Raw genomic sequence first — 64,590 nt, 5'->3', positions numbered from 1 at the left:
CTACAAATTCTATATAAAGTTAACTAATATCAATTCATCACATGACAGCCCATAAATAGATTTATTATTGCTAAATTATTAGTAAATAAAGATTAATTTCTGTTTTATTAGTAATTAAATGTCAGTTTCAGTTTTTAATTTTGTACTTAAATATTATGATCAAATATTGACCTATTATTTAGGGATATAGTGCAGAGTCTGTTTAGGAAACTGCCCACGTGCAGAGACGTACAGAGTTGGTTTTCTTTTGTTAGAGAGTTTGTTTTCTTTGCTGCTGTAAGGCTATAAAGTCTATCATCTATTATTTGAATTTATTAGAGAGTGTTTTTTCACCCAAAAGCAGAGAGTACTTACGTGTTTACAATTGGTATCAGAGTTCCTTCATAGGGGCCTGATCTAGAATTTTATTGAGTGAGTGAGCACATCCTAAAAAAAAAAAAAAGTAGCAGCACATAGACACAAAGAAGAAACATGGGAGATTCAAACACCAGCAAATACGTGCAACCTGCAATCCCTAGATTTGATGGGCACTATGATCATTGGGCGAAACTCATGGAGAATTTTCTTCGTTCTAAAGAATATTGGCAGTTGGTAGAGTTTGGAATTCCAGCTGTTACAGATAAAACAATTGCATCAGAAGCTGAACTCAAAGTCATGGAAGAACAAAAATTGAAGGATTTAAAAGTAAAGAATTATTTATATCAAGCCATTGATCGTGAAATTCTAGATACTATCCTCAATGATGATACCTCCAAAGATATTTGGGATTCTATGAAGCAAAAATTTCAAGGATCTACAAGAGTGAAAAGAGCACAATTACAAGCACTGCGTCGAGAATTTGAAATTCTACATATGAAGGAAGATGAAACAGTGAATTCATACTTTGCCCGCACTTTAAAAATTGCAAAAAGTATGAAGGCATGTGGAGAAAGTATGCGGGAGAATATTATTGCTGCAAAAATTTTACGGTCCATGCTTCCGAAATTTAATTATGTTGTGTGCTCGATTGAAGAATCAAATAATTTGGACACTATGACGATTGATGAACTGCAGAGCAGTCTTTTAGTTCATGAGCAAAGGATGGTGGGACATGACGAAGCAGACCAAGCACTGCAAATTATCCATGAAGACAGGAGAGGAAGAGGTCAGGGAAGAGGAAGAGCAAGAGGACGAGGTTTCTTTCGTGGCAAAGGAAGAGGCAGACAATCCTTCAACAAAGCTGAAATTGAATGTTTCAAATGTCACAAATTTGGACATTTTCAATATGAATGTCCTACCTGGGAGAAAAATTTAAATTATGCAGAGGTGGAAGAAAAGGCAGTCCAGGAGGATGAACTCCTGCTAATGACTTATTTTGAGTTGAAGCAAGGAACAACAGAAGAATGGTTTCTTGATTCTGGGTGTAGTAACCATATGAGTGGTAACAAAGAGTGGTTCTCAGAATTAGATGAGAACTTTAGACATGCAGTAAAACTTGGCAATGACACAAGAATAGCTGTAATGGGGAAAGGAAGTGTTCGGTTAAATGTTAATGGAGCCATACATGTAATCTCACATGTGTACTACGTTCCAGAATTGAAGAACAATTTACTAAGCATAGGACAACTCCAAGAAAAAGGCTTGTCCATAAAGATTCAGAATGGGAAGTGTAAAGTCTCTCATCCTGAGAGAGGACAGATTATGGAAATAGATATGAAGGAAAATAGAATGTTTATTCTGAAAGCTACCAAGGCACCTTTAAATTCAACATGTTTCCAGATAGAACTGGAGGAAGGGACACAACTTTGGCACAACCGATTTGGTCACTTAAGCTATAGTGGTCTGAAAACACTATTCTCCAAACAAATGGTGAATGGACTGCCTGCTGTCACAGTTCCAAGAGAGCTTTGTACGCACTGTTTGGCTGGGAAGCAACACCAAAAGCCTATGCCCAAGAACAGTCTATGGAGAGCATAAAAAAGGCTTCAACTTGTGCATTCAGATATATGTGGACCTATCAATCCAATATCAAACAGCAACAAAAGGTATATTCTGAGTTTTATAGATGATTTCTCCCGGAAAATTTGGCTTTATTTCTTGAATGAAAAATTAGAAACCTTTTTATACTTTAAAAGATTCAAGGTGCTGGTTGAAAAAGAAGCTGGTGTAAGCATTGGATGTTTAAGGACAGATAGAGGAGGAGAATTCACTTCAAACGAATTTGGTGATTTTTGCAAAAGCCAAGCCATACGTAGGCAGTTAACTGCAGCCTACACACCTCAGCAAAATGGAGTTGCTGAAAGGAGGAACAAAACAATTATGAATATGGTGCGATCTATGCTAATTGGAAAACAAGTTCCCAAAATATTTTGGGCTGAAGCTGCTAGGTGGTGTGCTCATATTCTTAACAGAAGTCCTACAACAGCAGTGAAAGACAAAACTCCCGAAGAAGTATGGAGTGGGGTGAAGCCTACTGTTGATTACTTTCGAGTATTTGGATGTTTGGCTCATGTGCATATACCAGATCAACATTGAGTGAAATTAGATGATAAAAGCAAGAAATGTGTTTTATTAGGAGTAAGTGATGAATCCAAGGCATATCGGTTGTTTGATCCTGTCAACAAAAGAATTTTAATCAGCAAAGATGTGGTTTTTGAAGAGCAAAAAGGCTGGGATTGGAAGCAGAATGCAGAAGAATGTCAACATGATATTCTAGAATGTAGAAGTAATGAAGAATATATGAGTGACTCTGAAGAGGTGTTTGAAGGAAACATTGTGGAAAATACTGGTGCTCAAGAAATCACAGATCAAATTGAAGATGCTGAAAACAGTTCTGCAGGTACTGATATTTATCCTAATAATTCTCATATTATTAATTATGAGACTTCAGTTGCAGGGAGGGCTGGAAGGAATAGGAGTGAACCAATTTGGATGAAAGATTACGAAACAGGAGAAGGTCTTTTAGATGATAATGACCTAAATGTAATGGTGGTCACTGAAGATGACCCAATCTCTTTTGAGGACGCCATTAAGAGTGAGAATTGGAGAAATGCTATGATGAAAGAGATGGAATCAATAGAGAAAAACATGACTTGGGAGCTGACTAACCTGCCAATAGGAGTAAAGCCAATTGGAGTCAAATGGATCTTTAAAACCAAATTTAAAGAAACTGGAGAGATAGACAAGTTCAAAGCCAGGCTAGTGGCTAAAGGGTATGTTCAACAATATGGAGTGGATTACACAGAGGTATTTGCTCCCGTGGCCAGACTTGACACAATTCGTTTAATTCTTGCTGTAGCAGCCCAATATAGCTGGAATGTGTTTCAGCTAGATGTGAAGAGTGCATTTCTTCATGGTGAACTTAAGGAGGAGATATATGTACAACAACCAGATGGATTTGTGAAAACAGGTGAAGAAGAGAAGGTGTACAAATTAAAAAAGGCACTCTATGGCCTTAAACAAGCACCGAGAGCTTGGTACAACAAGATAGAGGCTTACTTTGTTCGAAATGAATTTGATAGATGTCTTTGTGAACATACACTGTTTACAAAATCAAAGGAGGGAGGTAAAATTCTAATTGTAAGTCTTTATGTGGATGATTTGATATATACAGGAAATGATGAGAATATGTGTGATGAGTTTAAAAGATCCATGATGATAGAATTTGATATGTCAGATTTAGGAAAAATGAGATACTTTCTTGGTATTGAAGTGATACAGAATTCAAGTGGAATCTTTATATGTCAGAAGAAATATGCTCAGGAAGTGTTGTCACGTTTTGGCATGGAAAATTGTAATTCAGTTAAGAATCCAATTGTTCCAGGAACAAGATTGTCAAAATTTGATGCAGGTTCCAAGGTTGATGCAACTTTGTTCAAACAAGTAGTTGGCAGTCTTATGTATTTGACTGCAACTCGGCCAGATTTAATGTATGGAGTAAGCTTGATCAGCAGATTTATGTCTAACCCCACTGAATCTCACTGGTGTGCAGCCAAAAGAATATTAAGGTACTTGAAGGGAACAACTGAGCTAGGCATCCACTATAAAAAGGGAGGAAATACAAAGATTGTAGCATATTTCGACAGTGATTTTGCTGGGAATATAGATGATAGAAGAAGCACTTCAGGATCTGTATTTTTATTTGGCTCTGGAGCAGTCTCATGGTCCTCAAAGAAACAATCAATAGTCACATTATCCACCACAGAAGCAGAATATATAGTTGTTGCCTCTTGTGCTTGTCAATGCATTTGGATTCAAAGGGTGTTGGAGAAGCTGAATTTTAAAGAACAGAAAAACACATTGATCCTATGTGACAACAATTCCACGATACAGTTATCAAAGAATCCAGTGTTTCATGGGAGGAGCAAACACATAGACATTAAATTTCATTTTTTAAGAGACTTGGTGAAAGAAGGAACTATCATGTTAAGCTACTGTCGCTCAGAAGTTCAAGTTGCTGATATAATGACCAAGCCACTCAAGTTAGAGCAATTTTCAAAGTTGAGGAAGATGTTAGGCATGTTGGAAGCTTCAGAAATAAAATAAATGCTACCGCATATAGTTTAAGGAAGGGAATATTAGTAAATAAAGATTAATTTCTGTTTTATTAGTAATTAAATGTCAGTTTCAGTTTTTAATTTTGTACTTAAATATTATGATCAAATATTGACCTATTATTTAGGGATATAATGCAGAGTCTGTTTAGGAAACTGCCCACGTGCAGAGACGTGCAGAGTTGGTTTTCTTTTGTTAGAGAGTTTGTTTTCTTTGCTGCTGTAAGGCTATAAAGCCTATCATCTGTTATTTGAATTTATTAGAGAGTGTTTTTTCACCCAAAAGCAGAGAGTACTTACGTGTTTACATAAATTAACTTTCTTAAATATTTTAATTTTTTTCAAAAATGCTTTTTTTTTCTTCTAAAATTAAAACAAGTTATTGTATCACCCACATCCATGTGATTTCTTCGACAAATTTGATTTTATTAGTGGTAGAAATTTATTTATCTTGAAAACATATAAAGAAAAGAAGTAAGATCTTGACTATGTGAATTATGGATAGAGTGAAAGTTGTAACACCCCAAATAATTTAAAGGGTATTACTGGTAGTAAAGACTAAATTAATTTGATATCTGATATAAACAATCAAACTTTATTTCAATTTTTCCAAAGTACAATTCCAAACTTACAAACTTTAAACAATATAGTCTTCACTACTTAACATAAATTTGAAATTAAACTTATAAGTCTTACACAACATATTTTTCCAATGCAAATTTATTCTTTTTACAAAAAGCCCTGAAAGTTTTTCCCCGCATCCCTCTCATCATTTCTAAGCTTTTTCAACCGCATCTGCAACATTATCTGCTCACATATAACATGAGTTATATGATCATAGCACAAACAAATAAGGGTAAGTCAACCATATCATACAATCATTAAACTTACTTATAATATAAATGTTTCAATAATGTATTTCTGCAATTTATAAATACCATTATCCCGATGTCATTAATTCATTTTTTTTCTTTCTTAACTTCTTCAAAATCATCTTTCTCATTTTCATAAATCTTACAAGTATACCATGCTTACTCACGAAGCCTTATGGTCAAACCGCTCTCTGTCTGCTTCCTTAAGCCTTACCTGTATACTATGTCTTACTTTCTGAAGTCTTATGGTCAGACCTCTCTCTGCCTGCTTCTATAAAACTTACGAATCATATGTTTATGTCAAAGCCTTATGGTCAGACCACTTTCTGCCTGCTTTCATAAAACTTACGAATCATATGTTTATGTCAAAGCCTTATGGTCAGACCACTTTCTATCTGCTTTCATAAAACTTACGAATCATATGTTTATGTCAAAGCCTTATGGTCAGACCACTTTATGCTTGCTTTCATAAACCTCGGGTGTTACTTTGCTCATATCAAGCTCTCATGGTATAAACCGAACATACTACTCCCAGTAATAAACATCATTTCATAAGCAATGATTTCTTATATCCACTCCAACATTTCATAAAATCAACAATTCATACCCTCTTATCCACCTAACTCAATCATGTTCATTCTTTAATCATAAATTGACAATAACCCGTTTTGGTGTCAATAAATTAAACATATTGCCAGATATCATACTTCATATTATAAACTCATTTTTCCCATAATGAGTATAACTCAACATATTTTCACCAATCAAAGGTCATAGATCAGCCAAAATACATCAACATATCTTAGGAACTACATATTGAAGTTTGGGCTCAATGTAACGGTAAATGAAATATATATGAAGCTTTTACCATGATAACTTAAGAACAAAAATATAGTGTTCATCATACTTTTCAAAATTTCGAAATTTATTTCTCAACACATAGACTTCTAATTACAAATCTGAACGGTCAAATTATAGTAATATATCTTAGGAATCATATATCAAATTTTCAGGTTGATCTAACGGTCAAATAGAACAGAATCTATATTTTACCGAGAGAACTCAGTAACACAATAACAAGGGTAATTAATTTACTCAAACATGCGAAACTTATTTCTCAAAGTACAGACTCTTAATTAATGATCCGAACGGTCAAAGTGAAGAAATAGGTCTTAGGATTCATATATTAAAATTTTAGCTAAATCCAACGGTAAAAACAATTAAAAGGAATGTTTTACCACAGTAACTCGAAAATTAAAAAAAAAGTATAATCAAGAAAACTAAATTTACACAAGTGAATAGATAATTACCATTACCAAAATTTTAACATGTTCATAACTCATATTCATGATCATAACATGTATAAATATCATATGTAAGAAAGGATTAGCTCCCCTACCATCAAAATAATCTTAATATAAAAATTCAGGGAAAACAAGAAGTTGAATCTGGCAGAGCCGGTTAGACAATTTCTCATCCTTCCAAAAATACAATATAAATAAGAAATAAAAGGTCTGGGGAAACAAGAAGCTGAATCTGGCAGAGTCGGTTAGACAACTTCTCGTCCTTCCAAAAATACAATATAAAGAGATAAGAAACAATAAAAGCTCTGGGAAAACAAGAAGTTGAATCTGGCAGAGCCGGTTAGACAACTTCTCGTCATTCCGAAAATACAAAAGAAACAAATAAATGTTCTAAGTAACAATAACGTACAATTAGTATAACATAATCAATATCACGTTTTACAACTATAAAACTTGGGTCTCATCACAGAAGCATGTTCTTATTCAAAATTCAAGATCATACAGAAACAAAATACTCCATATTCAAGATTTAAGATCAGACAAAAGCAAAATATTGCATATTCAAGACTCAAGATAATACAAAACAAATTACTCAAGGTTAGCTCCCCTTACCTCTATTATAGACTTAATCTCCTCATTCCCCGAAAACTTCCAGAATGTCCCCTTTGCAACTAGATATTCTTCCAACTCTCTTCTCACAAAATTTTTCTAATTTTTTTGTGTAAATTTTCAGCCTCCCCCCCTTGGCTATTTATAGCAAAAAAAATTACTATTCATTTTTACTAATTCATTTTGACTATTCATTTTTCTATTCATTTTACTATTACAAAAATAACAATTTGATGAATTCTGATCTCTTATGACTCAAGACAACGTGGAATACTTATCCCTTCCACAAATTTTTTTTTTTTACTATTTACTTTTTACTATTCACATTTTACTATTCACTTTTTACTATTTTTTATTTTTTTATAATCTAGTATCTGAATTACAAATATTTTCAAGGGTCTTACAAAAATTACAAAAAAAGTATGATCTTAATTACACCTATGATTAGACATACCTTATACACATATTTACAATTTTATTATATAGTGAAACACTTTCGTTATACTTCATTTTCAAATCTTAGGTCATTTTCTTTTAGTAGTAATAAATTGAATCTAATGTTCACATTTATTTTAATTTTATATTTTTAGCTAATTTTGACATTTGTTAACTATTTTAGCCATAGTTTTCTTTATAGATTTTTTTAATGATTTTAGTTGTATTGGATTTTACATTTAAATCTTTAAAATCGTTTTGTGAGATTTTGAATCCTCATATTTCTACTATTTCTATAAGTCGAGACATATTTGTTGAATTTTTGTAAACAATTAATGTGAATTAGATTTTCATTATATGTGAGTTCATGACTCCTCACGAGACTAGAGAAGCTTTTCTTAAGAGATAACTGGGAGAATGATTAAAAGGGAGGTCTATTCCTCACACATTTCTTTGACTTTATTTACCATTTCTCCTTATGTTAGATATATAATCTTATTTGTTTGTTTGTTTTGTAGATTTACTAGTGACACCTTCTCTTTTAAGGTTGTCACCTTTTACAGGAATTGATAAGAGTTCGTCTTAGTGCATTTTAATGAACAAGGTGTTACGATTCAAGTTGATCAAGAAAGCCTCAAGAAGATCCTTACTGGACTTTACGATAACAAGGTTATCTAAATGTGAAAGTTCACTTCAAGACACTCATACAAGGATAATAGAAGATAAATTTAATATAGCTAAAAGACAAGAACTAAACATATAGAAATATGTTGCAACCTAAATCGTGACAGGATGATAAACCAAAGAGGAAAGACTTTAGAAAGAGATTTAGAGTCGCTACCATAATTTATTATGAAAAAACTATGAAAAATTATAAAATAAAATATGATCTACGAAAATCGAAGGTAATATTTTTAATTAAATATGCAAAATTGATGTGGTTTTTTTTATTGAAAGTATTTTTTGTTATTACTTATGGTAGTAGGAAATTGCAATTCGTGGTTTATTTATATGTTTTGGCAGTAGAAATAAGGTTACTAAATGTTACGAATTTAGTGTCTTCATGTACTCTATGGATAGTAAAGCATTTCAGATTGTAAGATTTTATTTTGTATTGTCAAGTGCAACACAAAGTATGTTTTTTTATTATGTTCATAGTCGCACTGTCATATATACCATACCATACGTGAATGATGTGTAGAAAATTAGCGTGCATAGGGTTATATTAGATTATTATATAGTATTTATAAAGCTAAAATATTGGTTACGAGCGAAAGACCTGGAAATTTTATATATACTGAGGATATTATTATATTATACGCGTGTAGATTATAATATATTATATAACGTGGGAGTGGAAAGTTTGTAAAATATTATCTATGATAATATATAGTATGCATTTTGAATGTATAAAAACTGGAAGACATTTGAATATGCGGTTTTAAAATAAATAATATATAAATGGAATTATGACTTTGGGTATATATCACAGTGTAATTTTTGTTGTTGTTGCAAGACCCACAATTCTGGTAGTCTAAAAACAAAATACGTAAATATTTATTATATTAAATTTATTAACATTTTAAAAAATACTAAATAAAGTGTGTTAACTGGTTTAACGACATTATAAAGATTTATTTAGCTAAAAAATTAGTAAAATTATTAAAAAAATATAACATTAAAATGAAAAGTTTGAAAATAAAATAAAATAGTTAGGAAGAGAATGATCAAAGATTATTTGTTTATCTAAACACGTCTTCAACATATTTTTTTTCAAATTACATTAGTTTATAAAATTTAAATTAGGCTCAATATTTTTCCTTATATAGTTATGTTTATAATTTATACTAATCTTGTTTTATAATATTGAATTACAATATCTTTTAAATAAAATTAATTTATTATCTTTCAATAAATTGACATTAATACACATGATTTAAAAGTTATTACGCATCAAACTACGTGTTAAAATTTGAAATGTGTCTCGTGTCAGATCAAAAGTATCTCAAAAGATACAGTAATCTAAATTTAATACGTCACACATTTTAATCCAACATTAATATCAATTTAACAAAACAAAATAAAATAAAATCTAATTAAAATATATTTAAACTCAATTGAGTATATATAAATAGATATAATAAAAATTAATCATATTACTAAATATAATAACCATGTTACTTATTATGTTATTAAATAACTTTTTTTTTCAAACCGTGTTTGACATGAAAGTTGCAGTCAAACACTACCTAATAGTTAAAAAAAATTATTTATACGTTTAAATAAGCATGGTTTTGTTTTCTTCAAAGGTAATAGAGGCACCTTACAGCACGTGGAAACATTGGCAATCATTTAAAAAGAATAGGCTTATTTTTTATACAAGGGCAAACTTTACTTTTTTATTAATATTTTTTTAAAAAATATCAATTTTAAGTTACGTGTATCATTCACTCTGTCTAATCTTATTGTCTAAATTCGTAGAAAATAAACCAGTTTTAAAATGTTAAAATACAAAAACTAAAAGGTAGAGTTAGAACAAATGAATCATTTAACATAAAAAGTTATATAAATCAGATTTTTTTTCTTCGTTTTTATAGAAAAGTTATATTACTTAGTTTTAAAAATTCTAAAGAAATGTACTGGATATAGAAGTTTCAACCTAACACTACCTTAACTTTAATAGTCATATTTCCTCCAAAATAATAAAGTAGGGTCGACACATGGGCAAAATTTGTCTGGTATCTGTAAGAGAGTGTGTACCAATTTAATATAATTGCTATGACTTTCAATTAAATGTAGAGTTTTGTTTAAAGAATTTATGTCACATGTCATTAATACATCGCGTATTATATTTTATATTACATATAAATATGTCACAGATAAGATTTGTCTGTATTAATGCATTTAATATTTCCCATGGACTTCTGGTTCAATATTTATATCTTCTGGTACTGGCATGAGTTCTTCATTGAAATTTTGATTACAACACCTCGTGAACACAGGTTGCAATTGGCAAAGGATCAATCTCGCCATGGATTTCAGTTGTACTGCCAAGGTTAGAAAATCTCTTTCCACATATTCTTCCTCTCTGATATGATCGTTATGATGATGAGGTTCCAAATATTAGATCAACCACTGTTCCTCTTGTTTGGTGTGCTTTTTCTTCTCAATACTCAAAATCTCTGTCAATTTGTTTGTTATTGCAAAATGTTACCAAATACACAGAGAAAGGGGAAATAAGAAAGGAAGAGAGAAGAGGGTTGGGTTGGGCATATATAGCGGTTAGCGCTTGTTAATTTGTGGTTTCGGTCTCTTGTAGTGTTCTTGTTTCAGTTGAATGATGGATTTTCTGAGCAGTAGAGTGAGTTAGAGCCATGGATGATGAATCCCAGAATAAATCGGAACGTTCTACTGAGTTTTTCTTTTCTGGTATTTTGGCTTTCAAAAATATCTGCTCGTTCGTGTTTTGCTCTATCGCTTATCCTCCGTACACTAATTGAATAAAGGTAGAAAGAGTCACGTGTGTGAGAAAATGCGGATAAGAGTGGTTATCAGTGAGTGACAGACACGGACACAATCACATTAACAAATATCCACATGAATTGTATGCTAAAATAAAATCTTTAGCATATCTTTTTCCTGATAAAGGAGGGATCATAGAGGAAATTTCAAGGACACCGGAGCTCATTCAAAGGGAGTCACAATTCTAGAATTGTAATAATTTTCATTGAAATCTCAATAAACTAAAATAAGTAATAAAAATCGATACTTTATATAATATTATTTTTTTGAAAAAAAATATAAACTCTCATAATTTCTATCTTGTTAGTGGGCTGGCCCAATTTTTGAGATTTACAATGCTTGGGCTCTAATTTTATAGGTCCAAGTTAATTCTGACATTTGAGTTTAATGTGAGGGAATACTTTAATATGAATATATGATATCATAATTTTATGTTAAAATCTATATTAACAAATTTATAATTTTTTAATATTTAAAATTACCAAAAACATATCTATTATATTTAAATTAAAATAGCATACATAAATATTTATTAGTAATAACAATTTTATATATGGAATGAAAAGGGACTAATGTTTTTTGGTTAATTTTTGTTTATACACATGATTAAATTGAATACACACTTATAGGTATCAATTAATTGTGATATAGAGATTAAATTGTAAGTTAATTAATGCACAAAAATTTATTTGTGATACATCAATTAATTATAATTATAATATCTCAATAATACTTAAAATTAAAATTATTTCGATATAATAACTACACCATTATTTTGCAGTCTAGAAACTAGTGTTATTAAAACAGGTTGGAACCCCTGAGCCAACCTGGCCCACGATGGATTCGGGTCGAGTTGGATTGAATTTTTTTTTTCAAATTTTGATACGGGTCAATTTTGAACCCGGCTCACTAAGAACCTGACTCACTCGGGTTAAACCTATAATAAGCTAAATTGACTCACCAATCTATCTAATTCTCCTAGTAAGTATTTTTTGTTAGGTTAGTCATTTTATAAAGTATTGAAATGGAGACTCATGGGAAATTATTTTTGTATAGAATAATTAAATAACATGAAAAATTCACCAATCTTTACTTAGTAACTCAATTTTCTGGAGAAACAAATTTAAATCGTTATGAAATCATTAAAAATTTTGTTGAGGAGATTTGATGATATTTTTGTGTGAATGAAATCTTATGTTTGATTGATCGTAAATATAATTGAAGATCTTTTTCCTTTATTTAGATTTGAATTAGAAAAGCTTTATTATTTTTTTAATTGAAAAAAAACTTATAATTAAATGAGGTAATGGATGGATCAGATTCATTTTTTTGAGTTCGCTGAGTTAGATTAGATTGATTCTAACCAATATAATCCCAACTAAAAACAATAACTTGGAAGGTCAATGTAAATTACTTGTAAGAATTTGATTGGGTGTTAAAACATTAGTTTTTTACTTTTTGGAGAGGAGTAAATCATTACTATATTGTTCATTAATCCACTTTAATAATAAATTAATAAAAAAATATTAAAATTTTAAGTTGTGAGTGCTTATTTTTGTGGGAAAAATCACCACCTCACTAAAACAGCTGTGATTTCTCTGGTTCTGCAATATATTTGCTTGAACGTATAAAATATTCAGTCTCTTAAAACTTATCTAGGATCAAAAGAAAGGCGTAGACCACTCCATCCTACTATGCTGCAAGTTCTTCGTCTCCGAGTCCCGCAGCACGGCCACTCTGGACGTAATAGAACGCGCTGCGAGGTCAAATCCGGAAACAGTGATTGTGAACAAGTTTCTCGATGGAGCATACAACAGAGCGAGGTACACTCTTGTGTCGTATGTTCTGCACGACTGCAACGGAAGTGTTGTGTACAGTCCCTTGCACCAAACCGTCATAGCCATGGCTGAGGCTGCCTTCAACGCCATCAACCTCGAATTCCACGACGGCGCTCATCCTCGTTTAGGCGTAGTGGATGACATCGTTTTTCACCCTCTCGCAGGTGCATCACTACATGAGGCAGCATGGCTCGCCAAAAGAGTTTCAGCAGATATAGGCAACCGATTCAATGGTCAGTATTAAATTACTCCTTATTCAAGATAATATATATTTAAATAGTTACGATTTCAGTCATATAAAAGTTACTTTTCATATTCTAATAAAATATTAATTGTTTTCTTTCTTTTAAGTATAAAAACTAATTACTTTTTCTTTCTTCTTTATAAGTAATAATTAGTAAATACACATGCACGATATACATGTGTTATTTTTATTATTGTGTTATTTTTATATTATAATAAAAGTTTTATTAAATTATAAAATATTTTTTAATTTTTAAAATAAAAATATTAATGAACCATAAAATAACTTTTACAAAAGAATGATTACAAAAATGAATACTTTTTTATGTGTAAATGGTTTTGTTTATTTTTATTTTTAAGATGTTACATTCATTCTTAAATTGTGGAATAGACGGAATAATATATATAATATATAATATCTTATACATTTATAAAGAACTGATGGTTTTAAAGTTGGGATTTGAATAATTGATCTTCATATAATTACTAATTGTATTGGGAATGAAAAATAACTCTTAAATACTTTTGATTCTACACAAATAATTTTATTTTGTGTTTTTGATAAAAAAATATAACTTTTAATAATTTTTTATTTTATATTTTGTTCTAAAAAGATACGTGAATACATTTATTTTTATTGTTCAAAACTCTCTAGATCTTCTTTTGGACAATTGTTTTTACAGGTAAACAATTTGAAATAATATATTTAAGCATTGAAATAGTCAGTAAATTTACATCGAAATGTGTATATCAAGTGTAAAAGGGCAATATAGATTTACATTGATTTTCTAAGAGTTAAATTCTTAATAAACAAGTTTTTTTATTCTCGATTAATTGTAAAACTTTTGTTAGAATCAAATAAAGCATAATACACGCATGAAAATTTTGAGGTGTTTCTTGTATTTGTTTTCAATAAAAGTTAGAATTATAACTTTATAAAATAAAAGTTTGCATAGTAATTAAATTACAAATTACTTAAGTAGAAATTTAATTCTAATTGAAGGATGACATTAAGGTACTAAAAGAATTGTGTTTTCTACGAAATAAAAACAAAAATTTTAAACAGAAAAAATATTATACTAACTCACTAGTCAGTTTGGCAAATTTCTCTCTTAGACAAATTTAATTACATATATCTTTCTACGAAGCTCCCCTTAATTATTTGTAAGGGCAATAGTAAGGAAATAAAGATACAACAATCCCTGGTGAAAAGCAAATTAAATTAATATAATGCTTTAATTCAGGCCACTTACCCACTTTAAAAGAAACAAATTTGAAGATATCTTAAACTTTTTTTATCATAACTCATTTTTACATTCATATTTAATACACAGTACAAAAATAAAATGGTCATATAAAAATATAAATTTTTATATTTTGTATAGAAAAAAAGAATAAAAAAAAAGGAAGTGTTGAATGTAAGAAATTTATCTGTGTCAAAATATTATTATTATTTTTACTAAAAAACTTTATTTTCTTACCTTTCAATACCTGAATGCAGTGCCAGTGTTTCTGTACGCCGCAGCTCACCCAACAGGGAAGGAACTGGACACTATAAGGCGAGAGCTGGGCTACTACAGACCCAATTTCCAAGGTAGCCAATGGGCTGGATTGGCTATGGCTGACACCGTCCCGCTGAGCCCTGACGAGGGACCCAACGTGGTTTCACGGGCCAAAGGCATCACGATGATCGGTGCACGCCCTTGGGTTGCACTCTACAACGTGCCGATCCTGTGCACTGACGTGTCAGCAGCAAGAAGAATCGCACGGAAGGTGAGTGGTCGCGGTGGTGGGCTTCCAACAGTGCAAACGCTTGGGCTTGTACACGGCGAGGACTCCACTGAGATAGCCTGCATGCTGCTCGAACCCAACCAGATTGGCGCAGACAGGGTGCAGCACCGGGTGGAGACGCTGGCAGCACAAGAAGGACTTGATGTGGAAAAGGGTTACTTCACTGACTTTTCTCCCGAAATGATTCTGGATAAATACATTAAATTAATCACTGCTAACAGATCCTGAATGTGTGTTTGTGTATTGACTACTAAAAAAGGTTATCATAATCACACTGCGGGGTTGCCATTTTCAATTACAAAATTGGAATACGGGGACTCAATCTTGACACAATTCAGTGTTTCGGGTGTTGGGGAAACTGTCTTTAAAGAAGTCTGGTATTTCCAAGAAGTTAATCCTTGGTGAGTACATATGAAAGGTGTGTTGATGTAAAAGTCACTTCAACTTTGTTTGGTTTAAATAATTAATAGAGCAATAAATCTCTGTAACAACCATATAAATTTGTAGTTTTTCTCATAAATTTTTAATTAGGATTAGTTTAATCACAGACTTAATGTTCTTAAATCTGATAACTAATTTGTTTACGCTTTTCACAATAGTTTGATTTTGTCCAATGTGATTGATCGATCGTCGTTTAAGCCTAATAAGTAGTCAGTACTATCGATCACTAGTAGTACAAAAACTATAAATAATGCTAAGAATAAAGACCAGGCTGAAGATAGGGATTAGGTCGGGCTCTTGAGAGCCATAGCAGGTCCATGGTCTGAAGATAAATAGTTTTTCAAGCGTTTTAACAAAGCTACAGTAGTCTTTTAAGAAAGAACGTCTTTAAAAAAATTGGCATTGAATGACAATCCTATTTGTCAATGATTAATTTTGCAAGAACTAAAGTGTTTGTAAATAATATGTTTTGTGAAGATAAAGCAATAAACACACCATTGTTTTAAACTGGTTTATAACTGAGTATTAGCATAATTTTTTGTTTGAGTTTCATTCACGGCTGATTTGCGATACAACACCAATGAGACATGATCTCAACTCACACATAAGAGATTAACACTACCTCCAATTCAAAACTTTAAGGAAATTGGTTTATGGATTTTCATTCTTATATCGTGCTCAACTTTCTTATTTTTATTCAATGTGAGACTTAGACTCACTTGGATTCCTAATATTTTTCTCATCAAGTGTGAGTTTTAAACTCAAGTTTTGATTTCCAACAAAATCAATGAATTTTCTTGATCTCATTGCACGTCGCATAACATAATCAACACCTTAGTAGCAAAACCAACACCTTTTCCAATAAACGGTGTGCAGCATAAGCTTTCGTAGCAAGGTAAACCCTTCGAAATGGAACTTCTTTGGGTTACTACCTTTCTCATGTAAGTTATACAATGGCTACACTTACCGTGCACAAAAAATCTGTTAAAAAGTATAGCAGAAAACAGAAGCAAATTAAGCAAGGAGTCATTGTTGAAAACTGTACAGATTACTATACATAGGTGAAAACTCTCAAATCCCAAATTCTATTATTGACAATTTAAGTACCATATATTTATATAAACGTTATTCTTCTGACAAGTTGAAGGAGCCAGAAGGACATTTCCAACAAAATCTTCGGTCCATCACTAAGGAAAATACATAACTCAATCTATAAGTCAATGTCAACAATCAGATTCTGTACAGTCAGAAACAAGCATCACTCTTGGAGATGCTACTATGATGCTAATGTTACAACAAGTTCACTGCAACTCGGGAACTTGCATTTGAAGAAAATTCAACTTTCTTTCACTCTTCACCAACTTAAATAAGACACAAGGTGTTTAAGAAAATCATCTTGGCCCAGAAAGTTCCATTGCTTGTGCAAGTAATGAAGAATCATCAGTGAGATCAGAGTAGCGCTCTGAAGAAGAAAGTTCATTTCCTCTGCTTCTTGTGGATTCTGCTCTCTGCGAGGCTTCCCATTTCTCTGCAAGCCCATCTCCTTCAAGCATCCTAACCACCTCAGACATCTTGGGTCTGTGACTTGGAAGGTACTGAGTACATAAAAGAGCCACTTGCACAATTTCATCAAGCTCAATCCTATCATAGTTGTTTTTCAGGTCCTTGTCAACCAACAAGTCAATTTTCTTCTCTTGATGAATTTTCTTCACCTGCAAGTATAGTGAATACATTTAGGACACATGACATTATAGCTCAGTTATACTGAAATAAATTACGAAAGAAATTACTTTGACTGGTTTATCTATGAATATTTTTCATTAGGTAAGTAAAGAAATAGGCAACAAAAGGGCATATATGTTGGGAATTCAAGTGTGAGTACAAGTCCCACATTGAATAGAAATGAGAAAGTAGAAACTATATAAAGGTGAAAGACACATTAATCCATTGTCTTGATGTTTTGGATAGAGAGTGATGTCAACCCTTATTTGGTTGGGGTCATATTTCATTAGTCTTTGTATCTTTCCAGTGAACCTCTTACTTGATAGATCCAACAATGTAAACATGACAAATTATATGTTTTAGTCCTCCTAAATATAACCATTTTAAAAGGTTACTATAGTAATAAAAAATTTGTAAAAACTAATGCCAATATTCACTTTATCTGAGGACTAACCAACATATTAAAGAAGAAATAAATTAATTCTGGTTGGCTCACCCAGTCTAACATGGCTCCTTTCTGGTTTGCTGCTTTTCCAAACTCAAGTGCTCTTTGGCCAGATATTAGTTCAAGAAGAAGAATTCCAAATCCAAAGACATCTGTCTTCTCAGAAGATTGACCTGTTGAGAGATACTCAGGGGCTATGTGTCCCACAGTGCCTCTCACTGCTGTTGTCACATGTGAATCCCTGTGATCTAAAAGCTTTGCCAGCCCAAAATCTCCCACTACAGCTTCACAATAATCATCAAGCAAGATATTTGCTGCCTTTACATCCCTGTGAATAATCTTTGGATCACACTGTTCATGCAAATATAGCAAGCCTCTTCCAGCTCCTAAAGCTATTCTCTTCCTGGTAGGCCAGTCCAATGCTGGCTTGGCTGTTTCATATAAAGGTAATGAATACTCCTACTTCATAAAACAAATGATACACACTGACACCAATCTGGCAGGATAAAATTGCCATACCTTTCAGACGAGAAGCGACACTTCCATTTGACATGTAAGGATAAACCAAGAGCCTCTCTGTAGTTGTCATGCAGAATCCATATAGCCGAAGAAGATTCCGATGGACGGCTAAGCTGATCATCTCAACTTCAGTCTGGAATTGGATCTCACCTCCAATAGCGTTACCATCTTTGAGCCTTTTTACTGCTATAACTGTACCATCCTGAAGATACCCTTTGTAGACATGTCCAAAACCACCTTTGCCAATCATGTTCTTGCTGCTGAAGTTGTTTGTAGCAAGCTGAAGTTCTCTGAAATGGAACTTCTTGAGGTTTCCAAGAAAAACCTCTTCACGGTGTTGTTCTGAAAGACGAAGAAGAGTTTAGTTAATGAAGATTAAACCAATAATATACATACCAAGTTGGCCTGTGAATACTTCAGTTCATAATCCACTAACCATTAACATCAAAGAATATTTGCTTGTTATGCCTTTGTCTCCACCATATGAGGAAGCCAAGTCCCAGAATTAGTAAGCATATGCAGCTTAAGCTTGAGGCAAACGCCAAGGCTACTTTGTGACTCTTTGGTCTTTTGGTGGATTGGGAATCTTGGAAAGCATTTGAGAAAGTTGCATGAAAAAAGAAAAAAAAAAAGTAAACACGGGTAGAGAATGATGGAAGCAATGATTATAAACACGTTAAGACAACTTAGAAGATGATAGTTTTTAACTGTTTTGTGAAATAATTATGCACCCTAAAAAAGTACTTTTCGACTAAGTTTTAGACCAAGTCCAAGTCTACTTTATGACCGATAAGAAGAAAAAAGCTTTAGATTCAACATCATGAGGGTGAAAAAGCATACACAAATCTAAAACATGAAAGAGCTATAATTACCTTGAGAATTATTGGGAGCCAAAGGAATTGACGTTGTCCTGAAGCAGTTCTGCTCGACTCCAGCGGCACATATCTGAGGATTGCCTACGATGCTGTTTCGAAAGAAGGAAAAACATACAATTAATCAATAAGACGTACACATAATTTATATCATTTTAACTCACGTTAGGAAAACAGAAAAATTAAGACCTTACTTGAATGTTTTTGCATTTATTCTTGGTACAGGTCCACTCAAGTTATTATAAGAGATATCCCTAAGAAAAATTCAGCAGAAGACAGATAACTGACCATAAATCAACTTAACTAACGAGGAAAAAAAGATCGATGGTAGCCATAAGTCTAGAAGAGACTTACAGAAAGGCAAGTTGAGTCATGTTAGCCAAAGAAGAAGGAATTGGTCCAGTCAAACTGTTATTGTTTAGCCGCCTGATAAAAATTCAAATTCCTATGATCAAATTCTTGATAGGAAATTAACACACGTTTTGTCTGTAAAGCCTATAAGAAAATGCATAGCGTTATGTTCTTGAACTAACAAGTAATGGAGACCCTTCATTTGGGAAAGGGAATCTGGAAGTTGACCGGTGAAGAAATTGTCCGAAAGATCAAGAGTTTGAAGCTTTTGGAGTCTACTAATCTCAGAGGGGATTGGTCCTGTAATATTGTTATCCTGCAGAAGCCTGCAAAATGCATAGTAAGATAGTATTCTTGACACAAAGTTTTCTTTTACTATAAGTAGCAAGTCACTCACACAGTGAGGAGGTTTGTTAAACTGCCTATGCTTGGTGAGAGGCGGCCAGATAAATTTTGGCTTGGAATCCCACTGAGAAAGAAAAGGATGAAATATGTAGAATGTTAAGAAGCAGAAAAACTGAATATATCTTGTTATGGTTTGATTTTTGTCCAGTTTTACTTACAGGGCAGTGACAAAATGATCAGAGGAACATGTGACCATAGCCCAGTTGCAAGGATCTACAGCATCTTCATCCCAGTTACTCAAGACAGAATGAGGATCCATGAGAGAGTTCTTAATGCTCATCAAAGCTTGAACTGCATGTAAGACAAGAATTTATTAGGATATGAGAGTGACCGTACAGTTATGTGCTCTAAGAAGTAAGGGAAGTGCTCCTACTCAATCTCACCTTCATAGTTGACACCTTTGGGAGAAAGCAAACCAACCACTGAAGTCGACAGGAAGAAGAACAAAGCTAAACAAAAGAAAGCTACTTCCCCTATTCTCTCCATTGGGTTGAAGGATCAACAGAAACTTATATTAGTTATTTGCACAACAAAACTGGATCAAGTTAAGGAGGAGGCAACTAAAGGAGCAGGTTTTGAATGATTCAGCTAACACCAACAATTCCAACTTGGTTTGTTTTTGTTACATGTCATGCTTTACATCAGAAGAGGAAGCTCAACCAAGTCCAACAGTAGCATTCCCACCTGCTTTCAGGCCAGAATTGCACTCACTCCCATCCTTGTGTCAGACTTCCAATGGTAAAAAGACTTAAAAGAGAGCCAGCATGCCTGCTGATGGTTCAACAAAGAAAGGAAAGAATATATAATAAAAAGACATGAAGCACCCCTCCATTAGGCTCTTTCTAGATAAATGTAAAAGATGATTGAAAAAGAAAATTCCATCAATCATGCATTGGTCTAAAGAGGAGGAGTGTAAAGTATTATTCTATTCCTTCAAATATAATACTAAAAGAAAAAATGAAGTGAGAGGAAGTGAAGTATTATCTGTTAAGCACTAATGGACCTTAATCAGAAAAATTAACAAAGTGGGTCAATGAGTTTAGCTGCCATCAACACAAAGTGGATCAGCTTGAACTTATAAGCTCTCCTAGGTGTTCTGTAGAAAAATTAGAATCCAAAAACATTCTCTGTCCCTGTGGTATGCCATTCATCATCTTTTAAGTACCGAACTCCACTTTCTTTCGTTTTATTCAATTATTATGAGAAAAAGTTAGAATCCCAAGGGATTGTGGTTGAGATTGGTGATGCAATGGCTCCTCCTTGTGAGATCTTTGTTGTGTCAATTATGTCTCCCATTTTCTCTCACTGTTACTTTCTATTTTCTTTGGCCATGCTAATCTTAGTTGCCTACGCTTTATTGATTCTCAATCACTCATTTTGTCTCCAAATAATCACATTCATCAGACAGTTCCTCTAATAAACAAGCCAAAAGCAACCTACTTTTAAAAGCAAAAGCTGTTCTCACACTGTTCTGAATTCTCCCTCTTGGAAAGTCCCAAAATGCCCTGCTTACAAACAAGCCAGGGTGAGGGCTTTTTAGTTTTTCCCATCATTTCTGTGTCGTGAAGTACAAGGGGTATGTAATGTCTATTTCACTCCCGTTTCTATAGGAACTTTTGATTTTAATTTTTCATCAAATTTGCTTTGTATAACAGAGCTGACATGCAGAACCCACCAAGCAAAAGAACTGACACTCTGTTAATATAAATATGTTTCCCTACTACTGTACTCAGATTATTCCAAACCTCCAATTACATTCACAAAATCTTAATCATCGAAATTGGAGTGTAATTCACAAAATGCATGTTTTCTGTCAGCGCCATGGGCGCAGACCTCCATTTAATCTGAACTTCATTTTTTGTTTCTTTTAAAAGTTTGGTAAAACTCACATCTTGGATAACCTTTAACACACATATAAATGGTCTTATATTTTTAAGCCCAGTTTGTCTACCCCACATAGCAAAAGTCTTTTCCCATCGACATTCTGCTAGACAATGGTTGAATCAAGATTTTTTTGTTATAGGTCCATACATTCATGCATTCAAACATCATTCATACATTATCATTGGAGTTCAAAAAAAAGAAGAGAATAACACAGTATGCATCATCAATGTCCAATAGAAATTCATGATACCTATGTAGGTTTACGCTAATGTTTCCAAATAACATCCTCTTTGAAAAACATTCAAAAATTTAAAAAAAAAAAAAAAAAAAAAGTGAACAAGGGTCTCACACAAATTCTACCCATATATTCATCATGCCCGCATCACCATGACACACCATGCATTTTTAAAGGATGACTCGAAAACACAATTCAAAGAAAAAATCTAAAATTATATCGAAAAATACACATTATTGAAATGCTCATAAGTTTCAAAATTCAAGGAATAGTACACCCTTTGTGAGGTTCACACACCTCATTATGTACACTCATAGGGTTGTTACACCCTCCATGAGGTTCACACACCTCATTATCTATTTTCATAGAGTTGTTACACCCTTCACGAGCTTCACATACCTTATTATCTATATCAATAAGGTTGTTACATCCTTCACAAGATTCACACATCTCATTATCTACATCCCTAGGGTTGTACACCCTCCACAAGGTCCACACACCTCATTATCTACAATCATAGGGTTGCTACATGTTGGGTACAAACAAAGTTTCACATCGGATAAAATAAGAGATAGACATGAGTTTATATACACATAAGATACTTTCATTGGTAAAAGGTCTTTTGGAGTGGTACCAAAAGCAAATTCGTGAAGGCTTGGTCAAAAGCGGACAATATCTTTCAAGTTAATAAAAACCTTTAAAATAAGTCAATAAAAATAGTAAAATCTATATTTGTCAACACCCAATTTCGTCTAAATAAGTCAATAAAAACCAATTAAAATAATAATAATTAGTTGTGGATAAAAAAAGGGGAAATAAAAAATATAAGTTAAATAAAATAAGTTTCCTTAAAATATAATTTTAAACTTTAATTTAACCCAAAAGAGAAAATATGATAACAAATAATAATGTCCATTTTTTTAATCATTTTCATCTCCAGAAGAGCCCAAGAATTTTATACATATCTTCACCACCTCTTTGCTTTAATATGATAATAATTTGAATAAATATGCCAATAATTATAAGCAATATTCTTGTTGATAATTAGAATTAATATCTTGGTATTATATTATAATTTAGGTTTAATCCTTTTCGACATCCCTATTTAGGTTCAAAAGCGGACAATATCTTTCAAGTTAATAAAAACCTTTAAAATAAGTCAATAAAAATAGTAAAATCTAAATTTGTCAACACCCAATTTCGTCTAAATAAGTCAATAAAAACCAATTAAAATAATAATAATTAGTTGTGGATAAAAAAAGGGGAAATAAAAAATATAAGTTAAATAAAATAAGTTTCCTTAAAATATAATTTTCAAACTTTAATTTAACCCAAAAGAGAAAATATGATAACAAATAATAATGTCCATTTTTTTAATCATTTTCATCTCCAGAAGAGCCCAAGAATTTTATACATATCTTCACCACCTCTTTGCTTTAATATGATAATAATTTGAATAAATATGCCAATAATTATAAGCAATATTCTTGTTGATAATTAGAATTAATATCTTGGTATTATATTATAATTTAGGTTTAATCCTTTTCGACATTCCTATTTGTGTAGGAATGTCTCAAATAGGTCCTCATTTTGTAAAGTGTATCAAAATGGTCCTTAATTTTGAAAATTGAGATCAATTGAGTCCTTCCCGTTAAGTTGGCTGGACGGCGTTAAAAAAATTGATGAGTGGGATGCTGAGATGACGAAATGTTACTGACGTGGCATGGACCTGGCTTAATGGTGAGTTTTTTAGATTTAAAAAAGTGAAATTTGTAAATCAAAACGCAACGTTTTGATTTTTAACATAAACAGCGAACGTTTTATGAGAAGGAGCACTGAAATCGGAAAAGCGTTAATTGATAGTTAAACGAATAAATCAACACCGGTAAAGCTCTTCAAAGCTAAGTCCACTGGCGTTGTGGTTGTATATCTCGTGGATAGCGTATTTATAGGCATATTTTAAAAACTCTATGTTTGTCTGGATTGCCTTATAAACATGTTTGTGGTGTTTGTCTGGTATTGTATTAATGTTTGCTTAGATTTTATTATCTGGTAGGCATTATCAATTTCGTATTGTCTTATTAATGTTTATGTCCAACCATTATGTTTGTCTGGTAGGTAGAGAATACAATCCAATGAACTAAAACTAGCATGTCATTTATAGATAGAATTTACCGATGAATTTATTTGTCATTAATTTCTTACACCTAATTCATGTAATTACCGACAGATGTCACTCTTCAGTAATTATTGATGTATATATTCGTCGTTAATTATTAAAGGAAATATCTATCAATAATTGTTGAAAGAAAATATTTGTTGATAATCACCAAAGATAGTATTTGTCAATAAATCATAACGACAACACTTTTACCAACAATTTTTTATCTGTTGGTAATCTATCAAAAACCACAATTACAACAAATTTGTACAGTTTTTTTTACAGATTTTAGTCATTATTAATTTCTTGGCTTAAATACTTACTTGCTCCCTATATTAAGTGGTAATTTTCAGTTTGGTATCCGATTTTAAAAGTGTATAAATTGAGTCCCAAAGTTGTAAAAAATGTATGAATGAAGTCATGTCCGTTAAGTTGGCAACAACGGCGTTAAGTCTGTGCTGACATGGCGAATAAATCAATATTTTTTTTCTTCTATTCTTTGTTGTATCCAGCTTTTTCTCTCTCTTCCATTTAATGGTACATTCAAGTTCAAGGGTTTTTCTTTGTTCTGATTAGAAACCCAAAAGGGTTTCTCCCTCTTATTCCACATATGGGAGACAACGTTCTTCATCTGGCAACACAAGGGGCTTATCCAACCTTGCAACCAAGGTCGAAACGTCATCCATGTCGGAAGCGCCATCGTCCCTAAGCTCTTCCTTCGGTGCGCACATGTTCTTTGAATCCTTGCTTTCTAGAAACTCAATTTTGGTGATCAAACCGTTCTCGCTGAAATTAGTTCTTAATTATTATATCCAAAACAAAATTAGTTCTTCATTAAATATAATTGAACAAATTTTGAAAAGGTGCAGAAGAGGATTTCGGTGTAGAAGGGTAAAGGAAGGTTGGAATGAAATTTAGTGGGTGCAAAGGCCAAGGGAAATAGAGAGCGAGTGTGTGCGTGTGTGAGAGAGATGGGCCTACTAGAATTGGAGGCGGTGGAAGGGCTCCGGTGGACGTGGAATTCATGGGCAACGGAGGGGACGAATCTGGTGATCCCTCTGAGCATAATGTGTAGTCCATTGATGGTGAGTGAGATCCTTATCCTCCCATACCACCCTCTTCTCTACTCGCGATGAGCCACCGTTTTGAACCCCTACGCATGCCTCGACTACCACTTCCGCATCTGGCACTGCCCCTTCTGCTTCCTCCGCAACCCCTTTCCCCGCCCCATCGCCGACGTCAACCTCCCTGCCGAACTCTTCCCCACCTACAGCACTGTCGAGTACTCTCCTTCTCTCCCCTCCTCCTCTCCCTCTCCCACTCCCCCCGCCTTTGTCTTTCTCATCGATCTTTCCTCCCCCGACCACCAACTCCTCTCCCCGATTCCGCCCTACCTTCCTCCCCAACCCTGCATTTTTCGACGCGTTCCACTCACACGCTTTCTCCACTTACTCTTCTGATGAGCGCGAATTGGGGTTGAACTGTGATTTAATCTTGATTTGATTTGGGAAACCCCAGATTTTCTGATTTGAAATTTTTATGTCTTTTTTTTTCTCTTGAGAAACTGATTTCTTATTTAGTTTTCTTCCTGTGGAGGTGGTTGTAAATGATGAAGGTTTGACTTAGGGATTTGGTGGAGGTTAGCAGAACAAAAGCAAAAACAAGGAATGAAGAAGAATTCTTGATTGAAAGAATTGATGATTATAGTATGTAGTGGAATAATGCAGAGGAACCTGCTTCGGCCCTTGCAGCCTTCAACAGTTAATTGCCTTCCAGATTGGTACCAGGGAGGTTGAGAAAATCAAGTCTAGGCTTGCACCTAAGAAATAATTTATGTTCGAATCTGCTTCTATTGTCTCTGTCATTGCTCTTTCACCCTTCTTTTGTTTTCTCCATGTTATGTTTGTGGGAAAATCATAAAGGATTTAGAATATGAGTAAATGGGGTATATTATGATAATTGCAATTTGAAATATCACTGCATGCATCTTATTTTGTAGGGATTATGGACAATTCTCTTTTTTTAGAAGAATAATCAGTGAAAACTAAAGAATTCATTTGATAAAAATGAAATTGGAAACCATTAATATGGAAGAGAGAGAAAAATTAATATGGAAGAGAGAAAAAAAGTTGGACACAACAGAGGAGAGAAGAAAAAAAGTACTGATTCATTCGCCACGTCAGCACAGAGTTAAGGTCATTGTTGTCAACTTAACGGACAAGACTTCATTCATACATTTTTTACAACTTTGGAACTCAATGTATACACTTTTAAAACCGCTGAAAATTACCACTTAATGTAGGAACCAAGTAAGCATTTAAGCCTAATTTCTTTTATAAGGATTGTCAAATACTAGAGTTAAAGATCTATAAACTAAACATAATGTGATGATTCCTTTTATAATTTCTTGGACGAGTTTATTTATTTTTTACACTCCTTTTTTTTCATAATCGAACAAATTTTATAATTGATAATTAATCAAAATTAATGAAGAACATACCTTAAGTAAACATTTATAATATACATAATCTCAAAAGAAATTCATAATTTATTATATAAATGAAAACCCAAATATTACACTACTAATTTATAAATAAATTAAAGTAAGTTTACCTAATATTAGGGTTTACACATACATTTCCAAGTTTAACAAAAGCTTATTAGATCCTTTGGCCTTCATCTTGATTAACAAAACTCTTCTTCAAAACCAAAGAAAAAAATACACGAATGTTAGCAAAAAATCACATATAATAGAAACTTGTTTCAAGCCCTAAAAAAGAGAGTCAAAGCAATGGATTAAAGAGAGATGTTGACCATGACCCTAATCAATGGATTGAACTTGATGAGTTAGCCCAAATGAGTGGGAAATGATTGTTCTTTTTACTCACTAGGAATGTTTCTATGGATAGGGTGGAGAGTCTATGATGGCAAATTGTACCCACCCACCACATGATTATGCCTTCAGCCATGTTCTTTAGAAAAAAGATGACAATTGCAAAACTTCCAAAATTGTTGACAATTGACACCCTCTTCCACCAGCTTGTTCCCCTTATTACATCCATTTCTCACCAATTTACTGCATTTTACTTTAATAATTATAATAATAATAATTTTTTTATCGTTTATATCATAAAAAAAATTACAAACACAGATGTATATATGTTTCCACTAGTATTAATAATACAAAAAGTTATTTTTTAAAATATTGAGATTAGACTATTATAAATAATCAAATCTGTCTTTAAACATTTAATATACTGTACATGTATATTTAGAACTTAAGTATAAAACTGTTAATTAATTGGGTTACAACCATCTTGTACGATAGTTTTCTTAGTAAAAACTATAAATAAAAAAAAACAGTTACCTAGAATTGGTTTATGTAAAGTAATTTTAATTTATGAGAAAAAGTTAGTTGTTTTTATTTTATTCTCTGAAAAATATTATTTCAAAGTGAATATTAACTTTATGAATCAACCAACGCTTCTAACGGAAGTATTGAATTTAATATAAATTATTTAGGCATCTCATATAGAACTTGAATTGATTGGTAATGTAAATGTGTGGCTTCAGTGTGATCACCAAAGATGTCTAGAAACTAGAAAGAAAGAAAGAAAGAACCCACTAAAATTATAATACTCATTAATTTCATTATAGTCTCATAGCACAATTCCGTATAAAATAAAAGATTGTGCATGCCAATTATAAAATTTGAAAATTATTTTTTCACATCCGAATAAACCACTTGAAAATCGAATTTTAAGTGTTGCATAATTATTTAACTATTTGAAACAGTAGAAAAAAAAAAAGGTTAAATTCAAAATTTTGTTATATAAATATTGAGATCAACATATAATATAATAAAATAAGAGATGAATACGAGTTTATATTTATAAGTATGGAGATTTATGTGTGTTAGAATGTAATTACAATAAATTTATTGAATGTTCAGAATAGATTTTTTTTTTCTTTTCTTATTTTCTGGATTTAATCTCATGTGAACCAAGCAATGAAGTGTTAAAGATAGAATATATTCTCAACATAAAGAGGTGGTACCTTTTAAAGCTTTGGATACTAAACACGTTACCTCAACTTTTCTAGCTTTTCTATTAGTGGTGGTTACGAGAGATTGACATCCTCTATTAAATCTTTGATACTTCCCATAAAGTAAGACTATGTAATAATCTGTTATATCTCTTTTCTCAAAGACAAAATATATTTTGACACCTATTACCAAAATTTTAATAGTTCCAAATTGAGAAAGTGGTCAGATATTCTTGTAAAAATTTCCACGCCAAGTAAAAGAAAAATGTCAAAAAATTACTCATTTTACCAAATTTTGGATGCGATAATAACGCCCGAAAACTTTCCTAAAATAATATTACATAGTTCATAATAACTTTAATTCTTTAATTTTTTTTTATCACATAGGCCAATTTCAATACTTCAAAAGCTTCGTCTTTAACTTTATTAAAAATAACTAAATTAAAAAAAAAGGTGGAAAGTATTTTAAACGAAACTATCTACTCTAGTCTTCTTAAAGTATAGATAAGATCACGTGTGTTTTTATTTATATGGGACACTAAATTAGTAATTATTGGCGTGAACTTACTGAATAATATAATTTTATAGAAGAATTAGTTAGAACTTAGTGTATTAAAATATATCCATTACAAGTCAAGAATTCTATGATTTTAAGTCGTACTTAATTACATTTTTCTTCGTTCTCAAACACAATATGATGGTCTACATTTTATTTATATGATGATAATATATTCATCTATTCTTTTTCAGACGTCACTGTATTGTCCTAAAATCTTATTTTGCTTTTATTGTTATCGATACTAATTTAATTTTTCTCCTTTTTCTTTTAAAACATCAATTTTTTTTTGCTTCAGCTATAAGTGGTTTACTCTCTCAACTACATTATTTTTACTTTTTATTTTCATCTCTTAAGTTTTAGATATTTTATATTCTCAATTCGTTAATTTACTGAAAATTATTGTTTTTTTAAATATTTTTATAACTAAAGAAAAATTTATTGTGTAAGCGACTATTTTCCTTTATTTTTTGGATTGAACATAAATATGACCGATTAAGAAAATAATTGTAAAGTTATTTTCGTTAGATTGAAAACTTGAACTAACAAGGACAACACTGCCTTCCGTGATAAAATATTAGAGGTGCATTGCTAACAGAGGAAAGCTTAGGAAAGAAGAAGCATCATAAAAGCTAAAGAAAGAAAGAAGAAGCATCATAAACTAATTATTCTTGTGAAAATTAGATAAGACAAATATTATAAAATGAAAACTCATTATAAAATTATTTATTTTAGAAATTGTTTAACCGTGAGTGTTTCTGATATTTTTCCATACCAATTACCAATTTCTTTAGATGTCATTATGCTTGTGAAAATTAGATAAAATTAGATAAAGACAAAAATTATAAAATGAAAACTCATTATAAAATCATTTTTTTAAGAAATTGTTTAACAGCGAATGCTTCTCATTTTTTTTTTTCAGGTCAATTACCAATTTCTTCATATGTCATTATGCTTGTGAAAATTAGATAAAATTAAAATTAGATAAGACAAAAATTATAAAATGAAAACTCATTATAAAATCATTTTTTGTAATAAATTGTTTAACAAAAAATGAAAGAGAAAGGGTTGAGAGGAATCAGAGAGGTGAGTAAGAGTTTGTGGTTTCTTTTTTTAGTTTTGAGAATGAAAATTATTAAAATACCCTTAACCTTAAAACTTAGAATCCATGATATATAAAGATATTTTTGTCTACTAAAACCAGGTACACATTACTAAAATATACCAACTGAAAAACAGACCTACGCATGTTAACAAACCAATATATATATATATATATATATATATATATATATATATATATATATATATATATATATATATATATATATATATATATATATATAGATAGATAGATTTATATATGTGTACGTAGATTTGTATATATGAATTTGTACATATGTACGTAGATATTATATGCATATGCACGTAGATATCTATACTATTAAATATGTATATTATATATACTATTAATTACACTAAATAATATAATAACCATTGATACAATGATGACTTGTAGGTTTATGAAGTAATTCAAAACTTAATTCCTAAAATGTAATATAATAAATTCGAGAAATGGTATTATAACATACTTTTATATTATTTTACACAGGATAAAAATGGTTTAAAAAGTCTAAAATTTGTATTTTTTTAAATAAAATAAAATAAAAAATAAGTAAAAATAATATCAAATAAATATAAAAAATTTAGTTGGGTCAAAAAATTATTTTACAATATGTTCCGTAAACTTACTATCAATTCAACTCAGTCATTAACGTAACCAATAAAAAGTAGATATTCTTAGTCTTCAACTCTATAGGTGATTCTTGGTTTATTCATATTTCTTTTAATAACCTTAGTCACGTAATACAATAAAGTTTGTAAACTTGTTTTTTTATCTTCCAATGTATTTTAGGCTTAAACTTTAAATTACCACAACAAGCTAAGCAATTTAAATACTAATTAAGAGTACAAATTGTTCTAGAAAAGAAAACTAAGAAACAAATGTTTTAACAGTTTTTTTATAAATGAAAACTAATGTACACATACATTAAAAAAATATTAAAAGACTATGCAAAATCTTTTATTTCATAGAGAAACTTATTTATTTTTTCCATTTGTTTGCTGATCTTGGTATGGTGGTACATGGGTTCATGTATTTTTTTTTTAAGAAAATTAAATAAAATAAGGAAAAGGGGCAAAATATTTTTGCATTAATTTTAAATTAAGTTGTTTCATATTTGAATGAGTATATGAAGCATTTTTCAGAAGGACTATTTGGGAAGCTTTGTCCCACCCCAAACCATTTTAGATAATGTTTTCCGAAATGATGGGGTATAGAAAGAAAATGATAGGGTGCAGGAAGCATTATCCAGTAATTTGTTGAAACCACGGCCCAATCCCAACATTATTAATAATGTGGGAATTGGTTCATGCACCTTCATAATAATAGGAGATCGATAGAGGAGCGCAAGGAATAAGCATTTTGAGAGAAGGGTTATGAAGAAGATTGAAGGTGGTGGGAATAAGCTCTTTCTTTCTCTCTATATAGCCATTTTCTTAGTATGTTACAGATTCTAAAATTTGGAATATTTTAAAAAAATGAATTTTAAATAGTGTAATTCAAATCTAAAATTATATTTTAAATAATATAACCTGAAATGTATTTTAAAAATTAAATATTTATTACATAATTTAAAATGTACTTCAAAAATATATTTTGAAATGTATAATTTACAATGTATTTAGATACACGTTAAGGACTTTACAATTTCAAATATATATTTTTAATATATTTTAGATTGTGCAATTCAAATTAAATTGTGTAATTTGAAATGTAATTTTGATTCGAAATTAAAATTTAGTTTATATAATTTGAAATGTATTAAAAAATAAATATTTTACATCATATAATTTAGAATGAATTTAAAAATATAAATATATTTAAAATTGTATAATCTGAAATATATTTCAAAGAATATAGTTTGGATGAAACTTAACTATATTGTAAGATAAATTATTCCCTGGCTAAGGATATCAGGAGTGGTAAAAAATACTACACAACTAGGAGTGGTGAAATTCAATTAGACAACGTATCAGGGATACCAAGAGTGCTGAGAATACTCATTTGATTATAGTGGAACCCTTTTAAGGTTAGAGGAGACTGGACGTTACTCAGTTAGAGTGAACCACTATAAAAATATCTGTGAATCCACTATAAAAATATATGTGAATTTACTATTTTTATTCTCTCTCAATGCTTCTCTTATTAAAACCTGCAGATACATTTTCGTTTTGAATATAAGAGTTTCCTATACTAAACGACTATTCTTTAAAGAGGAAGTTTCATCAAATACTACAAGAAAAATTCTTAATAGCACTTGAAAAGAATTTATAGTTTAAAACTAATAGCAAGGTTAAGTGTTAACAACTTATGTAAAAATATTTATACTCGACGAAAGTGATATATCAAAAAGATTGTAAAAATGTTTTCCATTAACACTGTTCAATCCCCTTCTAGTATTTTTAGGTACTTCAGTTCACTCAACTTCTTATCTTTGTTACATATTGTGGCTTTCAATATCATGTATAATTACAGTTTCCATTGATGTATTCTCTTAACCGAGGTGTGTAGATTTTTTTTTTGTGATGACTGAAATTGAAATTGGTGACTAGTCTTAGCTTAGAGAGAGCTACAGAATGTGCCTTCATATTAAAAAAATTATTGTAAATGATCTCAATCATATTGTTGTTATTCTTAAAAATCAAAAAGAGTCCCGCAACTCAATCATGAAGAGTTATAAGGAATAAGATCCTTCCTTAGTAACATGGAAAAACTAATAGATATGTGTTTATTGACATATTTTGGTAAGTTGTGATTTTATGATCGATTTAATATCTAAAATACCTCTTTTTCCAATAATTGGAATTTAGATTCTAGAATCATCAATCACACGACACCCTTTCCTTGAATTCTTTTCCACATATTTTCTATGTCATAATAATAAAAAAACTTCACAACTAAAAACAAGATAGTTACGACCGATTAACGAAATATACACATTTTTGTGTTTTACTTACAAACTAAAGAAGTTAAATAGTTTTTTTCTTTTTCCAGAGTGACTAGTCTGTAACAAAATATATATATATATATATATATATATATATATATATATATATATATATATATATATATATATATTATGTTTTATATTTCAGAAAAATTAAAATTTGTTTAGATTATTGAATCTAAAATACACATTGAAATAAAAAATATATTTTAGATTAGGTACTTAGGAATTGTAAGATTTATAAGGATATCTCAAATTCTTTAATGGAGAAAATTTATGAATCAAACAATCCAAAAAAAAAAATTAGATCATCTTATAATTAGGGATGACATTAGTGTGGTACGGGGACTGGTTTCATTATTCCATCTTTATTTTGAAGTAAAAAATCATCCATAATTCTATATCCATACTCAATTGATATAAACTTTTATCTCATCTCATCCCTATTGGATAACCAATATACTCATACCCATGTTTATACCTATTTTTTTTTTTCAGTTTCAATATAAACTATTTATTTCTATATAAAAGTAAAAATCACAGCAAAAGAAATACAATATTATAAAATATTCAATCAAAATGACATATTCTCACTTATTTAATGGCAAATACTCGAAATTATAATTGTATAAATTTCAAACCAAAATAACAAATACAAATTAGATAAAATTAACATAATTATATAAAATATTACATAATTACACATAAATAAAATTCCATAAAAACCAAAACCTCTATTAATTTTTCAAAGAATAATGAAACAAAATTATATAGTTAAAAAAATTATTTTTAAAAAATTATAAAAGAAAATAAATATTCAAATTTAAAAATATTTTAAATGAATCTATATATATATATATATATATATATATATATATATATATATATATTACTCATATTTATATTTCGTCAATATAAAAATTCTCAAGTTAAAATAAAACGAAAATTAAATAATATCCACAAAAAGACAAAATTGTTTATCATTTCTACTTTTAATGACAAAATAAATAACCACCAAATTTAACCGACAAAAGCTTTCAGAAACAATAATAACCTATGTTTTGAAGAGAAAAATATTACGACTTTATAAGTAAATGAGGTAGAGAAATGTGAGAAATAAAACTGAGAAAATTATATCATTTAATCAAAAAAGATATTTTGTTTTTTAATTCATCTATGAAACTGAACAAACTCATTCTCAAAGTTTAGTTTTGGATATTACTGGTATATCACAGACCCTTTTATTAATTAGGAAAAACAGAAGTTCAGAGTGTACGAAAGAAAGACGGGGTAGTTTGTGATTTTTATTTTGTAAAATATAATCTTATTTTAATATAGTGAAAAAATATTCTAAATACAAAATAAATATACTTTATTATTTTAAATTAATAAAAATGTTGTACATAATTTTACAATGAAAAAAAAAAGTGGCATTTATTTCACGTAAGTTAAAAATAGATGAAATTTAATTATTTTTATTTTTTCATAATTTATTTATTTTATTTGAAAAAGATCACATACAGTAAAATTAAAAAAAAAGATAATTTTTAAATAAAGAATTAAAGATTTTTTTTAAAAGACATATTTCTTTAAGGATACTTTTAACAAAATCATAAGGGAAATGAATGTCACTAAAAAACAAAATATAATAAAGATGAATATTATTTATTATGGATGTGTAGGAAGTATATATCTATTTAAAAGTGTAACGTTATTTTATAAAAATATAAAAGAAATAAGTGTCTATTTTAAATTAGAGTAATATGTATAATAATAATATACATATATTTTTTAATTAAATATTTAATTTGGTCTCCAAACGATTGAGGTGTTGTTGATATATCTCGAAAAAATTATTTTTTTCACTCAAATGTGTTTTTGAATTTTTATTATAGTGTCATTAACATTGTGTTCGTTTTCGAGGATTGTATTGTTTAGAAGAAAAATAAAATACTAATTTGAGAGATGAGTGGGATTCATTTTCAAGGATTTGTAAAGATGTAATGCACGGATTTGCGAGATATCTTCTTTTTGTATCACTCGCTTATATGGGATGATTTGTAGTTGTCATCTTTGCACTTCCTAAACTGAATAATATCATCGAAAAATTTATGTTATTCGATTTCAAAGTTGGATAATTGATTCCAGATTATACTTAATAAATAATAATGCACATAATTAATATATGAGACATTGCTTTCCTGTAAAGATCACGAGTATGCTGCGTGTCTTTGCTGACTTATGCATTCACAAGTATTAAATTTAAAAATAATTTTTTTTTAAATATTTTCTCAAAAATATTAAATTTAAAAACAATTTCATTTTATTGAATTATAATTTTTTTACATTTTTTAAATTAATTTTAATAATTAACGATAATTTTTCACTCTTTATAAACATTTTTAAATTAAATATAACATTAACAATTATCATTTTATATCATTCTAATAGCTATGGGTATTTTGGTAATTTTAAATTTCTACCAATTCACAATTTTTTTGTTATCTATCACATCAATCAAATCCTACACCAATTCTCAAACTTTATTTCTAAATCTACTTTCACTCACCTTCAAAGTCACTCAAATAAACAACAAAAAAATTACTCTTAAATCCACTCAAATTCATCCACTCACTCTTTCCAAATCATCTTCTTCAATCTCTTCCAAGTAAACAAAGCCTAAAGTGTCATATTGACAAGTCTTTTTAGTTTCAAATTGCTCATGTGTAACTACAAAGTGTGAAATACAGTGAGATTTAAATGTATATAACGAGTCCTTGAATTTATAATTCCATTCCATTGAACTCTTCCATGTTAACACAAATAAAAGGAAGCAAGAAAATAAAATCCAAAAACACATATATCAATCACAAAGATAACAATTTTATTCCAAACAGACCTTCATGTGGAAATAAAGAATAATAGAAAAACTAATAATACCCATCAAATAAAAACATAAATCCATATTCATTAATTTGTGCAATCAATCAAATTCATTGTGCGGTTCAAGTGAACAAAATTTGTTCGATGCTGTGAATTGTCAGTGAATTAGAGAATTGAATTAAAAAGTTCCAAGCAAATGAAGACTTCGAATCAAACTAAATGCGTTAGAGAATTGAATTAGCAAAACATGACGTGTTATCCATACAAATTGAATTAATCATCGTCAAAAAGGTTGGGACTAAAACACAACTTTCAGAGTTTCGAAATTGGATTCACATAGACCGTTCTAAAACAATAACAATGAATAGACGAATATTGCTTTTTTTCAGATTTATCCTAAATTAGAACTATATATTCATTCATATCGTAAATTTATAAACTGAGTGAAGTCTTCCACGATTCACTAAACATGTAATCATTTTCTTTTCTGGGCGAACCCCAAACAATGAAAATAAACATTAGCAATTATAAACCCTAAAAGTGCAAATTTAAAGCAAGTGCTTCCTTTTTATTACACAATTGAAATGTTCAAATGGAAATAGAACTAATAAAAGTCAGAACACAACCAACGTTACAGAAACAAACGCCAGAGACAATAATATTGAAAACACCAAAACAGAAAAACTAATAACGTGTCTGGAAAACCAGACTTATTACAAAAGACAAAGGTTCATAACCACACTTAAACTACTCTTCTTCAACTTCATCTTTCCAACACTTCAGAGTTGATCTAGGTGAAACACAGTCACTGATCTTGACGAATCTTTGGTAGACAACAGAACCACCCATTCCAAGCCCTTCGTGGCTCCACTCTTCACGACAGTATCCCTTCACATCCACAAAAAACATATGTTCAAAGGGCTTGCTTGCACCATCCGCATGAATTGCTACAGAAAATTCATTCGGAAGGAAACATGACAATACCCTGTCAACTAACTCGTTCAGGTTCAAAACTTTAAAGTCGTAGCCCACAGTCTCAAAGCTTGCATAACTGAATCCATCTTCAGGAGTAATATGAATGGTAGAAACAGCACCCCCTTCAACAGAATTCATTGAATAACCACATGGCTCAAAGTCGAAATCGCATATCTCAGAATTCGGAAGAATCTTTCTGATGCCAGAATTAACAGTCATAATGGCAGCTGAAGCAGATTGTTCTTTGTAGAAAATTTGTGCTTTCTCTCTATCCAGGCCCGTCATACACATCTCTAGAGTATAAATATTGTTGTTATCAGATGACATTACAGAATCATCAGATGCAGAGTAGATATGCCATTTCTGCTTTTGGTCTGGACTACCCATGATATAAGCCATGCTGCCTAATCCAAGTTTCCCAAAGTAGTCATTAAGGATAGCTACTTCCTCAGTAAAGCAGCGATGGGGATATGGCTGAGCACCAGGAAAGATGAAACTTCCCCTGGTATACGTTACAGACCTAACTTTAAGAGAAAGCATATCAGCGAACTTCAGTATGGGCGGGATTGCAAGAAGTAACTTTGTAGTCCCACAGGTTTTGATGATGATCTTGTACGCATAAACAAAGAGGCTGGACTCCGACAGTACATAGGAGTCAACATCATCATTTGAGAGCGAAGAGACTATGGTGCAAGCAGCTGGTGTTAGGATCTCATCCAACTGGGATTTCGTAAGAACTCTTAAACCCCTTCCTTCAGGGTCAGCAAATATTCCTGGTTGGGAAAAGCATATTTCCAACCTCTTTTCATAACCTTCAAAACCTATTGCAGAAACTGCCATGGTCGTGTTTCGGGAAAGAAACGAACGCAGTAGGAAACGGCACAGAGTATCTCAAAGAGAGCAATCGGAAAGATGGAGTTTGAAGGAGAGTAGTGAAAACCTAAACGAAAACAAAACAAACAAAAAACTAATAAAACACTGCTTGCATGCAATGACTATCAATCGAAGGACGTATCAGGATGGCTTGCGAGCGCACTGCAAACCAACAAACAAAAACAGCTATTAGCTTGTATCAATAAATTTTCAACTACGGCAATAGAAGAGAGTTCATTTAACAGCAAAATAATAACAATGAATAAGAATTGAAAACTCACGTTGGAGTAAGCAGCAGATCTGAATTTTTTGATGCCACCGTTTGGTCGAATGTCTTCAATGCTGTATCCGAGGGGAGCTTCGTAGAACAATGATTTACTACTACTACTGGACTTCTTTTTACCACCTTTAGACTCCATTAGTTCATTCAGTCCTGAATCACACAATCAACAGACATAAGCAATTGTCCAAACATGCAACTCAATCCAGGAAAGATAATATCACTGCAAACCATATACACGGTATTGATCATGTGTATGACAAGTATGAAAAATAATTTTAAATCGAACAAATCGTGCAAGGTTAATTTTCAGATTCACAAAAATCATATAAAAGCTTTTCTAGTAAAGCAGCAACAAATATATACTTATTAAAAAGAATACTTTATTAATGTTACGAATAATAAGAACTAAGTGTTCTATGAAAAAGCTTTCAACTTTAAAAAGCAAAAGGGGATCACACCCTTGAACAATTCTAAAACAAAGAAAACGATGGAGATCGGTCAAAGATTTAATGCAATAGAAGCGCTCCAAAAAGAAGAAATTGATCAAGAAAAGCGAAAACGAAAAGAAGAAAAAAAGAAAAAAAAAGGAGACACAATTACCACCAACTAAACAATAAGAGGTCCCAGTTATACAAATAGACATCGACATGACAAACAGAAACAAATGCATGAAATACACGAGATAAAGAAAATCGTTTGCATGCCCAACAACGGGAATTGAAATTTCATTAGACAACGGCAATTGGTAATCATTACAAAATACACCAAATAAACACTTTTTTAAGGCGAGAAGGAAAGGAAAGAAAATAATATCAAAATCATTAGAACAATATTAAACATAAAGGACACAAAAGCAAAACGATACCACAATCATATCGAGACAGACAGGGCAAATAAACAAGAGAAAGAAAACAGCGCATCGGATCTAGAAACCTCACTGCAATGGTTACAAAGGAATACATAAAAGGAAGAATTAATACCTGGTTTTATTAATCGATTAAAATGCCGCAATGAATTACGCGGAAAAGACCTTAAATCATCCAATACGAAAAAGCAGAGAATCTGAAATTTCAGGAAACAAAACAGAATCTGTAAAATGAAAATCATGCAGGTGTAAACGATTCAAACGGTGCAGAGTTGGAAAAAGAATAAGGAGAAGATCAACGCATACATATTAGGAGCAGAAGAGGAATCACGATACCAAGCGAAACCCTAAAAATCAAGACGAGTGAAATATTGAGAGAGAGAGAGAGAGAAAGGAGAGGCGCTGAAGAAAACGTAACGAGAAAGAGTTGCGTGTGGTTTGGTGGAGGGGGCAGAAGGTGAATTTATAGGGTGGAGGTGTATGTGAGGGAGGGTTTGCTGTGCATTTTTTTAGGGCCGTCCGTGACTATTGTGAGGGAAGCGAAAAGACGGTCTTGCCCTTGCCTAGTTTCCGGGACGTTTCATCATTGTTCTGGTGATTGGCTGCCGTTTTACTATAATATCCTCTCACCTCTTTTTCGGGATTCTATCTTCCCCATAAAGTTTCTTTTTTATGAGTCATTTTATATTATTCAAATGTGGAAAGATAAGATCGTGTTAATATAACGAGTAGATCTGCCACGCTATATATATATATATATATATATATATATATATATATATATATATATATATATATATTTTTTTTTTTTTTTTTCTCTATTGTATATATGAAATCTTGGAGGAATGCGTATTTTAGATATAGTAAAGGAAAGAAAATGGAATGGAATGAAATGAGTTTGATTATTTTATTTTGCATAGTTTTAATGGAATAAAAATATTTTTATAACGCTTATAAAATAAATTTTGTATTTTGTTATTTGTTATTTGACATATTGAATGAAAATGTCATTTATCATTTTCGTGATATTCTCGTTATATTATTATTATAGTATCTCTTTATGTTAAATTATGAAAACTAAAATGATGAATATTCGTATTAATTATATCTTCTTTATTTTGTTTGATATGATTAATATTTTATTCTATTATGTTACTTAATTTTTTTTATGAATTAAGTAATATTATTATATTATCAGTTATTCTTATACATCACATTTTAAATAAAAATAATAATAAATATTTATTGTTTTTTATCTTAATTACATTGTTATTTTATATTAATTAAAAATTTTCAACGCGATCATATTATTTGTTTTTTATGTTAATTACAATGTTAATTTTATAATAGTTAGTAAACAAAAGTATTTAAATTTATAAATGTAATATTTTAATTTTTTATAGTGTTTAACTATTGTATTGTAGGATACATAACATTTTTAATATTACAAAACAATTTACTCAAGAACTACTATTACATTTATTTGAAAAATAATCACTAGTGCAAAAGTAGCGTATAACATCACGCGTTCAACATTGAACCACTCAATAGCCAACGTTAAAAATAATCGGTGACATTTTTGTAAATAAATACAATTATTAAACGTCGTTTGGAACTGTAATTCGACCCAAAAGGATATAAAACGTCGAATGTCCAGCGTTAAACGTCAAAAGGTTAGTGAATTCAATAAAAATTTGAGCGGGAGATTGAAAATTCATTCACTTTATCTTAGCGCGTGAGACACTCTTCTCTGCTCATTTTTTTCTGGAACGGAGTTTGACAACCATCAGATGTAATCTTTCTTTCATTTGATACAAATGCATGTTAATTTACAACTTTATGTATGGGTTTTTCGTTTGTTTTGACCGATTATTTTCGTGTTCTTGTCCTTCATATGCGCATTTTGTTTTCTCTCTCACTTGTGACAACACTTTATTCCGATGAACCAAGGTTAGTTTTCGTTTTAAAGAACTTATTTGTTAAACTTGTTTGTTGTTATTTTTTTGTTGAACTTGTTTGTTGTTATTGTTTGGTTGAACTTGTTTGTTGTTGTTGTTTGATTGAACTTGTTTGTTGTTTGTCACTGTTGTTTATTGTTGATACTATATTACACGTTCATAGTTCATGCTTTACAAAATATCAAAAACTGAAATTTGTTGTTTTTTTACTTTACAGGTCTCGTAGAGTTGTAAAAAATGATCACAATTAATTAAAAATATAAAAAAAATTGATTAATGTTGATAAAATTTGAGGTTAAATTTAACGTCGAATTTTTTAAATTCGACGTCAATTTAACGTCTCCCGATATGACGTCGTTTTCAAATTTGACGTGAAAGGCCCAAAATATTCGACGTTGTACGTTGTTTTTGTATTAGTGAATATATAATCGCAAATCTATATATATGTCCACCTTTTCATACTACATGAAGATATATTACACTGAGCCAAAAGTGTAATATAGACTTTACTTAATAGAAAGGAAATGACAAAACATTAAGGTTGCAAAGGACAAAGAGTGATTTTGGCAACGCTTTAAGGTGAAAGTCCATCAAACTAATTCACATTTTTTATTAATGTATGTTAAGTCAAGATCAAAACGCAATACATCAATTGAGATGTTTGAATGATTTTATTATTACAGATGAAGGTATGATTCACAGAAATTTCCACATTAAAGCATTTCATAGGCTGTCGGAGATGTTTAGAGATGCACGCAATGCAAGAGAGCACCCTTACTAGATTGGTGAGCAGATATGGAACTCCTTACTCGCACATTGGAATTCGCCAAATTTTTTCAATAAATGTGCTACTGCCTAGAAGAATAGAACTTCGGAAAAAGGTGAGACCCTACATACAGGGGATCAATCATTGTTCATGAACATGTTAAACCTTCATTACTTTTGTATGTGTTTCATAAACTTATGTATTTTATGTTTTATGTACATATATAACATTTTATTTTGTTATAAACACGAAGAGTTGGGACGAGTTAATTCATTGATGAAAGGTATCAGAGATCACATGTATGCAAACACTGTTAATATTAATTGCTTTAAATTTTAAACTTATTCTACTATATCATTTACTAATATTGTGCATAAAGTTTGAACATAAAGAATTTTCAAATCGATTTTCACAAGTCAGATTCGGCCATGGGTCATGTCCTACTGCATCAAACGAGAATAGTGATGACGATGACATGCGTAGGACACAGTGTTGGGTTGATGTCATTAGTGGGAAGAAAAAAGATGAGTCCACGGGGCAAGACAACTTGCTACAAATTACACGGCGGGAAGAGGTACTCTCAACCACCAACCATCTTCTTCCACCAGTGCTGACGAGTTCGTTGTCCACCTCATACAACGACTAGAACAATGCAACCAAGAATACAACGAATTTAGGGACGAGTTTACCGATTCAAACAACTGGTCATGAGATTGCTGCCTGAGTCTTCACAATTGTAGTCCATCGTCCCTCCGACCCAACTACAACCCTATCCATCACCCTCCGTCCCAAAGCACCCCACATTAGTCCAACCTACACTAATCCAACCACCTTTAGAGCAGCAGAATGATGAACAACAACAAGATCATTCTGATGATGACTACATAGATTATTAGTTATTTTGTTAAAGAACATACTTATTTTATAACTATGATGGTGCTTTTGCACTTGCTCATGTTTTATAAACATATAATTTCTTGGTCTAGATGAACATGTTTGATTGGAAATACAAGTTATTAAACTTGAACATCAACATATACTTTATAATTGGATATTGTTTATTGCATCACTGATCGGATTATTGTGGGTTGCATATTTATCACAACTTTAATTGTGTCATTGTAGTTTGAATATAAATATTATGCATGTGTGACGGTGTAGTTGGATAATTAACCAATACAATTACTCTTAAATCTGTCACGTCATTTATGATGGACTTACTAACATGTTTCTTCGATAATTACCGACTATCTATTCCTTCATCCAAATTTTTTCTTTCAAAGTCTTCGAATCTTTGTTTATCTCTCATTATTATTATTGTAGACCGAATTATTAACGATATTCTTAGACAGAAAAACAAAACATTGTAAACGTACGTATAGCTTTGTGTGATTGAGTGGATTAATGATTCCAATAGTGAAGGTGGACAAAAAAAATACAGATATAGTTTTTCCGTCACTTGGCACCTTCCGACAAAGGCAAGAAAAGAAAGAAAGTTTGTGTCCCCTTCGAGTGTACGATTTCTCCAAATTCGAACAGATGAAGATATGATGAATTTTTTTAAGTGTATTTAATTTGGTTTTAAAATGTTTTGAAAATTCTGTATTTAATAAATAAAAATTAAAAGACTGACCATTTTTTTATAATATTCAATGAATAGTATCAAGTTTTTTTGGGGGGGACAAAACTTGTTGAGATTTTAAATCAGTAATAAATAATAATGATTTTCCAAATCTTACCGATTTAATGAATTATTTTATTAATTTAATTTTTATAGGTATTGTATGACTGTTATTAAATTTTTTCCATATCCAATTGATTGTTTTATATTATCGTGTTACGTTATTACTTTGTACAATTAATTTTTAGGTTATGGATCTTATTATTATATATGATATATATTTAATCAATAAAAATAGGAGTTTCTCGCTTTTTTATTTGATTTTTATACGTTATTTATTCATTGATCTACGTTTTTTTCAAAACATTTTTCTTTACGCATAATATTGTCATGATCAAAGTTAAACTAGTTATGGTCAAATGTATTGTTAATTAGTTGAAAAGGCAGGAATATTTTAAAAAATAAGAAAGAATAAGTCAAAAGATGATATTTTATATTTTTTTAAAAGTAAAAAATTGTCAATAAATTTGTGAAATGAAATTTTTCTCATTGATAAAGGAAGCGATGAAGGGAATGGAGTCCTAAAATGTGAATGTTAAATTTTTTTATTACATATTTGCATAATATACTTATAAATTTATATAATCATAAAATCACCTCCAAATTCAATTAAATTGTGTACAAATAGAAGAAATTCTACTAATTAGGAGGGGAGTATCAAAATAATCTTATGTTGGTTTTAAGTAAAATCTTTCCCTACTAGTCTTTCATTATATTTTTCTATGGATTCATTAAGACAGTGTTTTTTTTTTAAGTTTACTTATAACCAATCAATTCGATCTTTTATAAAAGTGTATCAGAGTTCGAGTATTATTTTTATTAATATAATCAATTTTATATTCCTCATGATCTTATCCTAATGTTTTGCATTAGTAGCACTATTGAATAATTTCCAACCATAAAAGCTATCCAAAAAATCATTTTTTCCTTTTTCTTAAAATTCTTAAATCCTCACATATGTTTCTATTAGTGATTTCTATAAGTTGTTCATATGTATTGTTAACCTTTAAAGGGAAAATATGTTTAGAGAACTCAACAATTTTAGTTTCTATTATACTACTATAATCAATTACATCCCTTTTAAAAACAAGAAACCTACAAATAAAACTATGTTCCACATAATAAAAAAATCATAAATTCAAAAGTTTGATAGCATATTTTTCTTTCTTTTTTAAGATCAAGAAAAATCATTTTAACTAGACACTCCAACGTTCTTAAGTATTTAATATTAGATTAGTAACCTTTCAATGATATGATGTCTTACTCATTTTCTAATTTGGTACTTTATTTTTGTGAAAAACATGTTGTAAGAATTAATAAACATAACATTAATCATTTGCTTAGTAGTCATATTTTTCCTCTCACTGACACCATTAGATTCAGTTAATATTGTGGGGTTAGTTCATAGAGTATATCTTCTTTTACACAATAACCATTAAATAAAATATATTTCTCACCTTTATCCAATCTAATTCTTTTAACTTTCCATATAATTGATTTTCTACTTCCATGTTGTAAGATTAAATTGTATCAAAATGTAAAAATAGGTGAAATACACAAGAAAAGAGGTTTAAATAGTGTATTGAAAACTTAAGTAGTTTTTCACAGTATTGTGTCTAATAGCATACTCTTTGACACAACTTTGAATTGCAAGATAAAATAATACAATTTTTTTAGAGAATGTTTTAAAAAATTCTCCTTAGTTAGTTCATGTTTTATAACAAACAATATAAATTTAATTAAGGATATTAAGGGTTTACGCGTTTTTATATTGGTTTGTTTGTAAAAGCAAACTACATCCATGTTTTGGCCAACTTGATCAAGTTTCACTGAGAAAACAAACAATAGGAAGACAAATGAATGCTATTTGCACCTTATCTACTTGTGGCTAAAACAACCTAATTCTTCATTGAACATACAATCACTCTTTGTTAAAAACTGTGGGTTTTGTTTGGAATGCAACAACTTTTAGTTAAAAATGGAGCGTTAACCATTATGGGCTAAACAACCTAAAGTATTCTTTGGAACTCAACCACTGTTGGTTAAAAGCTGGGTATTATATGAAACACGGACACTCATGGCTAACACTAGATTGTTTGGAAAATAATGACATCATCTCCAAGATCATATGTTCATGAAAGCAAATGAAGAAGAAATGGTTCGACGATGGTGTTTAATGGTGATAAGTAGGTGCTCTTAAAAGAGATTAGACCAATTCTCAAGGAAAGATAGCTAAAGAAAACCTAGAAGGGGAGCTCTAACCTAGATTGATTCACAAAGAAAGAAATATTTATAGTGATCTCAACAAATATTCTCCACTATATTAATGAAGGAATTTATAAGAGGGTTGCTACTCTATTTATTGGAACAAGGGAGAGCTAAGCTTCTCCAAAAGAAGAGCGAAAATTCAAAAGGCAAGGTCATGTTTCCCACATGGAGAAGGGACATAACATATCCCATATAGGGTTGCTTGAGACCCAAGCTAGCCCAAATAATCCTAGTTCTCATATCTCATGCACAAGGTCCACCTTATCTAGGCCCAAGTTATTCTACTAGGCCCAAAAGCCCAAACAAGGCCCAAATACATGACCCATAAAATCCTATACTACTCAGCCCAAATACAAGCCCAAAAGAAATACAAACAAAGAGTCTTAGACCAAAATCTTCACATCCTGCTTAGCCAATTTGAACATCAACTTCGACATACAAAGTTGTGAGGAAGCTCAATCTTCTTGTATCCTTTTGGCCATTGCTCTTGTTGTAGGCTCCTTGGCTAGAGGTATGTCATCATCCCTTCCCTCTTAAGAAGGATTTGACCTCAAATCTAAAGGATTTTCCTCATTATCAGTTCCACATGCAACAAGGAATAAGGTCATTGACATTAAAGATGCAATTAACTTTGTACTTCTTAGGCAGTTATAGCCTATAAGCTTTGATATTCACTCTTTTAAGGTCTCTAAAGGTATCATCTCCTCAGGGACTAAGTTTGAACTTTCTTTGTTTAGGAAATCTATCTTTGTTTAAGTGAAGACAAACCTAATCTCCTTCCCCAAAGATGATCTCTCTCCTTCCCCTATTATTGTACCTTGCGTCCCTCTCAGCTTGTTGCTGAATTTGATTTTTAACCCTAAAGTATCTGAAAAAGACTAGAAGAGGGGTTGAACAAAGTTAATAGAAAAAAAATTTCGCAACCTTTATGATACAGCACGTTCGTTGAGTATGAGATTTGTCAAATAATTGTTTAACGCTCGACTTGCAAGTGGTTATAAACAGTAACTTTTTTCACGTGCTATTCAATATATATAGTGTAGAGGTTGTAAAAACTTCCTTAGTTAAAGATCAATCGTTTAGTATGGAATGATTCTTGTTTTGTAAAAACTAAAGTGCAACTGGAGGTTTTATAAGAGAAGCATTTAGACAGAGATAAATAATAAATGCACAGATATTTTTATATTGGTTCACTCCAATTGAGTAACGTCTGGTCTCCTCTATCCATATATAATCTTTAACAAGTGGGAGAGAATTTTTATTTTTATTTTCTTATTTACCAAATAATCCAAAAAAATCCGATATTTGTCTGTTTTTTTGAACCAAACATACCAGTAGAGTAACTGTTGTATATTGAATGTGTGTTTGATTTGGGGTCAAATGAGACCAAAAGCATATTCATAATCTACATAAAACACTGGACGACTAAATTTTCCGCATCCAAAATTTGGATTCAAGATCAACAGTATATTGCATACGAAATGTTCCATTAACATATTATTGTTCTTATCTCTAATATCCTTTGTCACAGTTATTTTCTTTCAAGAGAATCACTTTTTATTAATAATAACTTATTTCAGTTTTTCAACTGCTTGTTTCAGTTTCTGAAATAACCAAAAACTAAAGAAAATTAAAATCCAATTAATATCAAAAAATGTTTAAATTAGTTCATTATAAAACCTTTAAAAGATGAACTTTACAACAAACAAACCTAAACAATAAAAATTTCCTTTTATATAAGTCCATAAACAATAACCACTAAAACTATTTTATATTAAATCAATTTGTTTTAATCTTAAGCAAATAACATAAATTATATCATCTATTACTATATTTGCATTTTTTCTTCTCTTCATCTCAATTATCAAACAACAGTCCAATGTCATGAATCATTGTTCAAAACTGAAAATTATACATTGGACATAAAAGGTCGGTGATTTAATATGATTGGGTCATTTTTAGGTCTAAATCATTAGGATGAGGCACTTTTATATGATCCATCGATGAATTATAGACATAAGAAAGAGAGAGAGAGGAATCAGATCCCAGTAGGAAAGATAGGGTTTTGTTGGTAAGATTTGGATGACAAGACGAGACTGCAGCTAAAGATTCCACCTCACGTGACACACACTTTTCTGGTTTTTACTTTCCATGTGTCCAAAATACTCCATTAATATAATTCAAATAAGTGAGAATTATTTTTCATGTTATATTTGATTGATTTCTAAATCTAAACTTTAAGATCATACAAAAGTTATTTCAGCGCTATTGTTATTGTTATAAAGTTGGATGATGTACCTCAAATAATAAAAGTGTGCTAGAAATTTCATAAAGAGTGGTGGGCTTTATGAAATTGGGAATAAAAGTGAGTTAGATAATTTTTTTCTAAAAATATTTAAACATTAGATTTTGTTTAAGACATAGTTTTGGAAACTAATGATATTTTGTTGATAATTTGAATTGAATTATACCGAAATCAAATTTTAAGATTCTATGTTTTGTAAAAAAAAATATGATTCAAAAATGGAGAAAGTGGACTTGTTTGACTAAAAAAAGGAAGAAAGAAATATATAACTTTTTTATTACCCTTCTGTTAGAACGAATTATTTATATCAAATATATTGATTAGTACAATTGAGATCATGAGCACACTATGATATTTGTAGTTTGTTCTAGGTTTAATATCATACTTTTCTTATAATTATAGTAATGATTTAATACTTTTTTATTTACTTATATTATTTAATGTCGTTCCTATATTTTTCAAATGTCAATACATCTTTTGTTAATTAATGTTAATGTGGTTTTGTTAATTAATGTTAATGTGGTTTAGAGATGGTGAGTTGATATTTGTTAATACAACCACCTATTATTTTTACCTATTTATTGTTTAATTTCAAAGGCAAATTTTTATGTGTTTATTGCTCAATATCTCAATAACAAGAATCACGTTGAGTCATTTAAAAAAGGGTAAATCTATTTTTGATCCCGTAACTTTTAGTGAAAATTAGAATTAGTCTCTCTTCAAAACTTTGGACTAATTTAGTCCCCAAACTTTAGAAATGTGTGAATTTAGTCCTTTTAACCAAATTTTGTTAACTTTATTTGATGTTTCAAACGCATTTCTCAGTTAACATTGAAGCAAAAATGTGTCAAATAGTATAAACAACTCAAATGCTATCATGAAACGCACTTGAAACATCAAATAAACCTAACAAAATTTAGTTCAAGGGACTAAATTCACACATTTTTAAAGTTTGGGGACTAAATTAGGTCAAAGTTTTAAAGATGGACTAATTCCAAATTTTACTAAAAGTTAAGGGATTAAAAACATATTTAACCCTTTAAAAAATTATAAGAACTACATTTGATCAAAATAATTAATAGGATTACTATATTTTTAGTCCTAAATTATAATACGATATATTTTTGTTTTTATCTCAAACTTTAATTATGTTATATTTATATATTTAAGAAATACATCGATCAAGTCTTTTTTCTAAGTGACAAACATGTTAAATATAAATTCACAAGTTTCTTTCCATTCAAGATATTAACATTTGTCACATAAAAACTCAGTTAACGTTATTGGCTGAAATGATTGCATTCTTAAGTTTAGGAATCTAATAGGATCAAAGTTTGAGATATTAATAACAAAATGACTTAATACCTCTTTTGGTTTCTCGAAAAAGGGTTGTATTCAAAATGGTCCTACCTTTTTTAAAAAGTAACAAATGATCTCAACTTTTGAAAATGGTAAGACCGTTTTGAAAAGTTGGGATCATTTGTTACTTTTAAAAAAGGTAGGATCATTTTGAACACAACCCCTCCTTCGAGGGACCAAAAGAAGTATTTAAGCCTAACAAAATTATGAAGATTTGAATGATAAACATTTAACACACTCATTGGAATTAGGATATATAAATATTATGTATTAAGTTTATTATAAATATAGTTAATTATAATTGTTTGTAATCATTTAATGAACTAGTTAATTAGTATAATCAACAAATTCCATATTGATTTGTGTAAGGATAACATAAAAAATTAAGGTGATTACTATATATAAATGTGTCACATTTAAGACCAAAGTCAATACTCTAATCTCGAGTAGATTGTCTCATGGTTCAAAGGTTGTCTTTCACTCTAAATTTCTCGTAATAGTTTATCTAAAACCGTTCGGAGATACTTGTAGAAAGCACTCTAATGTCAAAGCCAACTCAACGTTTTACAGTTTAGATGGTTCAATAAAGACAATCTCCTACATCCTTATCTTAAACTTAAACCTACATTTATAGATTTTGGAGTGGACTTATAATTAGCAACAATCCATTTACCGTCTAATTTTTGTTAATTATATTTTACCTTAAAGTTATTTAACATTAGAGTTAATTGACTGTAACTGATTCGACGGTCATACCGTATAGTAAATATATATTAGAAAATAAACTACAAATCCATCTTCACAAACCCAACTTCCAGTGTCTCGACTCTAATCCATTGAATGACTTTAAGTCAAATGAACCACAAATAAATAACCTACCCTTTATTTATTTATAGGTTTAATGTCTCTTTAGGTCCTTATTTTCGTCCAGAATCTCAAATAGGTCATCTTCTTTTTCGGCGTCTCGATTGAGTCCTTATTTTTGTAAAATTGAATCAAATAGGGACTTTCTGTCAAATTGAAAAGACGCCGTTAAGGAGGGCGTTACGTGGCATGCTGACAGTGTCTTTTTAAATGATGTGGCATTAAAAACGTGTGTGAAGTGTATTTTTTTAATTTTTGAATTAAAAAATAGAGTGCAAAAAGGGAAAATAAAATTTAAATAAGGGCAAAGTGGTCATCTTATTTCGTAGAATACATGGAAAGGTCAAAAAGCACTGCCAGCACCAAACATTGCTCTGGGAAAGTCATCCTTCATCTTCTCCGGTAACCAAATCATGCATCCATGACAGCCACCAAAACAGAACTGCAAATTGCAGGAACCCAACCATTTTGGGTGTTGCCTCTGCAGAAAAAAAAGTAGCTCTTGAAATCATTCAACTAATAAAAAAGAAGTATAAAAGTTCTCTATTCTCTTCAAGATTTGATGATCAACAAATATATATTTTAAATACTCACTGTCTAAGCATAAAAACCTTCCACCTCCAAAAAATTTTCCAGAATCTGAAACAAAGAACAGCCAACTTCTCAAAAATTAAACTCTTGTACCTACCACAATCACATAGTCTGCGATTACACCACCAGTAATAAACTAACATTATCGTGAACACTAAGTGAAAATAATTGATAATAAATAATTAAAACACGTATCAGCATCCAAATGTTCCTAGAGAACAACCAAAGACATTCAGCAAACAATACCGTTACATTTACAAGTACCACAGCAAAAATTCAGAACCCCAACTTTTTACTTCTTTCAAAAGAAAAACATTTCATCAGACAAACGAAGCATGAATGGGATGAGGATGGGATGCGACGTCTAGAACAAAATCCAATACTATACCTAAATTCACATATCAACATTCATTTAGCAGTCAAATCCATAACATAATTTCAGCACAACACAGAACCAGATCCAGAAATTATTCATCATCTGAAAACCCTTGAGAGAAGAAAAAAACTCATACCTTAAAGGAAGAAAACCTGAAAACCTAACAAAGGAGAAGACAGGAGTGTCAACGTCGTCAGCGTGAGGCGCCTTTCCTTTGCCTCGCCGTCGCCGTCGTGAACTCGACAGAGGAGATCAAATGAGCTTGCGGCGGCGGGAAGAGAGATTGGAGATGAGATTCGTTTCTCTTGAGGGGGGAGGCGATTTGTTCCTGTGGTTGGGTTGTGTTTGCTGCAATGCCCGACCCGTGTAACATTGTTGTTTCATGCCTTCCACCTCCTTCACCGGCGGACCACTTCGCTGACCTCGAGGACCAGATCGTCGAAAGATCCTCCAAGGCCAACTTCAACTCCTTCGTCGGCTCCGCCTCCTTCATCTTTCTCTCACAAACCCTGATTTCGCATTCCTCAATTGCAGAGAAAGATACTACCTTTAATTTCTTTTTCCCAATTTACCCTCAATTTTTTAATTTAGAAATTATAAAAACACGTTAATAATGTATAAACTGCCACGTCATTTAAAATAATATACTGACTATGCCACGTAATTCAAACTTAAACGGCCGTTTGTCCATTTTAACGGAAGGTCTTTAATTACTTTAATTTTACAAAAATAAAGATCCAATTGAGACACCGAAAAAGAAGGAACCTATTTGAAATTATGAAGTAGTCTGAGGTTCGTTTACCCTCAAGTTAAAATAACTTGTGTTACATAACTTTTACACATAAAGTAAAGTGTAATAATAATACAATAAAGACAAATGAGTAGATAAACAATAGTTGCTAGTGGTTCTTGACATGTAAACGTAGAACGACACGATATTTTTATCATCATGTAATGCCTAGTACTATTTTAACTTTGATATGGAATGAAAAAAAAAAAAAAACTTTATGAAATGCCAAATAAAGTTGGGTGCCGTAAAAGGAGAAAAAGTTGAGACTGTTTGTCCTTTCACTAAAATCGAAGCAGAAGCAAACGCAGCAGTGCAATAGGATGAGAGAAAAAGATACGCCTTAATATTGTCTGGACAGCAAAAATGACCCTAAATTCCTTTCAATTTTGATAATGACGTCCTTCCTTTTTTTAAACTTAAATTTCATAATGGGCTGAACAAATCAAACCAAAGCAAATATAATTTGAATGACTTGGTTCTTAAAATCGTTTTATATTCCTAATAAAAAAGGCATGCATTTCAATATAAAATTAAGTTTGTGATCTTGGTTTTGTTCTCATTATCTATTGACTTTATTAATTAAATTTGGTGGATATTTTAGAGTGATCTTTCTTTTTTAACATAGCTTTTTTTTATTCATAAAACTAACATCTGGAACTTTCATCTTCATATTCGAATTCCGTTTAAGGTTTATATAATATTGAAATGAGACAATTTTTTAGTATAAGACCATCCTATTCTTTATCGACTTTTAATCTTGTTTAAACCGATTAAGATCATTATAAATAACACAACTTTCTCTTGAAATCTTGTCTAATATATTTTTTCTTTATTATATATTATTTTATGTTATATTAAATTTTATTATATTCTCAAAATTTGTGTCTATATAATTTTTTCAGTCAAATTTATCATAACTCGTAATATTTATGTCAGAGTCAAATTTTGTTGAAAATACGCCATCTTTTACTTCTATAATTAATGTATTATTATTGCAATAACATCATAATTATTTATTTAAATTTAATAGAAGAAACTTGTACTTGTTCCTGGAAGAAAAATATAACTAAACTAAAAATACTGAAAATAGTAAGATGAAATTGAGAATTATAATAATATTATTTAAATTTTAAAAAGTCCGATAATATCGTTAAATTTAATTATTAATACTTATTTTGTTTTTAAAAATAGAGATAATGTGTTTAAATTGTTATTTGTCTTTATCTCCAAGCACCGAAACAAGTATTAATCTAAATTTATGTTGAATTTTGAGAAGAAGAAAATAAATGGAGAATCTAAAATATGAGAATATTTGAATTTTAATGAGAAATATGACGTGGCAATATACGAGCCTTGAAAATTTTGCTTGTGAAGATTATTTCTTGCCTCACATTTGGCAGGCTATGCAAACTCTGTACCAAATCGATGAGAGCCCTTCGTATTTTGGAAAAGCAAAACTCAAATTTGGTGAGAAACAATAAAAGAGAAAGAGAAAAGGAACGCTATCTTGTTTTGGCATCTGAATTATTGCACTCTGCCACTGCCAACTTTTGTTGAATAATAAATGCGTGCTTCTTCGGATTTTTAATATTCTCTATGGTCCAACCTCAAAACTTGTCGTGACTCCCCCACTTGTACCTAAAATCACACAAAAACAAAACCAATTATATATTTTGTATATACTAGCTGTATTGCATTACTAGAGTTTTCACACACGTCACAGTTACTTTTACCTAGTTTTTAGGGAAAGAAACGGATCAATAAATAAATATTAATTTAATCAAATATCTTATAAGTGCTTGGATGAAGCCCAAAGGGAGATATAAATTGTTTAAGGATAATATTATTTCAAGACGACAACATTTTAACATTATTTATGTGTGTGATTGGTTTATATTGGTGTTTATGATTATTATTATTGATTATAAAGTAATAATGGATCAATCATAGAATGACACGTAGATGATATTAAAATGTTGTCAAAAGAATGTTGTTAAAATATCATTATTCATTGTTTAAATGCATGTCTAGTTTATTAAATTAACCGTGAATTCACCATTTTTTTAATTTTGGTTTTCCTGTTAATAGACATAGGATTATTCTTTTTATGAATGTGATGAAAATGAGTTGGAGTGGGTAAGTAGTTATCCGTTTACTAGTATGTCCCATTTAAAAGAAAATTTGTTATTTATTTGAATATTCAATTATAACATATTTGTGAGTTATTTTATATTTATATACAATATATTATTATACTAAAATTATTTAAAAAAATTAATTTAATAAAAATAAGATTGAATTATATTTAAATTTCACCTCTTAACATATAAATTAGAATTTATCTTAATAGAATTTATTATTGATTAAATTTATTGTTGAATTATTTATTTTAGATTTAATTTTATATTTGAGATATATATTTGATTTAAGAAAATATATTGAAAATTTAACATTAATTAAAATAATATTAATTTAGAAAATATAAGTGAATGTAATTCATTGAGTTAGTGTTAAAGTTCAGTTCTTAATGTTATATTATTTATATCAAAATATCATTCTTTATTTCAAGTGTAGATGTTGGATGAATAAGTCATATTCCATCGTTAACATATGCCTAATATAGAACTCTCGGCACCTAACAAATATCTACTTGCACACCAAAACATAAACAAAACTGTTACAGTTTATTTTATAGTTTTGAAAATGAATGAAGTATATATTAATGGTTTGGATGGAGTGAGAGGGAAGATAAATTGTAAAATGGTAAGGATTACTTTTTTTAAGGAAATTGATAATCATACACATTCATATAAAACCTTCCCAATTAGCATTGCAGCTGTCTTATTATTGCATATCATGATTTTATGGTTCTTTTTATTAAAAAGTAGATAACTAAGTCAATTTTAATTAACTATCATAAATTTTAAAATTATATTTAATATCGTTATTAGAGATGAAAATATGAAAGATTAAATAAGACTTAACTAAATCAATTTGTTGGAAAAGTATTCACGACTTTAATAATATGTTATTTTAACTAGGATTTCTCCAAATTGGATAAAATAAACTTTGTAAAATCAAATTTTTGAGCCATATTAGACAATAGTTGTGTAATATGAAAAATCTAGGAAAGAGCTTTTCGGAAAACATGAAAAACATTACATAAAGAGCTTTTTGAAATAAGTTCTTTTTTGCATTTTCTCTCTTCTTCCTCTTTTGTGTTCTTTCCCTCTTCTTCTTCCTCTCTAGTGATGGTGATGGTGTAAGAGGTGAAGGCAACACTAACCAACACTAACCATTTTATCTTTTGTAAAATTGACTTTGGAGTTACATGTTTTTTGTAAACTTTCTTGAACAAACTTTCTGGAAGTTCCAGAAAAGTATTTAAGAGATTTCAGAATGGGATTTTTAGAATGAGATTTTCAAAATACACTAAATGCATTTTGGAATGGAATTTCCAGAATAAACTTTTCAAAATACATATAATTCCTTCTAAAATGAGTTTTATGAAATAATTTTATATGAAATATGTTTCAGGAAGAATTTTTCCAAACACAAATATATTTCGAAAAAAACTTTCGAAATTACATTTTTATTTCCTTCTGCATTTCCTCTCCTCTTTTTCCTCTACAATAGTGGTATGGTGGAATGACAGTGAAGCAGTGGCAATTACATTGATGCTGTGGTGCAATGACAAAGTATTTATGGAAATGCAGTTAGCAATTTTGAAAGTGCAGTTAGCAATTTTGAAAGTGCAGTTAGCAATTTTGAAAGTGCAGTTAGCAATTTTGAAAGTGCAGTTAGTGATTGCGGAAGTGCAGGAAGCAATAGCCTAGTTATAGATAAGCCATTAGAGCCCAATTGCACGGTTTTATTGGCTTTATTTTTGGTAGTTTTGATATCTTTTCATGTTAAATTCAATTGATTCGTTGAGAAATTCGATTATAGATTATGATTGTAGTTTTGTTTATGCTTCGGTCGTTATGAACAATAAGCAATTAAGGTGAAGATATTGTGAAATTATAACTAGAGTTTAGTCCAGAAATAATAACCCTAATAAAAGAATCTCTTGAAGGTAGATGTGATGGTTGTAAAGGTAGCAGAAACATCATCATTCAATCATTGGTATATATGGGACAGATCATGCCCAAAATCTCTAGAAGTGGATCTACATGATGATAAGATGATACCAAATTACCAATTTCTTTTGGCATCCTATTGTTTCTGCATGCACCTATTTTTTAAAAGAAAATAGTTTTAGTTTTTGGAAATTAGCTTGGTATCAATTTTAAAACTGATTTTATTTTTAAAATTGTTTTTAAATCCAAATAAATTCAAAATTAAAACATATTTTCTAAGTATATTACAAAACTATTTTAATTTAAAATTAAAAACCTTAATTCCTTTACTAATTAATACAGTTGTTATTCAAGTAACATTGTTAGCAGGAAGGAAATCCAAAAGAAATAAAAACTCTTAACTACTCAAACATATCTGATAATACAGCTACATAAATAAATATTAGAATAAAAAGTTGATTGTGTTCATATGGCTCTAGGAGGTTTTTCCAGCAATGCAGAGAGATATATCTCATCCTTTGACTTTGGAGATACAACCCACTTGTGTTTCTTGTACCTTAATTGAAGAAACATGTAGACATAGTTATCCAAATCCTTTCTGTTGCAGAAGAAGCTGTCTATCCACAATAAACCTCCTGGTCTTAGAATTCTGTCCCAATCATACAATATAAAGTCCAACAGCAAAAGATCAATCCAACCATCCATAAAACCATGGCTGTGCACCAAGTCCATAGTGTTATCAAAGAATGGAAGCCTTTGGTTCAATGTGACATATAAAGGAACCAAACCCCTAAGAGCTATCATCTCACTGAAAGGAGCTCCAAGGTTGAGTGCAGTTGAGACAATTGTCACATTTTGCTCTCTCATTCTTGCTGCAAATGTGCCAGTGCCAATGCCATAGTCTAGTCCAATCCTAACCTCTCCTGGCTTAATTGCCAAAACTTCACTGATAAAAAAGTCTACAAGAACTGAACTATTAGCCACCCATTTCAGCTTTTCCTTCTCCATTTCAAAGCATCCAATGCATTTTGAGTAACCCCTTTTTGGGTTCTTGCTAGATAAACACTCAAATTTTCTGCATTGGTAATTCCCCCACCTCACATTTCTTCCATCTGGTAGTCTCCACAGTGACTCATTAATAGGGTATGGCCTTTGGTATTCCTTTGAGGCTCTTGTCAAACACCTTCTTCTAGGCAAAGGATCACACCCATTAAGCATAAGCTTCTGAGCCAAATTCCAATCATCATCACAGTATGAGCCAATGTCATAGTCCATGTACTTCTCTAGCTCTTCCTTGTACAAAACACAGGCATGACCAATTGTGTTGTAAACCTTGTCTGTACCATACAGGTTCCTCTTACCAACTCTGTTCTCCTTTGGGGTTATGTACTTTCTGATCTCCTCAGTGATGAAAAAGTTGATCAAAGGATCCTCCTTCACTGTGGAGTTCATCCCTTCAACATTTGGAACCTGAATTTTCCTCAGAGCAAAATTGGTAATATGAAGAGGCCTAACTATTTCATCCTCTAAAAACTTCTTCTCCAACAAGGTACTCTTGCTTTTCTCCATATCTTGCACTTTTGACTCAAGCTTTCCCTGCAAAGCTTCCAACATGTCTATCACTTCTCCAATTCTCCCAGAGAGTGATTTGACATCAAAGCCATCAGAAACTTCCCCCACATTGTAGAAATGCTGGCATATGTCTTCATTGTGGAGGAAAAACCCTGCAGAGTAGAATCTAGTGAGACTCAAAATGCTTACTAGTATGACCAACCCTCCCAAAATCATCTGTATCCAACCCATTATTCTGGCAAGCCTGCATTTGGGAAGACATGATCTCCCCATGATGAAAAATTGAAGGAAATGAAAAACTAATACAGGCACATCATAGCATAAAAGAAACACTAGCAGATGCTCTATAGCTAAAAAAAGAACACCACAACACAAGAGATGAACAATTTCTGTTTGAAAAGCTGCATTTGGCTATTCATTGAAAATAGAATAATGGTTACTTCCTCCCCAACATGTGATTCATGAACTTGACATATATTGTGGAATACTCAAAGTGGTAAACGGACTCCACTTGTCTATAAACTATGAACTTATAGCACATGATCCTTCTATGATCCAGATAAACAGGTGCAATAAAATTACTTCTAAACGTTCCGATCCAGTTTTGGTGGAGGGAAATCTTAGATTTGAAGAATGCTACTAGAGAACTGAAAGCATTTACAATGGGCCAGCACAATCCATAAGAAAATTTTAAATGATAATCAATAAATTATTATCCGAAAAATGATTGTTTGAAACATTAAATTTTATAAATTCATTACTTTTCTTATTTTTTTATTCTGTTTTTTCTTAACAAAATACAATAATTTGTACTTATATAACTATTTTATTTTTATATTTTATGGCAAATAAATGTAAAAATATATGATGGTACCGTTACTTTTATTATTCTTGTTGTTTGTAGGAACTTGTTGGTTAAGTTTGCATGTAAATAAAAAATGAATTGTTTCCGGTCAAGCACGTTGGCATGCAGAAGGATGAGGACAACTAGAAATGCAGCTTTCTTACATTAGCAAGGAATACGAAGGAACAATTTGACTTCGAGATTTCTTACATACTTACATATTTTATTTTTTAATATAATAACAAAAAAAATACAACCTTAATATACAAATTTTAAATTTGTTTATTTTGTGAGAACTTAATTAATGATTAATAGAATTGGATAGGTGTTTAGTTTCTAACAGTTACTATGTGTATTTATTTAATGAAAAAAAAATATAATATGTAATTAACTTAATAAGTCAGTAAAAATGGATACATTTGTTTTTTCTAACAATACTTATAGATAGTATCTACTTCTTATCAGTTAGATACAATAAAATTTCTTATTTTATACAAATTTGTAGTTTTAAGTTGTAAATTGATGTTATAAATGATCGATAAATAATTACTAAAGCCTACAAGATTTAGATAAACAACTACAAAATGCTTATTAGATTTAGTTGTGAAAAATGGTGAAATTCATCACCACTCTTACTTTAATGAATTATAAAAATGATTTAATTGAGATTAAGGTATTTATTTATCCTCTTTTTATTATAGGATATTATGTTTAACAATTCTCATTGACTCATTTCTATATAAAAAAAATATTTTATAGTGGCAATTACTTTATGTCAGTTTTCTAAGCTGACATTATGTTATTTTAAATTTAAATTATATTATATATATAGTCAGTTTGAAATTGTTGGGATATATATTTAATTTGTGTCTTTGTTTTTCTTTCTTTTATCTTGATTTTCTTTCTATTAACGAGTTCTTTTATCTTTCGATTGTCAAACGTCATACGAGTTTTTTCTTCTTCCCGGTGCAAGCCTTTTTCCTTTCCCTTTCATTTACACTATCCCAAAACAAGAGCTAATTTTCTATCACTATAGTAGATATGGAAAATTTTAAATGGGGTAGTTTACTCGTAAATTACAAAAATAGAATTGTTTACTTAAAATTTATATAATAAGAACATATCATCAATTCAATTCAAGTGCTCATGAGTTCTCCACACTTCTTTACAAAATTTTTAAAAAAAGTAAATTCATGATAACTTATTTGTAAATATGTTAAATGAAATTCGTTTAGAGTAATAACAACTTTTAATTTATAAGATGTTGTTGAAGTGATGACAACTTTTAATTGAAGAGTGTTGCTCCCTCCACCACCACACCTCCCATTCAGAACCTATTTCACTAATAACCTATTCTAGTTCCGTACATGAGTAAAATACTTTTTTTTCATTTTAACATTATATTTCTTCCTCTCTTTCTTTCGTCGTTGTGAGATACTATAAGTTGCAAAGGTTGGTGATGGTGAAAAGAACTATCAGGCAGTCTCCCTCTCGTGGTGCAGTGTCGCTCTCGTGGTGCAGTGCCTGGAGTGGTGCAATGTGTGTCGTGCTTCCTCGTATTCGAATAAACCTTGAAATAAAACCCTAAAATAAAAAACGTAACCTTTAAACGGAGGTGACATCCTTCAACGAATGTCAACATCCGTTTAAGGAAAAACAGATGTTGACATCCGTTGAAGATGTCACCTCTGTTTAAAGGTTACGTTTTTTATTTTAGAGTTTATTTTATTAAGGTACATCCGTTGAAGGATGTCACCTCCGTTGATGTATACTTCCTCACGCTGGTTGATGCTCTGGACGCTCCTCAATGTTCCTCCACACCACGACGGCGACGCTCCTTCACACCACGACAACAATTGAAGCTTTCAAACCAAAAAAAAAAAACTGGGAAGAAAAAGGAATGGAAGTACGGGAGGTGGAGAAGTGAAACGGAAATGGGAAAAGGAGAAAAAAGTTTCGTGGGTGGGTCCTGAGAAAGTAAAATTAGGATTTCAAATTATTTAAAATAAGGTAAAAATAAAAATCTTTTTAACTTAAGGATATAATTATATTTAAAATAATGTGGAGAGGTGGAGGAAGTATAGGGTGATGATGGAGAGAGCAACACCCTTGATAGAATTGAAGTTGTCTGACTCATGACTTTAATTATAATGAACTTTTTTGTCCTTCGTATGGTGTAATGATAGTGAAGTAATTTATTTCTATAAAAGGTATTAAGTCTTTGTTCGTGTCTTTTTTGCTGCACTATTTTTTTATTTCTTTATGGTTTTCTATAACTATATCAGGATTAGAGAATTAAAAATAGACACTTGATATATTAATTTAAATTTATGTTAATATCATTTTATAAATAATATTTCTATAAATTTATTTGTTTAAATTAAGATATTATTTATACAATTATTTTTTTAAAACTCTTACAAATTTACGAATCGAACCTCCGAGTACAAGTCGCTTGTTCGATTAAATTCTCGGGTTTGATAACTTCCAGGAAAAAAATGCCACCCTAGAGACCCTCGGCTTATTTATTAAAGGGGCTGAACAAGCTTCTTGTGATAAAAGCTTGAGCAATGTGTTGGAATTTGGGTCTGTTGAATACTTGGAGTGTAACACTATTTTCCATAAAGACTGTTTCTGTCAACAATCTGATTCGGATTTTATCATGTATCTCTATAGGATGTTGAATGGTTATGCCATTATAAATGATATACAACCGCACCAATCAATCCCTTCTCAAACCCGAAAAGTGACAAATAATGTTTTAATTGAAAATTATGCAGCACCTTAGCACATATGGCATCAGATAGCTTTCTCCAGCCATCTTGGTAATCTTAGTGAAGATTTCATCCCTATTCTGGTGAGGAAAACAGAGTACAACAAATGGAGCAAAAACATGAAACATCCACTATTGATCAACACCTGCAAGAAAAAAACTTTAGTATTTTGATGACTCGAGAACAGACTCTGTAGTGAAGGGACGTACCAAAATGCCAAATAGGGTATATATCACGTTCATTGAAGGAATAGAATTCACACCAGAAGCAGTGAGAACAAATGTGAGAGAAGCATGGATGTTAATGGTGATCTACAAGCCACATTTCCCCCAAAATAAGATAAGAGGAAGAGAAAAACACAAGTAGCAGTTGTTTTGTAATTAGGAGATAATTCTAGAATTGATTACCAAAGCTAGTATGTTTTCCCTTATTAAGAAAGACGATATCAAGACAAAGCCAACCGCACCCAGTGCGCGTACCTGCACACATTATCAAGATTTTTATCATAAGAAAAGAGTAAAAGAACTAGCTAAAACAATTACTTCAAATAGGGGTAAAATGTATGAGGCTAAAGGTATCAAATATTACAATTGTGCACAAGAAAATTGACAGATTCCAACTGGCTCCCAACCTGACAAGATATAAAAGCAAAGCAAAACAGTTACAGCATGGTTTAGCTTATTTCAACCAAAGAAAGGGGTTAACATTTATCTTTGTCTTCCTTGTAAGAAAACATTCAGTCTTGTGATGGGCCTTGAATATTTGTTTATTATTTAAATGTATTTATAAAAGATAAAGATTTATCATGTACAATGAGAGAGCTTGAAAAGAGGTGAAAAGGGTGAGGAACTATATTGTATTAATAGGGGTATGATATTATACAATATATACATACAATACAAAAGTTATGATAATATTTTCATCCCTATCCAAAGAAAAAAACATGCATATGATGCACATCATGTCACCATACCAGAGACCAGATTTCTCATACAGAGGCAGCCAAATATTGTGTTTTGAAAGTTGATATATTTGGTATAGGTAAAGCTAATTCAACTTAAATTAAAAAATTAACTATCATGAAATTCTCACAAAGTTTAGAAAAGCATAAAATCTATGCACAATTTACCTCCACAAAGTACCCATTGTGAAACCCACTACACCATGCTTAAGCTGCACAAAAAAATTATTCAGAAATCAAGTCATTTTTATTCAGTTTCACTACAGTTTGCATCCAAAAGATAAACAACCATGAAATATTTGTGAAAAAGAAGAATGAAGGGAGGCAAATCTTTGCTGTCCAAAACTGTAAAGATTAAATTTCTCAATGACAATGCCTGCAGTTCAAACAACGGACCGTGGTATAGGTTTTTAATTCTTAAGTAAATAAGTTGGCATGTTGTTAAGTGGAAGTTCTAGTAAACAATTTACCACTACCATCCATCTCTAGAGGGAGAAAATATAACACAGGTGAGATGTTCAGCTCTGAATATGTTGGTTTGGTAGTACATACGCAAGTTAACACTAAGGTTACAAGAATGCATATTTGATAATAAATACACCCTACAACTAATTTTTAAACAACTTTTCTCCTCCTAAAATATAAAAAAAAAATCACTTCTAATAAAATGACCCTTTTTGCACACAACTAAAACACTTCCATTCCTTTGCAAACACAAACACAAAGCAACAGCAATGAAAACACAAAGGCAGAGTCCACAGTCCTATTGCCTAGTTCAGTAAGTTCATTAAAGTAAAAACAAGCTCACCAGATAAGTTAGAGCTTTTACTGGACCAGACAAGACAAGCAAAAGTATAGTTGTTGCCACCTACAACAAAAATAAAATGCAACATAAAAAATGTGATAATTCAATGAGAATAACAATTCAAGAGTACTTCAAAATTAAGTTTAATCTACATACCAAGATATACACTGTCTTATGCATAAAAAAATAAAATATATATACATGTATATATATGCACTGTCTGTTTAGAACATTATATGACATAGAACGAATAAGGTAATCTCCGATTGGATGTCAGTAGAAAAAATAGTTTACACAAATTATAAATCAAACTCTTCAAGAATTATCTACAGGGGAGCAACTAGCAGGTCTAACCAGAGTTTTCCTTCCAGCATCAACACCCCATCTCATTGACGATATCACTATTGGCAATGAGAAGAAACAACTAAAGTAGTTCTGCAATCAGAAACAAAAACGAAACAGTGAATAAAAAAAAACAATGAACATCCAAAACATGAATTGAAACTTTTCCACCAGCATAAAGTTACTGTAAGAGTTTCTGTTAACATTAACCAAATTTCAACCCCCACCCCAGAAAAATATATAAAATACCCATTGCTCGATTTTCTTTGGCAGACCTCAACACAAACAAATATTCAATTTTTATCAAAACCAACCAAAAGAACAGAGACCCGTTACTCTCTTTTCTCAACAAAATTTCACAAACAAACAAAGGCTCATTTGTTATCCACATTAACAAACCTCAATGGCAAGAGAATTGCTCAAGAAATAGACGAGACCAGTAAGTGCAGCAAACATGGAACATTCAACCAATTGCAGCGTTTTCTGATACACAGCTCCATTTGGCGATAAGTCGTGAAGTTCCGGGGAAACCCCCTTGTTCTTTTCTTCTTCTTCATGGTGTTCAGTTCTACAAACTGAAACTCCAGCATTTGAAACCCTGAGAAGATTGGAAGAGAGAGAAAGTGGGGATTTGAGTGAGAGAAGAGAAGGGGAAAGGGGCTGGAGAGAGAAGCGAAGTGGCTTGGTTTTGGGATCAGAGAAGATGAAGCGCGAACGTGGATGCGTGTTTTTGAGGGAAATCATGGAGGATAATTAGGTCGTGTTTGGTTGTGTGGAGAATGGTTTAAAATGAAATGTCCATTGCTGTTTGGACTTTCCTCAGAAAATAAAAATAAGTTACTAAAAAGAAAATATGAAAGGAGTTACATTGAATTTTTTTTCCCAAATATGTTTTATTTTCTAAAAATTACTCATACAAACTTTTTGCCAATTTATTTATTCAAAGAAAGTTCTCTCATGATTTTTTTTTAAGTTATATTTTTTATTTTTTTTATTTTTTAAATAGATAAAAAATTTATCTAATATAAATTTAAAAAATAATTTATAAATTACCTAATATTAAAAAATATTTTTTAAGACTTAGGAATTTACATTCAATGATTATTAATAATTAATTTTAAATTTTGAGTTTTATTAGAGATACTATATGTCAGAGTAAATTTCAAGAGTTTTACTATTTTGATGAAATGTTTAATCTAACAAAGCATAAGATATGTGAAAAGTTTGATATGAAAGATATTCTCTAAAAAATTAAATCATACAAATGTTCCATCTAAAAAGATAAATGAGCACCAAATAATCATTTGTATTTGTTTGATAAGTGTTGATTAGGATTAGAAGATAAAAGCAAATAGACTTTAAAATAATGTAAACATAAAAAATATTTTTGAAGCTTAACTTTGTGTTAGACATAATATTTTCACCTTTTGTCACTAAGTAGATTCGTGCCAAGTACAAGTTTTATTCAAAAAGATCTCTTGCAAGCGAAAGTTTATTTCTTTATCACCTATCTGATAAAAGCATA

The 64,590-nt window shown here is 30.6% G+C and overlaps 5 protein-coding genes across 6 annotated transcripts; 1 reads left to right on the top strand and 4 right to left on the bottom strand.

Moving 5' to 3' along the window:
- The first annotated feature begins 10,655 nt into the window (after positions 1-10,655).
- Positions 10,656-15,638, top strand: LOC108335248 (uncharacterized). The gene is made up of 3 exons (XM_017571227.2): positions 10,656-10,807; positions 12,934-13,345; positions 14,857-15,638. Exons 1-3 carry the CDS (start codon positions 10,784-10,786, stop codon positions 15,372-15,374), a joined length of 954 nt encoding a protein of 317 aa, XP_017426716.1. The 5' UTR covers positions 10,656-10,783; the 3' UTR covers positions 15,375-15,638.
- A 1,011-nt stretch (positions 15,639-16,649) lies between these two features.
- On the bottom strand, positions 16,650-20,800 carry LOC108335950 (protein NSP-INTERACTING KINASE 1). The gene is made up of 11 exons (XM_017572189.2): positions 20,285-20,800; positions 20,060-20,192; positions 19,894-19,965; positions 19,679-19,822; positions 19,500-19,571; positions 19,340-19,399; positions 19,146-19,237; positions 18,710-18,859; positions 18,274-18,615; positions 17,806-18,185; positions 16,650-17,299 (listed from the first exon to the last, which is right to left on the bottom strand). The coding sequence occupies exons 1-11, from the start codon at positions 20,385-20,387 to the stop codon at positions 16,979-16,981; spliced, it is 1,869 nt and encodes a 622-aa protein (XP_017427678.1). The 5' UTR covers positions 20,388-20,800; the 3' UTR covers positions 16,650-16,978.
- Positions 20,801-36,281: 15,481 nt separating this feature from the next.
- On the bottom strand, positions 36,282-39,195 carry LOC108335763 (S-adenosylmethionine decarboxylase proenzyme). Of its 2 annotated transcripts, XM_017571900.2 has the most exons (3): positions 39,037-39,195; positions 38,846-38,927; positions 36,282-38,015 (listed from the first exon to the last, which is right to left on the bottom strand). In XM_017571900.2, exon 3 carries the CDS (start codon positions 37,547-37,549, stop codon positions 36,482-36,484), a length of 1,068 nt encoding a protein of 355 aa, XP_017427389.1. In that variant the 5' UTR covers positions 37,550-38,015; positions 38,846-38,927; positions 39,037-39,195; the 3' UTR covers positions 36,282-36,481. The 2 variants fall into 2 exon arrangements, with proteins under 2 accessions (XP_017427389.1, XP_052725163.1); XM_052869203.1 differs by having other exon boundaries at positions 36,282-38,927.
- A 17,014-nt stretch (positions 39,196-56,209) lies between these two features.
- Positions 56,210-57,733, bottom strand: LOC108335611 (probable methyltransferase At1g29790). Its single transcript, XM_017571636.2, has one exon. It carries the CDS (start codon positions 57,610-57,612, stop codon positions 56,233-56,235), a length of 1,380 nt encoding a protein of 459 aa, XP_017427125.1. The 5' UTR covers positions 57,613-57,733; the 3' UTR covers positions 56,210-56,232.
- A 3,039-nt stretch (positions 57,734-60,772) lies between these two features.
- On the bottom strand, positions 60,773-63,879 carry LOC108335231 (uncharacterized). The gene is made up of 8 exons (XM_017571201.2): positions 63,465-63,879; positions 63,078-63,158; positions 62,727-62,786; positions 62,087-62,130; positions 61,546-61,588; positions 61,365-61,436; positions 61,167-61,268; positions 60,773-61,102 (listed from the first exon to the last, which is right to left on the bottom strand). Exons 1-8 carry the CDS (start codon positions 63,807-63,809, stop codon positions 60,983-60,985), a joined length of 867 nt encoding a protein of 288 aa, XP_017426690.1. The 5' UTR covers positions 63,810-63,879; the 3' UTR covers positions 60,773-60,982.
- Between the last annotated feature and the right edge of the window lie 711 nt (positions 63,880-64,590).

This window comes from Vigna angularis, chromosome 10, assembly GCF_016808095.1.
Source record: "Vigna angularis cultivar LongXiaoDou No.4 chromosome 10, ASM1680809v1, whole genome shotgun sequence".
NCBI classification, from domain to species: domain Eukaryota; kingdom Viridiplantae; phylum Streptophyta; class Magnoliopsida; order Fabales; family Fabaceae; genus Vigna; species Vigna angularis.
The sequence above is the reverse complement of the archived record's forward strand: the minus strand, read 5'-3'. Positions and strand labels throughout refer to the sequence as shown.

What these genes read in the sequence shown, in the direction of transcription:
- LOC108335763 (XM_052869203.1), bottom strand. Translation starts at nt 37,549, where the DNA reads ATGGCAGTTTCTGCAATAGGTTTTGAAGGTTATGAAAAGAGGTTGGAA.
- LOC108335231 (XM_017571201.2), bottom strand. Translation starts at nt 63,809, where the DNA reads ATGATTTCCCTCAAAAACACGCATCCACGTTCGCGCTTCATCTTCTCT. An exon ending in ACAATGGGTACTTTGTGGAG is followed by an intron (nt 61,589 to 62,086) that starts GTAAATTGTGCA and finishes ATATCTTGTCAG; the next exon opens with GTTGGGAGCCAGTTGGAATC. An exon ending in CAATTTTCTTGTGCACAATT is followed by an intron (nt 61,437 to 61,545) that starts GTAATATTTGAT and finishes TAATGTGTGCAG; the next exon opens with GTACGCGCACTGGGTGCGGT.
- LOC108335611 (XM_017571636.2), bottom strand. Translation starts at nt 57,612, where the DNA reads ATGGGGAGATCATGTCTTCCCAAATGCAGGCTTGCCAGAATAATGGGT.
- LOC108335248 (XM_017571227.2), top strand. Translation starts at nt 10,784, where the DNA reads ATGGATTTCAGTTGTACTGCCAAG. An exon ending in ATTTCAGTTGTACTGCCAAG is followed by an intron (nt 10,808 to 12,933) that starts GTTAGAAAATCT and finishes AAACTTATCTAG; the next exon opens with GATCAAAAGAAAGGCGTAGA. An exon ending in TATAGGCAACCGATTCAATG is followed by an intron (nt 13,346 to 14,856) that starts GTCAGTATTAAA and finishes ACCTGAATGCAG; the next exon opens with TGCCAGTGTTTCTGTACGCC.
- LOC108335950 (XM_017572189.2), bottom strand. Translation starts at nt 20,387, where the DNA reads ATGGAGAGAATAGGGGAAGTAGCTTTCTTTTGTTTAGCTTTGTTCTTC. An exon ending in GATCATTTTGTCACTGCCCT is followed by an intron (nt 19,966 to 20,059) that starts GTAAGTAAAACT and finishes TTTCTTTCTCAG; the next exon opens with TGGGATTCCAAGCCAAAATT. An exon ending in AATATTCTTTGATGTTAATG is followed by an intron (nt 18,616 to 18,709) that starts GTTAGTGGATTA and finishes TTCGTCTTTCAG; the next exon opens with AACAACACCGTGAAGAGGTT.